Source organism: Aplidium turbinatum, chromosome 9 (genome assembly GCF_918807975.1).
Source record: "Aplidium turbinatum chromosome 9, kaAplTurb1.1, whole genome shotgun sequence".
Taxonomy (NCBI): Eukaryota; Metazoa; Chordata; class Ascidiacea; order Aplousobranchia; family Polyclinidae; genus Aplidium; species Aplidium turbinatum.
In genome coordinates, this window is record NC_137480.1 from 5,051,354 (window position 1) to 5,112,301 (window position 60,948).

The window sequence follows — 60,948 nt, forward strand, 5'->3', positions numbered from 1 at the left end:
AGTATTATTTGGCATCACTTCTCTTTCCAAAGCTATTAAAATGTACACTACTGTTATTTCATAATATGTCATATTATAGAGTCAAAGTTTCTTACCTTTCGCCGCACTCATTGGCTTCAAGGCAGCTTGGCATCCTTTTGATGAACAAGCACGGAAATCTAACACGTTATATTGTGTTACAGCATCACAAGTAACCATTTCTGTTTGGCATGACTTCGGCTTTTTTAAAAAAATTTCTCTCGATCTTTTCAGGGTACGAATTGAGGGTAGAACTTGTTCAGGGTACGAATTTGGGTGCATCCCTAGCCAGTAACTGAAAAAGAAAACAACAATGTATATATGAAGGAACATTTTTTGTTAATGCACTTGGTGAATTATACATGGGATGTTCTAAAAGCGCATGTAGCTGGGAATCACTATACCAACAGGCAGCATACGTATTGTAAACTTATAGAAAACAATTTCTCAAGGATGCTACTTCGCTACTTATGTACGGTACTTTATAACAAACATGTAGTAATATAATTATTAGCTTAAAATTACCTCAAGAACTTGCCGCTTCCTAGCAGCCGGTCGCATGGATAAAGTGGAATTTTGTTGTGGAGTTGTCTCTCCACTGGACTTTGAATCCAACGGTTGCAAAGTTGTTGAAATGTTTTTGTTGGGAAAAATTGAAGGGCATGCATTAAGGTTTAAATTGAGACGTGTGGCATGACCCATGTCAAATTGAAAAAGATTTTGAAAATCTGTTTGAACCTTGAAATGGAGTCGCCATATTGTGCTGGACTCTGTTGATCCTACTTAAACTTTAACTTAAACTTTACTACATAGTACAAATAAACTTAAACTTTACTACTTCTACCATCCCTATCATGAAGTAAAAAATAAATGCAAATCTCTGCAAACCTTGACTGTCTAAATCTCCTGCTGTTAAATACCTACCATCAAAACTATGCAAACACTGCAAGGTCTAGCCCAAAATGTTTAGGTTAAACGTCCAATAAAAAGTTTAGTGTAGTCTGTAAAATGATGTAAGCTAGCACCAAGGCTACAATAAACTAAATCTGAACTTCAATTGTAACTTGGAATAATCTTATCCACTGCTGCAAACGCATGCCACACCTAAAACAAGCAAAATATTTGTCCAACAGTACTCGCATGACGTCACCCGAGAAAAATTTTTATTTCGACAACAGTTCGCGCGGTGTGTGTTTGAATTACGAAACCAAAACTTTGTTTTAAGATTGCAAGAGAACAAATGAGTATTTTTTCATAAAAACAAGTGCAACGTGTTTTTGAATATCCCCTTTATGTATTTCAACTCTCAATTTGCATTTGAAAATGGGGTTGTCTGCCCCTTTAACAGATGAATAAAAGAAGACATTTGTGTTGGTTTGGTATTTTTATTGTAAAAAATTAATTGCTGAGAATTGGTACAAAATAGTAAAGCTTAAGTTAGCGCTACATAAATGTAATGCCTACTTTAGATTGGCAATTAATCCATTCGAGTAGATGAGGCATAATGCCATCCAACGATAGTAAAATTGTTAAAATCCGAGCAGAAATGAGAAAGCTACAGCATATTTGGTGGAGGCAGTATTCATCGATCACAGCAAACTGTGGGCGGCTTATATTGAACCACGATCGAATCGCCTTGAAAAATGCATTGGAAAAAAGCTTCGTCGAGCGGTTACGTTTGAACAACGATTGTTTGTGTTGTATTCTTACTTCTGCCTCGTTATTAAGTCAGGAGATACTTCGGTAAGATATAGGATTTTGTATATTGAACGAAACGCTTAAAGTCAGACAACACAATAACAACGCACTGTACTTCATGAACTACTCTTTGTTTTTACTGCATAAAGATACAACCACGTCTTAATTAGCACGAGAGTTTACGCCTCATTGAATACTTAAGCATCCATGCAACTTTCCGCAGACCATGTGTCGAAACTAAAAGCAATGACCCGTAGCGATACACAACACCTCCCTTCTACTCTGAAAACCCGTGAAAGAGTTAACATTCAAACATTCTTTTTGGCTTACGTCTTCTTGAAGACTTTCTTGGGGGTTGTTGGACAGGATTGGATGTTTCCACATCTGCTTCATCTGCTGGATGGTCAAAACGCGGTTGTAGCTGTTCGATGTGCCTTTTCCACGTCGGACCGTGGGGTAATACCCGCACGTTTACACTGCGGCTACCGAACACTTTCGTTACCACAGCTGGGACCCACTTAGGATCTTGTGTCTGTCGGGGTCCGCAATACAGCGCATAACAGGGGGTTCCCACTGCGAACTTAGGTCTTTCCACGCTCTGAAGTGCTTCCGCATGTCCTTGCCTGTTGACTTGCTTACTTTGTGCGAAGTGGGCTGGTGACGGTAGCAGGACGTCAATCTTGGCGCGAATGCGGCGCCCCGAAAGCAGTTCACCTGGTGATAAGCCACTTGATAGCGGTGTTCTTCTGTATAGCATTAAAAACTCTAGAAGTGCTTGCTTGGGTGGCAAGCTCGACTTCTTTAGTGCTTGCTTGAACGACTGGACAAGCCGTTCTGCAGCCCCGTTCGTTGCTGGGTGATAAGGTGCCCCTGTCAAGTGCACTATACCCCTTTCTTTGCACCACTGCTGGAATTCCTCGGATTTAAAACTTGTGGCGTTGTCCGATACAATTGTATGTGGATAGCCAAAATGCGAGAAATCTTCTTCCAGCAGCTCAGTTGTAGCTTGCGTTCCCACTGATGTAGTTGGGTGAATGCAAGGGTACTTAGAGTACGCATCTACAATGACTAGCCAATTGCGTCCCATAAAATTAATTGCATGGTCAATATGAATTCTACTCCACGGCTTCTCTGGCAACATCCACGGATGATTGATTGCTTTTGCCGGTTTGTTTTGATGTTCGGAGCATGCAGTGCACTGACGACAGTTTTCTGCAATGTCTTGGTCGATTCTGGGCCAATAAACTGCTGACCGTGCGAGCTGTTTCATTCTTTGTATCCCGAAGTGCCCAAGATGAAGAAGTTCCAGGACTTGTTTGTGAATACTTCGTGGGATGACTAGTCGGGCTCCATAAAGTAAGCAACCATTCTCTACAGACAATGATGGAGCGATTTTTCTGAAGTCCTCTGTCGAGTAAGCGTCACAATTTGGTGCTTCAGACGTCTTTGATTCAGGCCATCCTTCCCTGGTGTATCTCATTACCGTTGAGATGACTGGATCCTTGAGAGACTCTTTTGGGATCATTCCAGGCTCTGTTGGATTCAGCTGAGCGTTGATCATTTTGATGGCACTCACTACAAGAGTGTTCTCTTCCTCTTCCTTTCCGTCAAAGATGGCGTCTTCTCCCGCAGGCAACCTGCTGAGTGCGTCAGCGTTGCCGTGTTCTTGCGTTTTCCTATACTCAATTGAGTAGTCGTATTGACTCAACATGAGTGACCCTCTTGCCAAACGGTTGGCTGCTAAAGCTGGTGTGGCTTTGTTTGGCCCGAATAATGCCAGTAGTGGTTTGTGGTCTGTGATTAGAATAAACTTTCTTCCGTAAAGATATTGGTGGAACTTTTGTAATCCAAAAATTATTGCTAGCGCTTCTTTCTGTATCTGGCTATAACGCCTTTGCGTATCTGTCAATGTTTTAGACACATTGGCGATTGGTCGTTCTTGGCCATCTTGGAAACGATGGAAAAGTACCGCTCCAATTCCGACACTTGACGCATCGCATGATATGCCGACAGGCAGAGAAGGATCGAAATGAGCTAATACAGAATCTGCGCAGAGCACCTTCTTTAGAGTTTGAAAAGCTTCTTCCTGCTCTGCTTCCCATTGCCACTTTACTCCTTTTCGTGTGAGCTTATGAAGTGGTTCTGTCGTGGAAGATAGGTTTGGCAAAAACTTGCTGTAAAATTGCACGGAACCAAGAAAAGACCTCAGGCTGGACACATCGTTTGGTGGTGGCATCTGTAAAACTGCATCCACTTTATGTCCTTTTGCAATGCCTGTCTTGGATAGCCGGTGACCCAGGTACTCAACGCTTGGTTGAGCAAAGGCGCATTTTTCCAGACGACATCTTAAACCCTTTTCTTGCAAGCGATGCATAAGCGCTCTCAAGTTTTGCAGATGTTCCTCAGCGTTGTGTCCACTCACCAAAATGTCGTCTAGGTAAACGGCTACTCCTTTCAAATCAGAGGTGAGTTGACCCATAATTTCTTGGAAATAACCAGGAGCTGAGCTGATGCCAAAAGGTAACCTCATCTGGAGTAAGACTCCTTGATGGGTGCTCAGAGCAAGCTTCTTTTGACTTTCTGGGCTCAGCGGTATTTGATTATAGGCATCAGCCAAGTCGATCTTTGTAAACCCATAACCACCTCCCAGCTTGTGCATGAGCTCTTCCGGCAGAGGAAGAGGTTGTCTATGTGTTTCCAGCTGAGAGTTGGCGGTAACGGAATAATCTCCACAAACTCGGAGGGATGCTGTGCTTTGTCCTGGAAGTTTTGTCTTGCGTACAGGCACCACAGGAGTACCGTAATCATTAAACTGGGTTGGCTTCCAAACCCCTTTGGCAATGCCAGCGTCATACGCTTGGGCTAAATCAGACTGTATGGCAAATGGTACCGGTCTGGGCTTGCAAAACACGGGCTTGACATTCGGTTTAAATTTGACATCAAGCTCAAAATCTTTCAAACACCCCAATTCTGGTTTAAAAAGGTCAGGAAACTCATTACATAATTGCTTACAAGCATTTTGGAGAGATTGGTCTGCGGAAAGGTTATCAAAAACATGATTTACACCATTCACATTACACACTTTAGTATCAGCAGGAGATATCAAAGCATCTACAGAAATTTGTAATTTAGAAATTGCATCTCTACCAAGTAAGTTCAAATCATTTACATTTGTCACAATAAACGATAAATTGTTACAGTTCACTTTAGAGCCTTCTGTCGTAACGGAATTCGGGTGAAAAATGCCAATAATTGGCAATTTGTGTCCGGAAGCGGACTCGAATTTCGAACTGCAATGTTGCAATGGTGGCTTGCCAAGCTGCAGCCAACGACGTTTACACATGAAATTCTCCCCAGCTCCAGTATCAACTTCAAAACTAAACATCATGTTATCAATAGAAACACATTGTTGGAGCTGAGGCACATTATTAGTGGTTTTTACTTTTTGCAATTTAGTTTTACAAATCACCTTAACATGCGCAGTTCGTTTCTTCTTGAAACATGCCGGTTCGATATGTCCCTTCTTGTTGCAGTAGTTACAAATGGAATCTTTGAAACGACAATCTTTTCCAGTGTGGCCCTTCTTCCCGCAGCGTCCACACTGCAAGTTTCTTTTCGGATCTGCTCGCTCTTTATGGTTAAAAGAATTAGTTTGTCCTCTTTGCCATTGTCTCTTTTCCTCGACCACGTTAACTTGGCCAGGTATAAACGTCTTCGAACCGTAAACTGTCTCTTTTGCTACCTTAGCAGCATCTTCTGTCTCCAAGGCAATTTGTATGGCCTTGGCAAAGCTTAATTCTTCAGCGTCTACTTTGAACAAGGATTTCAACACCGCTTCATTGCTAACGGAGCAAATAAAGCGTGTGCACATTGCCTCATCTTGAGCATCCTTTATGGAAGAAAAATCGCATGTTGAAGCGTCCTGTCGGATTCGAGCTGCCAGCGTGTTGATAGACTCGCCTGGCTTGCGGTGCATGTCGCTCCAGAACTTAAATCTTTCTCGTATCGTGAAACGTTTCGGGTCGTATTGGTCGTTCATGAACTTTGTTATTTGTTCTAAAACAAGTTTGTTTATCTCCACAGGAGGGCTCTGTTGTGCTGCAAGATTCTGCAACATCTTGTATGTGACTGCACTTTGATTTGTCAAGAAAACTTGCGCAGCCTTTCCTTCGGGGACAGAGTGTGCTCCCAAAAATGTTTTGAATCTGGCGTGATAGTCAGACCATAACTCACTCGACGGATCGAATGCGCTGAAGTTAGGAATAACAGAACTACTCTCTGTTTTAGTAGTAGTTGTCCCTTGTTCTCCAAGCTTTTCTAAAGCTTTCGTGAGCATTTGCATTTGTTGCATCTGCTGCTGCTGTTGTTCCTGCTGCTGCTGTAATGCATGTTGTTGAGCTTCGCTTTGTCGATCAATTTGCAGTTGTTGCTGCTGTAGCTGTTCTTTCATCAGTTGAATGAGCTCTTTGTTCGACATTTTTATTCACTTTAAAAACCGATTTCAACTTGCGTTAACTTCTTACCAACTCACTGCTTAAAACGAATATCCGGTCCTCGTCGCCAAAACTTCTGTTGTATTCTTACTTCTGCCTCGTTATTAAGTCAGGAGATACTTCGGTAAGATATAGGATTTTGTATATTGAACGAAACGCTTAAAGTCAGACAACACAATAACAACGCACTGTACTTCACGAACTACTCTTTGTTTTTACTGCATAAAGATACAACCACGTCTTAATTAGCACGAGAGTTTACGCCTCATTGAATACTTAAGCATCCATGCAACTTTCCGCAGACCATGTGTCGAAACTAAAAGCAATGACCCGTAGCGATACACAACAGTTTGTTTTGTGGATTAGATATAAATGTGAAAGTTGTTAGGTTAATAAAGCAAGACATACTCTTTTAATTTGTGTTGGTTTGGTATTTTTATTGTAAAAAATGAATTGCTGAGAATTGGTACAAAATAGTAAAGTTTAAGTTAACGCTACATAAATGTAATGCATACTTTAGACTGGCAATTAAACCATTCGGGTAGATGAAGCATAATGCCATCCAACGATAGGAAAATTGTTAAAATCCGAGCAGAAATGAGAAAGCTACAGCATATTTAGTGGAGGCAGTATTCACTGATCTGAGCAAACTGTGGGCGGCTTATACTGAACCACGATCGAATCGCCTTGAAAAATGCATTGGAAAAAAGCTTCGTCGAGCGGTTACGTTTGAACAACGATTTCTCGTTTTGTGGATTAGATATAAATGTGAAAGTTAACATATCAATAAACCAAGACATACTCTTTTAATTTGTGTTAGTTTGATATTTTTATTGTAAAAAATGAATTGCTGAGAATTGGTACAAAATAGTAAAGTTTAAGTTAGCGCTGCATAAATATAATGCCTACTTTAGACTGACAATTAATCCATTTGGGTAGGTGAGGCATCATGCTTTCCAACGATAGGAATATTGTTAAAATCCGAGCAGAAATGAGAAAGCTACAGCATATTTAGTGGAGGCAGTATTCACTGATCTGAGCAAACTGTGGGCGGCTTATACTGAACCACGATCGAATCGCCTTGAAAAATGCATTGGAAAAAAGCTTCGTCGAGCGGTTACGTTTGAACAACGATTGTTTGTTTTGTGGATTAGATATAAATGTGAAAGTTGTTAGGTGAATAAAGCAAAACATACTCTTTTAATTTGTGTTAATTTGGTATTTTTATTGTAAAAAATGAATTGCTGAGAATTGGTTCAAAATAGCAAAGTTTAAGTTAGCGCTGCATAAATATAATGCCTACCTTAGACTGGCAATTAATCCATTCGGGTAGATGAAGCATAATGCCATCCAACGATAGTAAAATTGTTAGAATCCGAGAAGAAATGAGAAAGCTACAGCATACTTGGTGGAGGCAGTATTCATCGATCACAGCAAACTGTGGGCGGCTTATACTGAACCACGATCGAATCGCCTTGAAAAATGCATTGGAAAAAAGCTTCGTCGAGCGGTTACGTTTGAACAACGATTGCTCGTTTTGTAGATAACTTATAAACGTGAAAGTGGTTAGGTTAATAAAGCAAGACATACTCTTTTAATTTGTGTTGGTTTGGTATTTTTATTGTGAAAATTGAATTCCTGAGAATTGGTACAAAATAGTAAAGTTTAAATTAGCGCTAGATCAATATAATGCATACTTTAAACTTGCAACCAATGAATTCGGATAGATGTTGTATCATGCTTTCCAACGATGGTAAAATTTCTCAAGTCCGCGCAGAAATGAGAAAGCTACAGCATATTTAGTGGAGGCAGTATTCACTGATCACATCAAACTGTGGGTAAAAAGCTTCGTCGAGCGGTTACGTTTGAACAACGATTTCTCGTTTTGTAGATAACATATAAGCGTGAAAGTTGTTAGGTTAATAAAGCAAGACATACTCTTTTAATTTGTGTTGGTTTGGTATTTTTATTTTAAAAATTGAATTGCTAAGAATTGGTACAAAATAGTAAAGTTTAAGTTAGCGCTACATAAATGTAATGCCTACTTTAGATTGGCAATTAATCCATTCGGGTAGATGAGGCATCATGCTTTCCAACGATAGGAATATTGTTAAAATCCGAGCAGAAATAAGAAAGCTACAGCATATTTGGTGGAGGCACTATTCACCGATCACAGCAAACGGGTGGCGGCTTATGATGAACAATGATCGAATCGCCTTGGCAATTACTTCATTCGGGTAGATGAAGCATCGTGCTTTCCAACGATCTAAGCAGAAATGAGAAAACTGGAGGCACTATAAGCAGAAATGAGAAAGCTGCTGGCACTATTCCCTACAAATATTTAAAAATCAATAGCCATTCCGCTTTTTCTTCTGATCCGCGTTTTTGCACCCTTCCTAAAAGTAGTTGCGTTTTTTTGCTAGACGTCACAACATTTTCATGACGTCACTGACCAAGGCGGCCGATGCTAAACCAGCACCTAAAAAGTCCCTACCCTTTTAGTGTTGCGGATAAGCCAAAAGTGGATGTAGTTTCGCATCCCTATAAACGTTAAATCCTAACTTATAATCTAAAACCGAATCTAAAACGTATAATTTACAACCCCTAACTCAGGAGCAGAGGTGGGCAGTAGCGCGCTACTTTTGTAACGCGCTACTAGCGGCGCTACTTTTTCGGTAAAAGTAGCGGTAGCGGCGCTACTTTTTAGTTGGAGTAGCGGCTGCAGTAGCGGCGCTATTTTTTTTCCAATGTAGCGGTAGCGGGAGAGGCGCTACTTTTTTTCAGTCGCACTCGCACTCCCGCTACTTTTTAATTTAAAGTGAAAATAATACTCGTTTTTTTGTTCGTAATAATAATACTCGTAGTCTTGCTTCCAACCATCATAATTTGCGCGAAGAAGTTGACCGAGATCAGTGATCTTGTGACCTGTGAGGAATTGCGAGTGAAAGTCCTTGAAGGAGTGAAGAAACGTTTCAGTAAGTGCTTCAACGACATGAAGTGCGTTATGGCATCATGTCTTCATCCCTCCTTCAAGACGTCGTGGCTACAATTTCTGCACTACGTTTCCACGGATGATGCTGACGCACTGCGAGAAAAAGTCAAGACGGATTTAATTCGACTGTTGCGAGAGACATCAAGCCAGGTTGAAACCGAGAAGAGTGACACCAACACCAGTCACGAATCCGAAGATGAATTTTTTGGTGTGTTGGCGCTATCCCGTGAAACGTCGTTGCAGAAGGAAACAGCAATCGTTGACACCTTTTTTTCGGACAGGAGCAAGTCCATGAACTTCTCGAATACCGATTTGAAACGTCTCTTCATTAAGTACAACACCCCCATTCCTTCCAGTGCTGCGGTGGAGAGACTTTTCTCTGTTGGAAAGGATGTGCTCAAGCCAAAGCGGGCAGGACTTAGTGACACCCATTTTGAAATGCTCGTGTTTATGAAAGATGTGTTATTGCTTTGAAATGCTCCTGTTTCTGAAAGACAATAAATTTCCCTTATGTGTTTTCTATAACGACGTTAAAATGACAGTATAAACGATTGATAGCATTCGTTGTAAACGACTAATAGCATTCGTTTACACTGTCATTTTTTCGTCACTAGGGACTTGAACAGTGTTTCCTAGTGTCATTTTAGACAAAAGTAGCGGTAGAAGTAGCGGTAGCGCGCGCTACTTTGGTCCGAGTAGCGGTAGCGGGTAGCGCGCTACTTTTGTAAATTGGTAGCGGGTAGCGGTAGCGCGCGCTATTTTGGTCCAAGTAGCGGTAGCGGGTAGCGCGCTACTTTAAAAGTAGCGGGTGCCCACCTCTGCTCAGGAGTGTGCAACCTTTATTACAGGAGGGCCAGATTTTAATAACTGGGTGAAGCCGCGGGCTGCACGTGTATTTAACACATGATTTCTAGTAGCCTAGTTGCAGGAACAAAAAGTAGTTTTTTTGTTATTCATGTTATTCTTATGGTATTGTTAGGGTTTCCTTGCAGAAATAATAAGTTAAGATGCATAAATTTCTGAAGAAAACTGCTATTCAAATTTATTGTCACATTCTTGAAGATCAATCAGTTCCAGTTGGACATCAGCTGGTGCTTTGTCAATGTCTGTGTCGAATGGCGAATAGAATATACCAAACAAATATTCATGAGATTTGAAGTCCTTGAAAGGAGCCAAAAATTCATACAACAATTTTTTTAATTTAGTTTTCTTCTCAGGATGCATTCCATATTTCCATAGTCTCTCAAAGTTGAAAAGTGAAAAAAGTTCCCTATCTGTATGTGACCTTTCCAAAGTCGTAATTTGTTCATCAAGCCTTTTATGTATTCATTTTTACGTTCCAAATAATTAAACACAATGAAATAGCGGTGGCCGGTTTCGCATCTTCTGTTAACCAGATTTCCAAACTGGTTAACAGAAGATGCGAAATCTATAATAATCTAGGCTACTCCACAATGAATTGTTCACACGTACCAGACTAAACTAAATTATAAACACGTTTCGCGGCTGCACACAATTCAAAATTGGCACATCTTTGCGGGCCGCACAATTTTTCTTCGCGGGCCGCACGTTGCACACCCCTGCCCTAACTCATATGCTTCGTTTTTATTAAATTTATGATCATGTCCTAACGTTTAACCAGTTACCACAGAAGTCCTGGTGTTGACAGCTCTGCGTTGCTAAATGCTGGATAACCTTGCAATTTTTCTGCAAATTTTGGTTTGTTGTTTGAATTTGAGCAGCGCATTCTTTAAACTGCTTTCCATTCAGAGGTACCTATTGGATATCTGGTGGCTGATTTTAATTTCATACATATACCAAACCTTTCAAAATTAAAATAATACTGAAGAATAGGTCACTAAAAAAAATTTTGCACTGCAAGTCCCCTTTAATCATGGAACATTATTTGATTGTGCAGCTTCATCAAAAAATGTTGTGTCTGAAAAAGATCGGTCCGTTTTGTAGCATATCACCCTTCAGAAAACTTGCGCTTTAACATAGTCTGTGATGTACATTGTTTTGGCATGTAACATCTACCGTAATTTACTTAGTTGACCACTGATTTGACAATTACTAGATTAGTTTTTAAAAACTCTCCATTCAACCTGATGCTGCCAAAAAGAATTTGTTTAGGCCTATAGTCTAAACCTCCTTCGTTAATTTGAATTATACTAATTAACCATATTTACATTTTGTTTTTTATTTTATTATAAATACTTTAACCTACGGTACTACATTTAGGTTTATTTTATTTTGACAAGAGCCAAACGAAAACCTGCAGCTTTAAAATATGTGCAATGTTCCACTCGCTATATTAAGTTTATATCGGGATTGCTTTTAATAACCATATTTAAAAAAATGTTACTTTAGATTGACGTTGTTTGTATGTATTGCGATTTTAACTTGTAAATAACATCATGAAAGTCATCATGGCTGGAATGTCCAAGACTGGGACTAAAACCATGACTGCAGCTCTGAAAGAACTTGGATTGAACGTTTATGATTATTTGGAACACTATCTCAATAATGGTGATGATTGGTTAAAAATTTGCATACATGGAGGAACTACAGAAGACTTTCGTCGAATGTATCAAGATGTTGATGCTGCTGTTGATCTTCCTGCATGGTACTTTTGGGAAGAATTGCATGAAGCTTTCCCCGATGCAAAAGTAATTTGTACTATAATTGATTTTGAATAGGCTAACAATTGATAAATGTTACAAACAAGCTAGAGTGGACGACGTTTACTGATAACAACTGTTTGAAGAGAATTGTAAAAAAAATCTGTTGCTGGTGCCTTTAATTCATATGTATAACCAAAAGAAAGTTTATGTTAGTTACCTAAAGTTACATCTCAATGCTTAAGCTAAAACACAAGACAAAAAGTTAATTCTCATGCTTAAAAAACTTCTGTATATATAATACTGTACTGCTTGTATATATCAATGTTTTCTGTGTACACTACACTACAGTTCTCAAAATATTTTATGCTTATTGTGAGCAGGTGAAATTTATAGTCTTAATGCCATCATCAGGATTTCAAGATTAATTAAAACAATATATATCTAGTGTGTGGTAGAAGATGAACAAAGCCCTTTGGTTGATTTCCACACAATCAAAAATAATTATCCTTCAGTAATAATGTTTGTTTTTATATAGTATAATAGTGTATCCATCGCAGAATGCGTTGCTCCTCAGCACTTTACAAAGCAGACAGTGTCAATGCAGCCGTATAGAGGCGCAACTGAGTACATTATTACCTGAAACCATTCCATTTGTTAGTGCCAAGCAAGAATTAGATTCAGTACCGTAACATTTTAAAAAAATCTTTGGTATGATCCAACAAGATATCGAACCCATGCCTACCAATTCAGAGGCGATCTAGTATGTGATTTGTTCACTTTTTAAAGCATTGCTTATAAATAACGTTGTGTTGACTTAACTTATTGCAGTGCCTAAAATATCATATGGGCCATGATTGCAAAAACATGTGATCTAATCGTGTTTTTATATTTTAAAGATTATTTTGACAATGAGAGAAAATGAAGACGTTTGGTTCAATAGTCTAGTGAAGCAGCAAGACACTCTACGATCACCTATATTCAGTCTAATGCGTTATTTATCCCCAACTTACAGAAGATTTCGGTATTATGGATTAACTATAGGTATGCAGGATACTACCAATTGCGTTATTACTGCGCTACAGTGCGCATAGCACATTAAACTTTGTGTGCTGTGGAGCAGATGATTAACACTATTATTGGGTTGCATATCTATTGACCTGTGTTGAGTCTTAGTTTGCATAACTATTTCAAACTGCAGTGAAACAGAACAAATTTATTTTTTTGCTATCAGTTATTTTCCTGGTGATGTACAATGCTAAGTCTAAAAGCATACAAATTTACCATGCTTTGTTGGTTTTGTTTCAGTTTGAATAATGCTATTTAGCCCAATCACGTTTACCACTGTTTTGAATCATGCCAATGACCAGAATAACAAAATTTTTAGACTGCTTTCACAATCATCCAAGTTCGGTTCTGTCCCCACTAGTTGAGGTGCACTGCACTATTTCTTGACCACCATTGGTTATATTATCTCCCATAGGCATCTAAAATCCGCAATGATTGTTCTCTACATCTTCTAGGCAACATTTATTTACCTTTCTTTTTCTTAGTTTTCACATGTTTCAGTTCTTTTCCCACACAGATCTCTTATATTTCAACGTCTAGTCAAGAGTCAATACCTTTTTAGGAACTCAGAGATTATTTGCACCCCTTGCCCATTTAAGGAATGCTGGAGACTAGCTGCATACCTTTTAAAGCATAATTTTTTCAGCCACGTGCTTTACTCCCGAGGCTCATTTGCTTAATTGTGTCTGCGCACACGTCACCTAGCCTAATTCGTTAGCGCTTTACCTGCTGGAAGCGGAATGGCCCGTTTCGGTGAGTCCGATTCGGTGAGTCCGATCTCTATTTGGTGATTTTTTCAATTTTTTTTTTGAAATTATTGAGTACCGTAGCCTAATTATCATTGCCGTTTTAGGGTTAGGGGTAAGGAGTTAGGGTTAGAGGTTAGGAACTCACCAAATCGGACTCACCGAATCGGACTCACCGAATCGGACTCACCGAATAGTAGCAGACCCTGCGAGAAGGCGCCTTCTCAAAAGGTAGAGCCAGTATTGTTTCGCTGTTTACTTTCAATCACTTCGGTTTTTTGTTAATGCCGTCCGGATGGCTGAGATCTTTTGGTGTTGATATTTTTTGGTGCTTGTAAAGAATTATTTTTTATCCATTAAAAAGAAAAACAAATAAGATTCAAAAAGTTGTGCGTTGAAGGAAGTTTTAGAACAGGATAGGGAGACTTTCAATACAAGCTTCCTAAATTTGAAAGTCTCCTTAAGCAACCTGGAGGGACGATCCAGCCCTTGACGCTGACTACAGACACAGTTATAAATGTTGAATCTTGCCTTTATCTAAATAGTATTTCCTGCAAGGCAGAAGAATAACAAGTTTTAGCCAGTCAGTCGTGGCAGTTGCCCGTAGACCCACTTGCTTGTTTGGTGTGTTTCCTGACCTATATATATGACATATGTTTTAAAAATCCATGACAATTGCCTAAAGTATTAAGGTGCTCCTTGTCCCACTCACTAAACCCCACAACAATATTATATTTTTGTGACTCATTGGCAGATCGAGTGTGTGCTGATAACTTGATGCTATCTTGTTCATTGTTCAGCTTTCGTTGAACAGTTTAAGTTGGAATTTGTTTTTATGCCTTATGAATTATGATCATAGGCGCCGAGTTTTCAAAATAGCTGGGCGGGCGAACACATACTGTCACGTCATAAAGGGTATTTTGTGCGTTTTTCAAAAGGGCAATTTTGCTAGGTTGTTGGGCTAGCCTAGTTTTACATTTAAGTCTATGTCTCCTCTAATACGATTTGGAAACAAGCAATAAATATAATTGGTACGCAACAACGTCTGGTCCTGGTAATTCTATTCCGCATATTTTTTGTGATTGGTATGTGCGGGTTGCGGGATGAAAACTGCAATACTGTACTAGTTCCATAATTACATTACTATTGTTGATACAACACGATAACACACACACAATTCATCGGTGGGTTCATACGATAAGTCGCTCCTAGCGGACGCATATATAAGATGCTGTAATGCAACGCAGAAGCGATTTTACGGCAATTCTGCTCCCGAGAAGCCATCTAGCGATAAACTGCGCTATTGAACCGAGCTTACATTGAATCTACAATTAGAACGGTTATATAACGAAGGAGCTGAATTGCAACTAATGACAACCAACGGTTTCATCCGGCCAAACCAACAGGTGTGCACATTTTAATATCAGTGACGTAACAGACGCAACTGTGATGGTTGAGACGACAAAATAGAGCATTTTGGCAGCAGAGTTCATTGATAACGTCGTTTGAAAGAAAATTACTCCTTTGAAGAACAGTGCTACAGTTTTTTACACCGACTTAACATCTGGCGATGTTAAAACGATGTAAAAGCAGTGGAAATTGCGGTCAGACTTTTGCCGCGAATGAAGTTCCTCACAGGTTTGCGCAATTTACTTGATTTATAGCACTGGGCTACGAGTGGCAGAGTGGAGACAAACGGCGCGGCTGGACACTTTTGCTCGTTTAACGGCGGATCAACGTTGTTTAACGTTGCATGAATGTAACAATGGCAATAATTGACGAAAACTAATCGCTTAATTAGTAGGTCTAGTAGGGCCTATCACATAGCGACAAAACCCTGCGCATAAGGTAAGTAGTAGGCTGTACCAAATTTTGGTGACTTTCTCTGATTTCTTAGCAACTCTGCCAAAAGTTGTGGCTCAACCACCAAATCAAAATGCCATAATTTTTTTTTGGTTAGATTTTGGTTTTGGGCCTCCTCAATGCTCGTTTCCATGACAACGTGTAAAAAATCACGAAATTGTCATAACTCCACAACCGCTTAAGCTAGATCAAAATTTTTTTTTTTAAAAGCTGCAGAACAGCCAAGTTCCTATCTGTTGTCAACACATTATAAGAGCCTAACTATTAAATTTTTCAAGTAAAATGAAAAAAACATGTTTTTGCCTATTTTTACGTTGAAAGGTGTTTGTGCAATGACAAAAATGCTATTAAAGTCAGTTATATGTTCTTGATGCAATCATGAATAACACAAAAGCAGTATACAACTTCCAAGACAATGACAGTTTTACATTATTAGTAAGCAGATAAGACTTTTAAAGGCATGTACTGTTGTCTACATGCTACAGCATGTTTTAACTATCATTGAATATGCATTAAAATAAATATTGCAGTACCTTGTGATGATCAAACCACTCACGCATGTATATCAACAATATGTTTACAACAGTGTCACAGCAATTTTTAATTTCAACACTTGGGTATTGCTTTAATCTTGAAGAGACTCTTCTTCATTACTCTTTCACTAGATGTGGCTGCATCACGTTGAGAACCTCTTAGTTCGGAAACCATTTTGAACAATATCTGTCGTTTGTTTCTCGGCAGCCGATTTGTAGCAAGAATTGACAGCGATAGACACGTGTTTCGCCCATGAGGCTGGGCTCATCAGTATCGCACCGTATTCTGCCACAAATTTATTACTAGTGAGTGCTCAGCCTTGTGCTGATAGCCGGGAAGAACGCCCCTTTCTTCACAATATCTGTCGTTGTTGTGGATCTAAAGTGATTCTGCCAGTGTTGAAGGTAGTCAATAACCCCAACGCACGTTCTGCTGCATCATTTACTACATTGAGGGATTGAACCAAGGCTTGAGCATGCTTGTATGGTGCACTCAGGTACCAGCTGCTTGGATCGTTTTTCAAAAATGAACAGTCAACGTTTAAGAGATCAAATAGTGTCCAGGAATCAGGACCTATCAAGTCAGCCAAAGTTGCCTTGTTGGAAAGTATTGGCATTTGCTGTAACGAAAGCTTGCTGTTGCTGTTCTTTTTGCATTTTAGAAGACCTTTTGACATTGCATTTTTGTCGCTGATTGGGACAGCATTGCTGAAAAGAGCTAGAACAACAAGCCTCTCAGACAGATACCATAAATGGCAGTCTAATTTTTCTAGATATGCTACTAACATTGGTGTCATCTGTGTAGCCAGTTTTGTAGAAGACCTTGCTTGCAGTGTGGCTAGGTCAGCTTTTAGGGTATGGTGCAATTCCAAATCCACTACTGGGGCAAAAGTGGGATCTATAGAAGTAAACCAGGGCTTCAAATGGTACATAACAAGAAACAAAGCCAAACATCGAATCAGTTGCAAAATTTCCTTACCAAGTAAGTTATTGGCGAGTAGGGAAGTGGAAAACAAAGCAATTTTCAAAGTATAGATTACTTTGGACATCCAGCGTGCATGCGAGATGGCACCTGGAGCATTGACTGAAAATGACATGCTTGTAGGCAAGGATCCTCCTAAGAAAATAATACTTAAGCATAAGAATTCTTTGTAATCTTTCCTGACTAGGCGTGAGTGTTCACCACTTTTAAAATAATCTTCTCCAAACTGTAACACCTGTTCACAACGGCGCTGTAAATTACGTGGCAATTTACTGATGTCGAAGAGGTCAAACTGGTGAACGTTGATTTTGTGCCAATTCATCTGCAACAGAGTGAAAGTCTTTTCAGAAGGAGATGTTGTTTCACCAAATACTTTTCTGCATGCTGCACCACAGCACAATTCATACACATGATGTCTACATGCCAGCAAAAGCAGTTTCCTTCCCAGATATTGCTGAAGCCTGACTATAACACCGTTTCGAAGACCAGTGTTAACTGCAGTGGTATCAAAACAAAATCCAACTATTTTATTTTTAATCGCTGGATAATTCTGGAGTTCAGCTTGAATGAGTGAGGCCTCATTCTCAGCTGTACTTGCTTTGTTATGCATTCCTGTTATAGATAATATAGTGTCATTGGTGGGATTGAGAAGTGAATGAAGGATGATCGCAACATGCTCAACACTTTTATTGACATGCTGAAGACCTTCAAGCATTTTGCCATCCCACTGAAGCAAAAACAAAGAATTGGGATCCTCAGTTGATTGCTTAATGTTCTGTTGTATTTTAGAACCAGCAGCAGACCGCACAGCATCTCTTTGGCGTTTGCATGTCATAACTGAAAGAGTTACTTGATTTAAGTTTTCATGCAGCACTTTATCAGCAAATACAATTTCAGTTAGAGCTCTGTGGCTTATTTAATATTTGTCTGCTACTTTACAAACATTTGGAGTAAAGAAATCCTTTCTTTTGTAAACAGATGTGTTTTGACCAGGGCACTCAAATTCTGTAACTTCTCGATCAATTTCTGCTTCACTTCCCTCACTTTCAGTTAAATTGAATTCTATACTATCACTTTTTTCCAGTGAATTTTTCTTTTTTTTTTTCATTTCCATGTTTCCATCACTTGCTTTTCTTTTATTCTTTTTTGCAGTTTTAATATCTTTGGGTCCAATAGCTACATGATTTGTAGGGTCTTTTAATGCTTGAAGCCATTGAAAGTCTTCTACTAAAACTGGATTTGTTGAAGTCCCTGCTTTTTCCTCAAAGACTTTAGATACTGCCCAAAAAGTTTGTTCGCTATCTTTTAAAAATTGATTTCTAGCTGCTATTTGTTTTTCTGAAAATCTTTTCTTGTTTTTTTGCAGTCCTTGATAACTTTTATGTACAGCTAGCACCATTTTGATTAATCCTTCATCTGATTTCAAATCCACCCCTGCTCTTTTCCACCAATCTTTTATTTCAAAGACTGTTTTCTCAGCAGCATGTCTTGCTTTTGAATGCCGTTTGGTTTCCTTTTGAAGTCGTGCATGTTGCCCATTAAAGTTCATATAAACATCTTGAACTGAAGGAGGACTTGCTCCATGGAATAATATTCTATTAGATTCAACATCTGCTATTGGTAAATAATCATCAAGTAACCACATTTTATTTCCAGACCTAGTAGAAGTATTTGAACTGCTCATCTTTTAAATATAGTAGTGAAATTACAATCTGAAACAAAAGACATGGTTTATTGCTTAGTCTAGATGTTACTTGATCTTGACAGATGCTCATGCTGGAAACAGCACTTTGCACAATCTAGAAATCCATTACATAGCTGAATACTGATAATTCAGCTGTCCTCAAGTTTATATAAACAAAGGCTATTATGACTCATATCTTAATGGAAATTTACCAAACAATACTGTAAAATTCCATGTACAAGAAATGCTATGACAGAGATGTTAACAGAAAAATGGCAAAAACATGTTTTTTTCATTTTACTTGAAAAATTCATTAGTTAGGCTCTTATAATGTATTGACAACAGATAGGAACTTGGCTGTTCTGCAGCTTTTAAAAAAAAATTTTTTGATCTAGCTTAAGCGGTTGTGGAGTTATAACAATTTCGTGATTTTTTACACGTTGTCATGGAAACGAGCATTGAGGAGGCCCAAAACCAAAATCTAACCAAAAAAAAATTATGGCATTTTGATTTGGTGGTTGAGCCACAACTTTTGGCAGAGTTGCTAAGAAATCAGAGAAAGTCACCAAAATTTGGTACAGCCTAGTAAGTAGGCTAGTATCAGAAGGTGGCAGATGGTTACAGAAATTTTGGGACTTAAAATGGCATTAAATTTTTTTTTTTAATTCCTGAAATGTCCGGCGGGCGCGGCCCGCACGGGACTCGGCGCCGGTGATTATGATCAATGCATCCAAAACCAGATAATCGTATTTGTATACTGGTACCCTAATTCTAGTTAATTTACCAGGCTTTTGTATGCATTTAACCGATATATACTGTATGCAATTATCTTATTCAGATCACCAATTATTTTATGATATATATAGTTTTGGATTTAGCAATCTTGCTTGTTAAACGGTTCTCACTGACATGCAATAAATTGATTTTTTCTGTAAATGTTTTTGCATAATATGTGCTAACATGTTATAAGTAATTTGTAAACATTTTGCGTTATTTTGCTAGGTCTCACTGCTTATGGGATAATAGACAGGTCATGGTTCAAAGATGATGACATGAATGAGTTGTTGATGAAAATGGTTTACAGGCAGCATAATGCATATGTCTTAGAGGTAAACAATAAATATTATATATATTATACTATTTATATTACTAAAAGTGTTCAATGCCAAGCAAACAGCCAAGCAGAGCAAATTACATCAAATACAGTTATATACTACTCAGAAGGTCCTTATTCTATTTTAATAATTATAATTCTATTTGAATAAGGACCTTCTGATAATCCCCTTTAGGGAGAAACAGGCTGTAGACGTTTTAGAGAGTATGTACTGGCATTATATGTGATATATTATATAATATAAATCAATAGGACTCTTTCTCTAGCTCAGTACTTTTCAACCTTTAAAAATACGGTTTGCATTTTTTCATTTCGCAATTATTTCATCGGTACAAATCAACCAGAGTTAGTGTGCAGCTATTTCTTTTACAAATATGTGGAACAACAATGCATGGGTTTTTTCATTAAAACTATGCATGTAAGCTGATTTTAATATCAATGGCAGATGCAATGAATTGATAGCCTAGACACCGTGTACACTGTACAAACCTTCGAAACTGACGACTGAAGTCGATTGCAGATAAACGTGTTTCTTGGGTCCTCCTATAGATGCCTAAAATATTTTTTTAAGTGTTTTCATGCAATTGCTTCACTGTTCAAGTGTGTTTTTTTCATAATGAGTAGTTTTTATATGATAAAAAAAATTAACATTTCGTCAAGCAATGGGTGGACACAATTTCTTAATTCAAACAATCAGTAAAAATCTCTATGTTGTAGATTGTAAGAATGTAGATTCAATAGTTTTTATTGGCAAGGATTACTTTATCAACTATTAATTTGCTATAATTTACATTGCAAAACGAAAAAAAAGCACTTAGCACTGAAACAGTTGAAGAAACATCCATAGCTCTTATTTTGATTGGAAAGATATATAAGCTACCCTTCAAAACTATCAAGCAGAATGTAGAAATGAAAGCTTGCTGCCCTGATATATAATAGGCTGCTCAGATTGTTACTGCAGAATTCTTCTGAGTTTGAATTTCTTCGTTAGAACGATGGAATTTGGGATATCGGTTTGAAAATATCAATTTCACAACTTTGAACAGTGATGAGCTCATTGAAAATAGCCTACCGAATATGTCAATCACGCCAGGATTTATCACACGTCTTTGCGCGCAAAAAATCGTTAGCGGCTAAAACAAGTACCACTGGTTTGGCACTCGGGATGTGTGCACTGTGCAGTGTGCTTGATCACGGACATCAAAGACACACAGCCATGGCTAACAATCTCAATAGCCTACATTATTAAGCTTATTTGGTTTACAGCACATATGTAGCGATAAGTAAAAATCAGATAGAATTCTCATCTGCACCACGTTTGTCATCCACATGACAAGTTTTGTCATCTGCACAATTGTGCGAACCATCCCAAGGGTTGAAAAGCACTGCTTCAGCATTTAATTTTATTTGAAACATCTGCTTGTCTTATCAAGGGACCAGTCACTTTGTTTGCCACTTGAGTTTGGGATTGCCAGTTTGCCACATTGGTGGTTTTAACGCCAAATTTTAGAAACTTGACGTTTTTTTAAACATATTTTAAGATTAAAATATGGCACAGTCGCAACACCTTAGGCTGTTGCTAAAATCAGTCCAAAATGAAAAGCATCATCAAACTTCGGGAAAAGTTGCCTTAGTTTCAAACCTGAAGTTTTGTAAATAGGCTTCTGCACATTGATAAAACAGAGTTCTTCAAACTATTTACAATGCTGAATAAAAAATGAAAAAACTCCATAATATATCGGAATGGCCCGTTTCGGCGAGTCCGATTCGGCGATTCGCTCTCGCCGAATAGGGCACTCGCCGAATCGGACTCGCCGAATAGTAGCAGACCCATAATATATATATTAAAATGCCAAATTCGAGTTTCTAAAATTTGGCGTTAAAACCGCCAATATGGCAATCCTGTTTGCCGTGCAAGATGATGCACAAATGCCTGCAGTTAGCATGCTTCCTTGATTACTTTTGCACTCCTTTTGTCACGTGTACTCCGCGAGGCAGTACTCTGTTCTATTCGTATCATTTCATTCTGGCAGGCTAGCGAACAACAGCTTCTTTTGTTCTAGTTCTAGTGTTGAGTTTAACAATCTTACGTTGTGTATTTTGTTGCAGAAATTGCGATTCGATCATTTTTCTTTTGTTAATACATTTAAGAAAAATAACCGTCTTTGTTCATGATCGAATCGCAATAGGATAAGGTTAATCTAAAGAACTTTGTGGAATGGTGGTGATAACATGCGCCTTTCCCAACTGTAATTTTGAAACAGCCGACGTGCCTGAAGCGGTTGCTTGTGTGGTGCTGCAAAGTCACACGTACAGTCATGCTGCTACGACGCGCAACGTTCTAGCGCCCGAAAACCTTGGTCCGAAGCTTATTCGACCTACTGTAGACATTGGAGTTTCTCCGGAAGAATGGAACGTGTTCACCAGAAGATGGAAGGCTTTCAAAGAAGGTTGCAGAATTTCTGATGAAGCAGCTTCAGCCCAGTTATTCCAATGTACCGGCCAAGCCCTAGGGGACAGCCTTCTCCAAGCTGACGCTGAAACAGTGAGTAAACCTGTAGATGACCTTTTGCTTGCAATGCGACAACTGGCCGTTATACCTGTCGCCACAGGGGTGTTACGGACAGAGTTTATGGCTATGCACCAAATGCGCGATGAAAAATTTCGCGCTTTTGCAGCTCGTGCTCGAGGAAAAGCGGATATATGTGCATTCACTACTACATGTTCTTGCGGCCTGACAGTCAGTTATACAGATCACATGATCCGAGACACACTACTCAGTGGAATTTCTGACAATGAGATTCGTCGCGACATGATGGGAATGGACAAAGTATTGTCGATTCCCATTAACGATATCATCGCCCTTGTCGAGAATAAAGAAATGGCTCGCAATGCGGTACCATCTCATGACGTTTCGGCAGTGTCGACTTTCAAGCGCAAGAAAAGCCAAAGCCCTATTCCAAGAGACCGTGGACACATCCAGGCAGCACCCTCCTCTCCCAATTGGTCAAAACAAACTCACTGCCCTAAATGCAATAGATTATTCAATCGTTACAGAGAAGGCCCCAGAGGTTGGAACACTACGCCTTATTAACTTTGTCTCGAATGCTTTCGGTCATCTCGTCATAAAAACAAATGGGGCGCTCCTCCTAAAGATGCATCAGTTGAAGCACTCTGTGCAGCACCTACTGTACCTCAAATAGGCACATTTGCCTCAACACAAACTGACATCGTAGCCCGAGACCCAATGTGCTCAACAATTCGTGGTCCTCACTACACATTCCAAAAAGGGCATTGGACACCATCCCGCATGCGAGAACATCCCACAGTTCGGGTAGACATATCTATGGATGACTCATGTCATCATGGCAGTTACACTAGCGTGATAGCACAAGCAACAGCAATCGCAGATACTGGTGCCCAAATAAATGTATGGTCACTGAAGAACTTTGTGCAATCCGGCTTTGGACAAGAGACCCTTGTACCCGCACCAAACCTAATAGCTGCAAATCGCTCTACTATTTCCATTACAGGAGCATTTCGTGCCATCATTCGGGGTACAGCGCACGGCTGCAATGTGGAATGTCGGAGCATGATTTACATCAGTCAAGACGTTGACAAGTTATACTTATCTCATGACACACTATTGCATTTAGGTGCCCTATCCCCGAAGTTCCCAACTCTAGGGGAACATCAGATCAAGCAAGAAATGGCGCACAATCTTATCGAACCAGAAATCAACGTCGTCAGACTTGTTAACGGTGGCTGCACGTTACCCAGCAAGCAACTGGAGTCGTGCACTTGCCCTCAACGTGGTGCAGTTCCAGCTCCCCCAACCAAGCTTCCGTTCCCGTGCACACCTGAAAACAATGACAAGATGGCAAACTGGCTACTCCAGAGGTACGCCGCATCCACTTTCAACACTTGCCCGCACCGCGCGCTACATTGTATGGCTGGTCCTCCCATAGAAATACATGTTGACCCCAACGCGAAACCAGTGGCTGTTCATACACCAGCGTCTATCCCCTTGCATTGGCAAGAAAAAGTACACGCTGATCTCCTCCGCGACGAGGCTCTGGGAATCCTTGAAAAAGTCCCCCACGGCGAACCCACCACATGGTGTCATCGTATGGTTATCACACGCAAAAATGATGGCTCACCACGCCGTACTGTCGACCTTTCCCCCTTAAACAAATTCTGCCAGAGAGAAACCTTCGCCTCTGAAGCTCCATTCCAGCTATCCCGTCGTGTCCCCAGAAACACTTGGAAATCGGTGACTGACGCATGGAACGGCTATCACAGTGTTCCACTGCGTCCTTCTGATCGGCACCTCACAACTTTCATCACTCCCTTTGGAAGATGGCGCTACACTAGGGCACCGCAAGGATTCCTATCCTCTGGGGATGGCTACAATCGCCGTTTCAATACCATATTAACTGATTTTGTGCGCAAAGAACGCTGTGTCGACGACACAGTGTTCTATGATAGCGAACTGGAAGAACATTGGTGGCGAACCATAGAATTCCTCACTTTAGTGGGACGGGCTGGCATTGTCCTTAACCCTGACAAGTTTCAATTTGCCCAACGCACCGTAGATTTTGCTGGATTCCGTATCTCAGAAGCAATGGTCGAGCCCCTCCCTAAATACTTGCTCGCCATCCAAGAATTTCCAGTCCCGAATAATATCACAGACATACGCAGCTGGTTCGGATTAATCAACCAAGTAGGAAACTATGCTCAACTGCGTGACCTAATGGCACCGTTCAAGCCGTTCCTTAGCCCAAAGCATAAGTTCGAATGGTCTCAGGAGCTGGATTCCGCATTTGCCGCCTCCAAATCGGCAATTGTTGACGCTATTCGCCATGGGGTAGAAATCTTTGACCCCTGCCGTCGAACATGTTTGCGCCCTGACTGGTCTAATAAAGGCATCGGATATTTCCTTCTCCAAAAACATTGCGTATGTGCTTCCACTATACCGGACTGCTGCTCATCAGGTTGGAAAGTGACTCTTGCAGGATCCCGATTCCTTTCATCGGCCGAACGACGTTATGCCCCCATAGAAGGCGAAGCCCTAGCAGTTGCGTGGGGCCTAGAACAGACAAAGTATTTTACGCAAGGCTGTGATAATTTGGTTATCGTAACGGATCATAAGCCATTGGTAAAAATATTCGGAGACCGTACGTTGGACGAAATCACTAACACTCGCCTGTTTCGTTTAAAACAGCGTACACTAATGTGGCGCTTTGATATCGCACACTTACCTGGCACAACCAACTGCGCAGCCGATGCTGCCTCACGTCATCCAGTATCATGCGATCTCATTGCTGTAGCGTCGTGTGCAGAAAATAATGTAGCAGAAATGGCGCTGGTTACTACCATACAGGCAGATGCCACCCATACCTTTTGCTTGCAATGGTCTGAAATCGTTCGGGAAACAGCCGCCGATCCAAACCTTAGCAAGTTAATGGTAGCTATTGAAACGGGAATCACCTTTCCCAACACCGGCGACATTCGCCCATATCTCCCCTATCGTGACGGGTTCTTTGTTGAAGACGACGTTATTCTATATCATGATCGTATTGTTGTACCACCATCGCTTAGGCCTAGAGTACTCTCAACGTTGCATGCTGGTCATCAAGGTGTGTCTGCCATGGAACGCCGGGCACGTGCTATAGTATTTTGGCCCGGTATGACTAATGATATCCATGCTATTCGTGATTCGTGTACATCATGTAATCGTAATGCTCCATCTCAAGCAGCTCCTCCCCCGACGCCATGTGATCCCCCAGCTACACCATTTGAGAAAATTTTTGCAGATTATTTTGACTATGGGGGCCGTCACTTTTTGGTCATTGGGGACAGATTCTCGGGGTGGTCGGATGTATTTGCCACGCCATCAGGATCGAGTGCCGCAGGAGCAGCTGCTTTGACTCAACTTTTGCGCTCGTACTTTGCCACGTTTGGTGTTCCTGAGGAAATATCTACAGATGGGGGTCCCGAATTTACTGCTGCCGTTACTGAACTCTTTCTTAAAAATTGGGGTGTGCAGCACCGCATATCGTCATCTTACTTCCCTCAATCTAATGGTCGAGCTGAGGTGGCTGTCAAAACTGTCAAACGCTTGCTCATGACTAATGTGAGCCCAAACGGAGACCTGAACAACGATTCTTTCTTACGTGCAGTCGTGCATTGTTACAGTTGCGTAACACACCTGATCCTGACTGTGATATCTCTCCAGCAGAGATCGTGTTCGGTCACCCTCTGCGCGACGCATTCGGTTTTGTAAACCGCCTAGTCAAGTTCTCCAATCGTCACATTCGTCGTACATGGCGGGATACATGGAAGGCAAAGGAAAACGCCCTTCGTCTGCGAGCTGGTCGAACCGATAAGGCGCTGTCTCAGCATACTCGTCCTTTACGTACTTTACAATGTGGAAACCGCGTATTTATCCAAAACCAAAACGGTAACTATCCTCGAAAATGGGACAAAGTGGGAATGGTTGTCGAAACGTTGCCGCATGACAAATATGTAGTGAAAGTTGACGGGTCGGGCAGAATCACAAAACGGAATCGACGTTTCTTGCGAGTAATCCCACATACTAAAGCATGTGCCGATGCCATCCCTCCTCAACCAAACATCAATGCTCACCCACAGAGCCTCCCATCATCTTCTTTTGCCCAGCCTCCTGAAACGGACTACTGCCCTCCCCACCCTCCGCATCTCGAGATAGGCCCTAGCCCAGAAATTGGAGAATCACCGATGTTGCCTCTCGATGCAGATCACAGTCCGCCTGCACTCTCCTGCCCCACACCAGCCTCAAGCCCGAAGCTTTGTGAGCCACAGCACTCACCGGAACCTCCAAAGCAGCCGCTACCTTTCGATTCAGTGGAACCAACCGAACCCACAAGTGGAGTCCCTCATATTGAAAAATCGCCTGTTTTGCGCCGTTCTACGCGGTCCCGACGGCCGGCATTGGATTTAGACGCATCCTCTGGTCAATGGGTAATCAAGGGTTCGAGCTCGTAAGTCTACAGTTTCGCCTTACGAGCTGGGGGGGATGCACAAATGCCTGCAGTTAGCATGCTTCCTTGATTACTTTTGCACTCCTTTTGTCACGTGTACTCCGCGAGGCAGTACTCTGTTCTATTCGTATTCTAGTTCTAGTGTTGAGTTTAACAATCTTACGTTGTGTATTTTGTTGCAGAAATTGCGATTCGATCATTTTTCTTTTGTTAATACATTTAAGAAAAATAACCGTCTTTGTTCAGATGAGGCCTAGCGTTTGGCTTCCACTCCAAATACTATTAAAATTCTGGATGCCACTTGTCTTGGGGTGTGAGGGAGATTATTATATCACACTCACATGATTCGTTATGATGGCAATTTTCACTCAACTAATTTCTCGAGGAAACTTTTAATGTAACGAGCCATCTTGTCGTGTTGACTTGCATAAATAAACAATAAGAATAGTTATTTGTTTCACAGCGTGTTAGGTTGACCTGACAGCAGCAATGCAAGGGGTTACTCGTTACATCACTTTATTAATTTGGTGCATAAAACTGCAACAAAACGTTGATAATTCATTCAACAAACAGCGTGTGTTTGCTAATAGCTGTGTTTCAGTTTTCTCTGAAAGCTCAGCTTGAACATTTCGTAAATTGCTCCATAAAGCCTGCTAGGGCTGCTGAAAACAAAAACATGTCTGAAGAAAACTTTGTTTGAGATACCAACGTCTTAGTTAGTAATTATATCTGCCAGTAAAAGTACCGCCGGATGTTACTTTATGCCATTTCTTAATCGAAATCCGTCAAAAAATTGCAACCACGTATTTTTATTTTGGCAGTTCTGAAGTATGACTATTTGACTAACCCAATTTCTTGTAAAGTCAAAAGCTGGGGCGCCAATCAGTGCATGAGTGCTCTTGCAACATATTTGTTACGCGGATTGCGCAAAAATTACACAAATTAAAATTCTATTTGTCATGAGAGAATATGATGATTAAAAATAGATTCTGTATCATTTTGTTAACCTTTAAAATCTGTTTACTCAATATGCAGACTGCACCCAGGGACAAACTGCTTGTCTTTAACATCAAGGATGGTTGGGAACCTTTGTGTGAATTTCTCGGATTCGAAGTTCCATCGAAACCTTTTCCTCATAAGAATGCTCGTGGAAACATCACTGATGAAATGCTTGCTGTGAACCCTTTCTTTATTCGAATGCAACGAGAGTTGTTGTTTTCACTCTCACTCATTGCTATTCTGGTTTCGTATGGATGTTACAGGGTTGCCAAGTCCCCACCATCACCACCACCTGATTCATTTATTAGTTCTTGCACAGAATACGTAGGTTCTTGTGTGGGAAAATTAAAGTTCTGGTAAAAAGCAATGTTTCACGCAGTTTTTATTTCTATTTTATTGAATCACTGAGTTTGCTGCAATCTTTATATTTTAATGCCTTTGTGAATCTTTTTGTTTCGATTTAATGAATGACATGATTGACATGTTGCTAACGATTTCTCGTCTCTAATGTTGTCAACATCATAATCTGAGTGGTTAATCATTGCTATGATTAAACTTCCCACGTTACATTCAGACGACTTATTGAATTGCTTTCTTTTGATTTATTTTTATTCACCGTCGAACCGAATTTTTATTCACCGAACTTCTTTGTGTCACTGAAGCGCATTGAGTAGATTCTTCAATGGTGAAATTAAGACACATGAGATAATAGCCATCTAACATAAGAATCACCATAGCCATGTTGTGAGGTTGTAAAATTGGTTATTTTAAACCTTTTTAAAAATGTACATTAAGGAATGTGCTTTGATAATCATGTGTGGTGGCATTATTTATGTATTTTGTACATTTAGTTAAAATTGTGGTGTGGGTTTGTATAGAAAAAGGGAACTGAAGTATTTAATGGAAAATATCATTTGACTAATCGTTGCACTCATTGTACCTCAATTTTGTTTGAGATCAATCGTTCAATGACCAAAATATATAGTGAAATGCATAATTACATTACTTTCAAAGATGAATAACTTGATTATTTTTGCCCACATCTTTGTTGCTTTGCACAACCCGTAAGGCGGCGGTAGACAGAACGTTGTTTGGTGCGATGCAAAAAGAGCATTTTTTATTTAAAAAAATTGACGTTGTTTCCAACCTCACCTTAAACTTTTTAAGCATCAGGAATTTTCGTTGTCAGCTACCATTATTGATATCACTTCCACTTGTATTCAAATGTGTATCGTTTTTTACTTTTCATTTGTTATTCTGATGAAAAATATGTTGAACAATCAAGTTTCTACCGCACACTAGCATCATCCTTGAATGAATAGTAGACAGAACTTGCTTCGCCCTGTTGGTAGTTTAGAATATCTTTTTTTGGTCAGGCTGTAGTTTGAAAGATGCTTCATTGCGCGACTCATCGTGTCTCATTCATTATTGCAGTTATTGCACATGTCAACAATAAGTCATTTTTTCCCTTGTTTCTCTGAATTAACCGATAATGCAGCGACAATACAACCTAAATAATTTAAACATACAACCTAAAATAATTAAGCGATAATACAACCTAAAGCAAGTTTTAAGAATACCACATGCTTAAAACTCTAACATTTTTTGTGCATTGCAACAACACTTTCTGTGCATTCAATGCGTATTGCTCCATTGGCTACTCGTAGCCGCAATGTTCCTCATTTGTTGATTGATACGACTATAAATCGTTTTCCGTATTAGCATTTAGCTGTTCCGATGTTTTGAAATAAGATTTAATATTTCACAGTATAGTAAAGGGATGTTCTTGTGTGCTCTATGAGTTAACAAAGGACATCCACCTTCACCCGGTCTCCAAGCGAGCAATGTACCTGTTCACATTTTTTTAACTTGAAGCGAAACGTCTGTTTCGCTATTCGGTTTTGTTTTTGGAATGAACTGTGAGATGGAAAATTAAAACTAGTGACAACAACCCGGAAGGGGCAGGTTTCGTGGGCAAGGAAAAAGTTAGACAGTAATCTTGATTGATATTAACTGCCCGCTTTTGTTTGTTTTAATTTTTCAATAAAATGCAATTGTCCGTGATCATTTCTTTACTCCTTTACAATTATCAACGTTGTTTAGCATTCTAGTACAGTGTCGGACATTAAGCACATATTTTAATTCAGGTCAATGTTGTAATGTAAAATGTTAAGTTAAGGATTGTTAGGAATATTAAAATGTTAAGAAATGAAAGTGATTGTCGTCGGTTTGCCTCATACAGGCACTGCAACGTTGGTGGTTGCGTTGAAGGTGCTTGGCTTGCAAGTCTATGATTTCATGGAACACTTTGTCCACTGCGGTGACGATTGGATGACAATTTGTAGAAAGGGCGCTAACGTCAGGACCTTTCAAAGGATGTATGCAGGAGTGGATGCGGTATCCAGCCTTCCGGTTTGGTATTTTTGGGAAGAACTTCTACAAGCTTTTCCTGATGCTAAGGTCAGTGTGCGTCCAATAATTCAACCTTTTAGAGATAATCAAAGGGTCAGTTTTATTTTCAAACACTCTGCCATTTTATGTTCATTGTCGGGTGTCTCCCGACGATGGTTACCTTTGTCATCATGTCATTACTTTTGGGGTGCGTCTTTTAGGTTCTCTGTGTTTCGGGGGTCAATTAGACTTACTGTAGATTCACTTTGTCGCGTGATCATTTAGCTGCTATTGCAAGTAAAGTGAGTCTACCCATAAATTGCGAAAGTCATAGCAACAAGGCATGTTTTTTTACGGTAGCCTATGCTACTATTGGGAGAATCCGATTCGGAGAAATCCCAGTTCGAGAAAGCCTTTTTCGGAGAATTCTAAAATTCCACAGCTGCATCTGTTCGTTCAAAAGAATTAGCTTGTGATAGAGATTAACCAAGTAAAAGTGTCAGCGAAAAAGTCTCAACTAAAGAGAAAAAACTAAAACAGTTAGTCTATGAAACGGCGTTTCATGATTAACAATGGAGGTTAATTAATTCAACTTTCAGACAAAAAAGCAGTGGTCAAACAGTGAGTAAAGTGTCAGCGAAGAAGTCTCAGCAAGAAAAAAATAAACAGTTAGCCTATCAAACGCTAAATGGCCTTCGAAACTGCCGTGCCGGTAAATCATGTTAGGCTGGCTTCCACAAGCCAACATTTCTCCATTCCGTTGGTATTTGAAATGATTTTCTCTTCATTCGCATTTGCAATATTTTTTCACCAACAAAGCAAAGTATGAGCGTCGCTGTCGACCTATAAAAACTCGAAGACTAGCTCTACACCTACGTGGGAAGCAGTGCGTTTAAATACAACTGCAAATATGTTTCAGGTCGTTGTTTGCGTTGTTCTCTGGGTGAGCGCAAAAACACGATATCAATTAAGGGATGTTTATGAACACGATTTTTAACGGATTTTTTGTTATGGCTGCCAGGCGCGAGAATTTGACCGCCAAGAAGTAGCTCTGGTAGGCTATGCTTGGTCTCAGGAAAAAATAAACGAGCTTAGAGGCCTGGTAGAGTAGCCTACGGTAGTTAGGCCTACATCCAATCCAATTCGATATATTTCCGCCGTAGGAAATGAAGCAAACGCAAAATAAAGTTAATGTTTTGTTTGCGACAACAGATTATAGCCTCCCCGTTAAAACGTACATTTTTTTGCAGTTGTGCAATAGGCTATGCATATGTATTTTTCTTTGTCGGAATGCGAAAGAAACGATAATGTGGAAATCAAATACAGTGACATAACCAATAAAAAAGGTGGCAAAATAGCTGTGGTTTAAGACATGCATGCAAATATCCAATTTCAAATTGCGCTTCCATACTTGTTGCGCATGAATCATTACCACAGTCGATATATCAGTGGCGAATCTGTTAATCTCTTCCTTAAAATGAAATAAATTAACTTTATTAGCCTAGGCAAGCTTGTGGCTGGTGGACAGCTTTACAGAATCAGAAGGTAAATCCTACCCTTCGCATATGAAGCAAAAATTTGTTTCGATGTTCAATCAACCTCGTCTCGACCAACTAGGTCCATCACTCATATTCGTTGCAGTCGCTCTTGCCAGCTATGCTAAAATAACAAAAATACAGCAACTTCAAAGCTACCTTATACAGTTTAAACCAGAAAAAATTTTTGACCGAGCATAGCACTGGCTGCGTACCGGTATTAGTATTGAATTACTTACTTGGGCACCAGAATTACTTGAAGATGATTGTTAGTTTGTCTTGTAAAAATGTCTTGTTGATTAGTGTTATAGGTTTAAAAGTTAATTGCCTAACCTTTTGCATGGGTATGGTAAGGTGAGTACAAAACTAAATACAAATTGGATTTGCCGAAACGGCCTTTCGTGTTTTTTACTGTCTGTCCATTATACGTACACTATTTTTTAAAACTATTTTTTGTTGATTTATAATTCGTAAATGTTATAATTGGCTCAACTACAAAATTGTAAAACGCGTGTTGAATGAATGATATGAAGTCATTGCTTTGCGCAGATAATACTAACCGTTGTAGAAGATGACAATTGGTTGCGGAGTTTAAGAGAGGAGAAGAAGAGTCAACCCGGTGTCCATCCTGTGCTACGTTGGTTCTCGCCATCGGCCCACAGCTACTATGCTTACGCAAAGACTTTAGGTCAGTGGTTCTAAACCTTTTTGTCTTGGTGGACCCCTTTTGGTGCCTTCAAAGCGGTCGCGGACCCCTAAAAATTCTGTTTGAAATTTTGGTATATTGCGTCTCCTTATGGAATCATAATATCTTACATAAGTTTCGAAGCAACATAGCCTCCTTAGAAGAATTTGCTGAATTCGCAACGCACTTGACTATTGATGAGATGGACTTATGTTATGAGCTATATGTTGACACACAGGATCAAACATCAGTAATCTATATGCTGATTTAATGTTTTTCTATAAATTTTATCTAAAGTAGAATACTTGCCACCGTTACAAAGAAATTCTCCCTTTTTCATTTGTAATCAATACTAATTCGTTATAATCGCAGTCATTGCAAAACTGTGAGTGGTTATGCTGTAGACTGCTGACTGACTAACTGAGAACTGTGAGTGGTGGTAGAAATGCAAACGTTAGTCAGCAGTCTAAGTTAATCATATCAACAACCTGCTGTCTCAAAAGAAAGTTGAACATAGCCAACATAGCCTTATTAAAAGGTTTAAGTCATTTATATGATATTTTTAGTTCTAACCCAACCAAACCTTTGTGCCATGTCCTTTGCAATTTCAAACGACGCACCAGTGCGTTGCGACTTACAATTTGAGAATCACTGTAGGCAAGTACATAAACAAACCACAAGCAATTTTAGATTTCATAATTTATCAGTCATACTAAAAACTCGGAAACTTTCGCGGACCACCTGAAATCGCATCACGGACCCCTTGGGGTCCGCGGACTCCCAGTCGAGAACCACTGCTCTAGGTAATGACGTTGTGCAAATTTTCTTTATAGAAAATGAACTTTCAAGTATTCAGTGGCATAGCTGTAGGAGATTGGGGGACAGGGGGGCGGTCGCTCCCTCACTGAAAAAAAACTTATTTAGGCTAATCAATCTTACCATAATGTTTCGACATCTCACCAGTTTACAAGCTTTACGTAATTGTTATAATTTATGAGATGCTTTGATATTTTCCAATGAAAATAAAATGTATTATCATCGATTTTGGAAACTATTCCATGTGGTATTGAAGTTTGAGCAGATTGGTGAGTTTCGATTCGATATCTGCAAAATATAAATGTAAAAGAGTACAATTGGCGAGCAGAGGTAAGTTTATTTACTAGCATGTAGGCTACGTTTCATCACGGGTAGGATAATAGATAATTACTAATGCAGTTATTTATAAAAATTATTTGGACAAATCCATTTTTTCCATGAGCTTTCAACACTTTACCAGGTTAAAGGAACTTTGTATAGTGTTGTATTTTGAAGTACATTAACTTTCTTCTTAGAATGTAAAATGTAACATCATCAATTTTGGAAGCTTTTGTATTGCAATCTGGGCTAAATGTTAAACTTCGATTCAGTATCTGCAGAAAGTAAACGTAATAGAATGCAATTGGTAAGCAGACGTAAACTTATTACAGATATTTATTACGATACTAGCTTGCATTGCTTCATCGGTACAATTTTGAAAGCCTGCTGGATAGGTACTGGTAACCGTATGAGGTTGCTGTTTTGGCATCGGAAACCTTTCATTACAATTTAGAGCTAAAAATACGCTCAAAATACACCAAAATAAATACATTTTTTCAAAGTTTTGTAGGAGAAGTCCCCCAGAACCCCGGCACTTGGCCTCATGAGTCATTACTGTTTCATTTCGTTATCTTCTATTGTAGAAACAACAACGTTTGGAACTCTGCATCGCTCAGCAACGAACCCTACAGAGATGAATGAGCTACTTCTAAAGAAGGTTCATCGACAACATAACAATTACGTTATTAATGTAAGGTGGCTTTTAATATTTTGATTGTTTGTTGAGCAATTTGGGTTTCTTCGCAAGCTTTGACGTCGCATTGTCGATCAACTGCCGTTTTTTTTTTTTTTTAAGGAACCCTTGTTGCCCGAACGCAGTTCGCTCAGCCGTAGGGTAGCGGGATTATCCCCCGAGAGCAGAATGTTCAGCGATTGCGAACGATGTCTGAAAGTCGCTAACCCATTCCACTGCTGAGTGCCTAGCAGAAATGAAGTTTAGTCCCATTTTTAAAAAAGGTCTTTACTATGACCCGATGGGGGATCGTACCCTCATGTACCGACTCAGAGGCGGGCACTCAAACCACGGAATGGCCCGTTTCGGTGAGTCCGATTCCTATTCGGTGATTTTTTTAATTTTTTTTTTAATTGTCGGGTACCGTAGCCTAATTATCATTGCCGTTTTAGGGTTAGGGGTTAGGAACTCACCGAATCGGACTCACCGAATAGTAGCAGACTCCTCAAACCATTAGGCCATTGCGCTGGCTGCTTGTGAGTCATAGGCGCCTAACCCGTGGGGGCCAGGCCCCCACGCATATTTATGCGTGGGAGCAACTTTTTATGCTGCATTGATACATAAAACAATAGATGAACTAGCGATCGGCAGCAGGAAAACATTTTTAAATGCAAACCGCAACAGCTTCGCGCTAAATAATCACTAGAACGAGTAGCGATGCTACAATCCCACACCAGACAAAAAAAATCTGTCATTTTTACATTGATTTAACGTCTGCAGACGTTGAATCAATGTAAAATGACTGATTTTGCTGCCTGAGATATAGCAAAAATCTACCATATTGCGTCGATTCAATGTCATCAGATGTTGAATGCACCCAAAAACAACATAATTTGCTACGTTGACGCAGCGTGCGTTTAGCTTTATGCGCATGCAAACAGACTCGATGTCGCTTTCGAAAGTCGAAACCTCTGCAGAGAATTGTCGCGGCAGTGAATCGCTTGCTGTGAAAATGAACTTGAAGTCTCGGCCCGAGGTAACCACTAACCAACGTAACAAGGGCTGATGCAAACCGCATTGCGCACACGTGGCATAATCAACGCAACAATGGACTCGCGCAAACTGCATGGCGCACACACGACCGTTGCCATAGAAACCCGATCAAAGGCGGGGAATATGCGCATCTTTTGTTTCATCTGTAACACGAAAACGGGCGTATTACAGCGAATTGAAACTTGAAAGCTGCTGGTCAAGCCATAAGTTGCGATATTGTAGTGAAAAGGGAGCAATGTCAAGTCGAAAACTTAATCAAACGTCTCTCCGTAACTATTTTTCAAGGGCTGTTTACGGATGTCAGCAACTTTTAAATTTATTCAAGGTGACGTGCTGTTGAATTGATGTAAACATGAATGATTTTGCTTGCAACAGGTATATTTTCAAGCGTATGATCAAGTTAGTATTTTCATTCCATTTACAGACAATACCTTTTAGTAAACCTTTTCGTCTCTTGTTTCATGCTAATAAATCTAGTTCGTTGCTAAACTTTATGTTGTGCTTAGCTTAAAGAATCGCAGTCCATCAACCGCTAGCCAACGCAGACGCATAGCATGTGTTTTGGTCGAGCTTTGTTTATAATAATTAACGGTAGGTCGAACGTAGCGATAACTCCGAGTGTGGCAATAAAAGCAATTCTAGTGTGACGACATAGTTACGTCATCCATCTGCATGACATTTTGCTGAATTTACGTTGCTGCTGGTGAAACACGCTTTCGCCCCCACGGCCAAAAAAATAGTTAGGCGCCTATGTTGTGAGTGTACGGTGTTTGTTGTTTCTTCAGACTTTCGTCTGTGTGGTTAACATAAATACATCCTTCACAATGTTGATATTAACGACCTGTTTTGGCCGGATGCTGCGAGTTTGCTGTGGTAATAGCGAATTGTACTAGCTTTCGGAACACAGTTCCCTAGTCATGGCACGTTAGCTGGGTGCAAATCGCTATTAGCACAGCGAACTCGCAGTATCAGGCTAACACAGGTCGTTAATATCTGTTATGAGAAGTAAGCAACGATCATGCCGCTAAAAGCGAAACTCAATATATTGCATAATTTATGCATCCATGTTACATTGATTTCAAGTTGGTAGGCGTAGAATCAATGTGTTCAGTTCAAATGTGTTTTATTTTTATCTCGGCAGTAGTTAAAACTTGCGCTTAGTGAATGAGAAAGCATAGACGCAAATCTTCGTGTCCACTTTCATCGTTTCACAATGTTGCCTTGGTGGTGACTCGGTGGCTTGGCGGTTAAACTGTTTCCTTCTGAGATATGTAGGTATGGGTTCGGTACTCTGTCAGATCATGCCAGATACTATGGAAGTGTCAACGTATTGAATTGACGCTTGGCACTCAGCAAAGGAAGGAATGGCTTCAGGATAGTAATGCACTGAAACTGCTTTGTAAACTCTTATGAAGAACGAATATCTTCGATGGATATGGCGCTGCATAAAAACATACATTATGTTTAAGTGTCTTGCCGAGATACAGCTCTATGCTATCGGCTGGTGTTTAACTGGCATCTTGTTTGTCGACCAAATCCTCGTACTCCTGGACCATACAACCGCGTGCTGAAGGGCCAGTTAGCTTTGTTTTGTGAATTGCAAAATTGTGAAAAATATATATTAAATGGACAAGAATTACAGGAAAGTCAGTGCTTGTTTTCACCTTTAAATGTGTCTTTGCCGAGACACAGGCATGTGCTTTCAGTAGGTGTCAAACTAACGTCCTTTCGAGTGTCGTACAAGTGTTCTCGCCTTTCGGGCCACGCATCCGTATGGTAGCTGCTGAAACTGTTTGGTTTTAACACCAAAATTGACAACGTGAAATAAGCAGCATATTTGTTGCTCACTGACACTAGTTACTAAGTTTCATTTTTTTTCTATTCTAGACCGCTCCAAAAAATAAACTGTTGGTCTACAACGTTGATCACGGCTGGATTCCACTATGTAAGTTCCTGGGCTACAAAGTGCCATTAATGCAATTTCCCAGAAAAGATCTTTATGTCAAGAACGTGCAAAGTGACGTGGTTTTTAAAAGAATGCGACGCGAAGTCTTTGTATCTTTGTCCGTTCTCACCATTTGCCTTTCCTTTGGAGGTTACGCTCTCTATTGTCATTCCACTTCCATTCCATACCCCTTGCTGGCATCTACCAGTTGTCCTGCCAAGTATTCACCTGATGCCAGTAGATTCAGCACATTCGTCCATCGATGTCTTAGTCTGATAGCCAAAGTGTGTTCACCTTATGTTGACGCAGTGATTTTCTGGCACTAAGTGTCTTCGTGTGCTTTACTTACACTTAGTATTGTGTCAAATTTCTTGAGATTCGAATGACTATATTTTGCATTCAAATATTTTTATAGTAGGCTACCTATTTATTTGTGACAAGCTGCTAGAAGAGCTTGTTAAATATTGATTATACAAGATAAACCTTTCCTTCACTAAACTCAGGGACTGAACTAGAAACAAAATGTGTTTGTATTGCGCACTATTTTTGATATTGCTATTATTTCGACCACACTGTGTTTTGTTTATCGTATCGTCAAAGAGCATTTTTGTGTTGACGTAAGATGGAGGTTTACATATATCCGCTGTGTTGTAATCCTTCGATCACTGTGTTAAATCAGTGAAACAAACATAGCCAACCTTCAACAACCTTGCGTTTACTTTGTCTTGATGTTGAAAACAGCAACCGAAGACGCTTTCAAAACGAAGAGTGGAGGCTACTCTGCTGAAACTGACTGCGATTAATAATTAACAAAGCACTGCAACGCGGAGTGATTAGTTGCTTATGGTGCTTGGCTACACATTTAAAATAAAGATTTAATATAGGTTAGGGCTACGGTACAGGCAGATATATCCTTGATTATCGGATCGGCGGAGTAGTCTTTTATGAGGTCTAAATCTTGTGGCTTACTGGAGGCGAGGTTACTGCTGACCACAGTATTAGTTTCGTTTGACGTTTTCACGCTTGAAGTTCGTTGTTTTTTAGCCAGTTTTTAAATATGTTTTCGCATTGGTAAACTGTGTTTAAACTTTAAACCACCGGATAGTGCAGTTGATGGACAGTAGGAAGCAATGATAAGATACAAATTTGTGAATTTTGCTATGAACACTCAGCGCATTGTTGGTGAAATAAACATGCAGGCCAAATTTTGCATTAAAATGAGCTCATCTTCCTTACCGCCTTTTCATGTCAAATTTTAGCTAATTTTGACTATAAAAGCTATAGGCTACACCTTGTAGCCTATTGTAAAAGTGTTCATGCTGTATTTACAAACACTAACCAACGTCTAAGCATTCGAAGAAATTTTATTGTAACGTTGCGATGCCTTAGCATCAATGATTTTTTATTGTTAACTGAAGTTGAAATGGTTCTACAGGGTCATCAATAATAATATAATTAACGTTGCAAGAGATCCAATTCAAAAACTAACAAAGGAGGCGAACGTGGCCCATGGAACCATGTTCACAGTTCTCAAGAAGGATTTGAAGATGAGCCCATTCAAACACATGAAGAAACAGTTGCTAAATGTCAATACTATTGAGAAACGTCTCTCCAGAGCCAGAATTCTGCTCTCACGCATTGAAGGAGGAGGCCGCTGCCAAACCTTGTGTTCAGTAATGAGAAGAAACTTGATGTCCAGCATCATTTTAATAGTCAGAATGATCGTGTTTGGTCAAGAGATGATGATGTGGAACCCCGGGTAATCACTCGGAGACAAGGGGCGGCATCCGTGATGGTGTGGGCCGCAATCAACGAATCAGGAAGGAGTCAATTGATTTTTGTGGACCAAGGAGTGAAATTGAACCAAGAAAACTACATAAATGATATTCTTAAGGGTTCATTGTTGCCTTGGGCAAAGAAACACTTTAATAAACGTAATTGGTCATTCCAATAAGATTCTGCCCCTTTACTAAGAACGCACAACTGGCTTTCAGCCAATATGCCGTCCTTCATTTCTAAGTAAGAATGGTCTCCTTCATCCTCAGACCTGAACCCCTAGACCAGTGGTTCTTAATCTTTTTTGTATGTTTTACCCTTTTAACAAAGATGAATATCAGATTTACCCCCAATAGATAAAATGGTAGCCTACCGGTAGCTAATCATTTATTAAAAAAAGGAAAGTAACAAGTTCCATCAGTTATATTCAATGCGACGGCTGCCCTTGCTTTTTGGCAACGAGTTGTTCAATGTCTGGTAAAGTGGGAGATAATGCACAACAAATATCGGATTCAATATGAAGTTGGTTTCGTGCTTTAGATTTGATAGTAGGCTAAGCAATGCAGAGAAGCCGCATTCGCATAGGTAAGTTGAAGAAAACGTGACCGTAACGTTCAGAGCTTGAATACCTATTAGGGTGTACCATTTTGCAAAAAGTTTTTAGAAATTATTGCGGCTATGTATTACGGGTTTCCACTTTTGTTAAAAAGCATTTTGGTAGAGTTTCAGAATTTTCCCGCCAAAACTGTGGTTTGCCGCCATTTTGAAAAAATGGCGTCCAGATAAGATATTATGAAAATCTGCAGCCTTAAACTGGCATAATGTGATCATATAATATGTCGATTACGGGGTTTTTGGGGTCGCAGAACACGAATCTGAAGTCAAAAGTGCTCTACGACAACAATTTTGCAAAGTGAAATTTTACCACTTGAAATTTATGGTGAAATTTTGCAGACATGGACACAACCTGACCAAGAATACCTCACCCCAGAATGAGCATTCCTGAAATATTGTCAAACTGTTGAAATAACAACACGATTCATTTACAAACAAATTGAGTTAATCACTCTCAAACACGATCCATCCCTGTTTCTTCTGCATGCTATTCCTTATGCTTCAGTCCTGATTGATTTCAATTCCCAGTATTTCATCAACACAATAGCCTACCAAAGTTATGCAAGCACTCAATTCACTGAATTTTTGACGAATTTCTTTAACAATTGAGTTTGGCTAAGGTACCTTTTTTGTAATTTGAGAACTGTGCCTTTGCATGGCAAGCAAGAGAGCTTGCCGGTGGCTTTCGTCAGAACACCTGTCAAAAAAATCAGTGATTAGCTTAATCCCGCGTTCCGCAATATCGTTGACCATCCTTACGTTCAAAACGAATTTGCTTAGTTTCTTATAATCACTGAAGTTTTTCCATTCTGATACTGGCATTTGTTGCCACTCTTGATCAGTAAGTTCCAAATTGCTTTCCCAATTGTTGCCTCCAGCAATGTAGCCTACAAGTACCTTGCCACTTCCCTGAATTGACGGCAGTCGTATCAAATACCTCCATCAATGACACCTTTCTCTCTCCAGTCTTCCACCAATTTTATAATGGCCTGTTCCTGAGATGATCTGGTGCCGTCTGGTCTCATGCACCCCCAGAAGCTTTCATTTCTGCATTACCTTCATCATCAAAACTAACGCCAGATACATATACACAGCACTGTTCTGATGAAACATTTCCTCTCATTTTCAGAATCTTACCGGCCCAGTGAATTATTGCCAAATCAGGGGCCTGGAACTCATCTCTGATAATTAATTTGGGAGTGAGAGGACCTATAGTCTTATTAGCCAGTCTATGAGCTGCTGTGACTGATATTAGTATCTTCGACTTGTATGCCGGACGCTTGAACCACATAGCGAACATTGTTCTTTGCCGATAGCTCATCCAAGTCGATCAGATGTTAAAGGTATAGGCTAGGCGACGTAATACCCATTTTCTTTTCCATTCAGGAGTTTTCCAGTTGTCACTGTCACTTTCTGTTTCTTCATCTGCACTTAAGTTCAACTTCACGGTTTTCAGATTGTCAGCAACATCCTCTTTCTGTTTCCTTTCACCAGATGCACTGTGTCATTTTTCTCTAGCTCAGTCCCGTCTCTTCTACAGAGCATCTCTGCCCAATGCGCAACCTAGCCTACTTGATCTCTCTGGAGCTAATTTTTCAGATGTTCCAAATCTGTCTCCCAGTCAATAATACCGGAATGCATGAGAATTGATCGCTAAGTAGTCTTACATATATTCAGAGGATCCTTGAGCTTTTCTTCCATATCACGCAAACGTTTTTTTAAATGAATCAGTATTATTCCTCTCACGCCTGGAATCAAGTTCTAGATACCAAGTTTCATACAAATTCTTCAGATGCCGGTCTATATCCGCATTTTTAACAATAACCTTTCACGATTACTTCTCTTTTCCAGATTGTTTCTCGTTTTTCTTGCCAAATACCTAACCCACGCCAAAATGATGTTTCCATACCAGGGGAATTTCCTCCCTTGCTATCACGATGGATTGGTTGATCGTTCTGTGACTTTCGTCTCTGAGGAACAATAGCCTAGCAAGAACGTCAGAGCTTTTAGGAAGCTTTGGAACACCTAGTCTTTCGCTACGGTAGTGTTCCCAATGAGGAAGAACTTTCTTTTTGGTTTTTGTGCCAGTGAGTGGTGTGCTTCACCGGCCGTCTCATTCAGTGCCATTACTGATCTGAATCTTGTAACTTGCGTACGATCACTAGCTACTCTTCGAGTCACTGAGCTAATGATGATCTTCGTCGTGTAGAAGTAAAGCATTTACCCAGTTGGGAGAGTTCACTTTGGCTTTTCGAACTTTTTGGTCTGCCGTGGGGTACTCTGTTGCCGTCCATTAGTTAATAAGCAGGTAGATTAGTAACTAAGTACAGGCTATAGGCTATACTGTGGACTAGTTAGTAGATTTTCATCGGATGTGAAAGTACACAAGAAAGTACATGTTAATTTTTCCCTCATACTGATTGATATAATCACACCGACTAGAAAAGTTTATGCATAGCCTACATGCATTTCAAGGTTAAAATGACAATAAAATGCTCTTTTCATGTAAATCTGCGGTCCAAAACAGTGTGGTCACATATCTATATGTCAAAATTCACTTTGCAAAATTGTTGCCGTAGAGTGTTTTTAACTTCAAATTCGAGTTCTGCGACCCCAAAAACCCCGTAATCGACATATTATATGATCACATTGCGCCAGTTTAAAGCTGTAGACTTTCATAATATCCTATCTGGACGCCATTTTTTCAAAATGGCGGCAGAACCACAGTTTTGGCGGGAAAATTCTGAAACTCTACCAAAATACTTTTTAACAAAAGTGGAAACCCGTAATACATAGCCGCAATAATTTCTAAAAACTTTTTGCAAAATGGTACACCCTAATACCTATCCTTGGATAGCAATGCTATATTTTAACCCAAAACTTTTCTAGATTGCAAGAGTGAAACTCATCTTTTGCAAAAGAATCGTTTGTTAATTTTATAAATTCTTCTTGGATTACTTCAGGAACATCTTTCACTTTACATACAGAAGGATTTCTCGCTACTTTCATCAAAATGCTGCCAGTATTGATCTCGGGAAAATATCGTTCAAACTCCTCCTGCAAAGTTTGAAGATAGCTGATGATGTCATCCTTTAAGATTTGATTGAGATCATCTCCAGTTATCTCCGTCAAGCGGTGAAATGATATCTACAATACCTTCAGCTGGCACAATTTTTCTGTCCCGTCAACTGATGTGGATATTTTGATTGATAGCTCATTTAGGCTACCCCCCAAAACGAGGAAATTTACCCCAGTTTAAGAAATGCTGCCCTAGACTTTGGCATCAGGTCTTACCTGGAGAACAAGGTTTCGACTAAACACCACCAAAGTTTGGAAGCACTGAAGGCTAATCTGAAAAATGAATGGACCTAAATACCTCAAAGAGTTATTTGTGACTCTTGCAGGTCCTTTTCGAATCGTCGCCGACTTGTTATCGACGCAAATGTCGGACACATTGAGTAAAACTTGTTTTTCCTAAATATTTATTTATTTGACAATAATATTATATCATTTATATGTTTATTAGGCTACTCAAAAATTGTCTACTTCTACCATTTGTAAATACAGTTGATTGAAGTTGTAACGTTAATTATATTGATGACCCTGTAGCTTACAATGTAGGCTACATGTAGCCTATGCCTAAACATAATCCTTCTGCTGCTGAGCCGCTGCTTTGAGTAACCACCTCTTGCCTTGTAACCTGTTATCTTTGTGCAAGCTTTAGTCATGATCTATTTCCCCTTTCTATTGACTGAGTGTGTAGTTTGGCTACATCGGAACGCGAAGAGGTTGCTCAAGGATGCCTTATACTGTCAATAGGCTACTTTTTCATCACTGAAGAATGTCAAAAATAGAGACTCAGTTTCCAGTTCAGTGTCTCAATCAATGGATTGATTGACGAGACAAGATTGCCAGTTGCACGAAATTGGACTGGTTATGTTTCGGATTCTTGGAAAAATGTCGGATTGTGTGCTGGTTAATTTTGTTTGGTTTCTTTTTCATTTCAATGCAAATGTTATAAAATGAATACCATTTCCAGTTAAAAGCTTGTTTTTTTGTTCTTTAATTTATAGCCTACAGTTTTTCAAATTTTGGACTTGTTTCAACTTTTGGATGACTCGGTCATTTTTGGGTTCCTTTTTATTGGCAATTAGGCTGAAAATTTAAAAAAATATCTGGCACTTTGACACACTGGTCAAATATTGTTTGTTACTTTACTAAAAACTGGCCAACATGTTGCAAGATTTTTTTTTTCTGGGCCAGGAGTTCCCATAAAAGCGGCACTTTGTGGATGAAATAATTCCCCAGCAACAAAATTTCAACAATCGGAAACTTCGCTCTGCCAATTGTGGTAACCGACCCTGTGTCAAAAGCCTCTACAAGTAGGCTACCGTATGCGAAACTACCAGGAATAACCTACCAAGGCTTTTTGTCAGTTCAAGGATAAAGATTCAAAATCAACCACCATAAAACAAGGTAAGCTTGTGGCTATGAATTGTTTCTTTGTGCGCATAACACGGATATTTAAAAACGTGACGTGAATACATTCATTTTGTATTAAGCCTGGTAAATTTATGTGCCGTATCATAGATACAGCAATTTCTTATTTAAAAACAAATGGAAATACACCAGCCCAGGGCTTCCCAAACTGGGAATCGCAACTTTTTTCATGATAGCACATGACTAGAGAACTGTGTTCCGAAGGCTAGTGCAAGCTGTTATACTACCACAGCAGCAGGCTAAAACAGGTCGTTAGTATATTTGTAAAGTACGCAATGATCATGCTGCTAAAAGCGAAACTCAATCTATTAAGAAAATATACGCATTGGCCTAAATTACATAATGACCATGTAGGCAGTGGCGTAGGAAACCATGTAGGCAGTGGCGTAGCAGCCACTTGGCGGCTCTGGCCATGCGTCAGGGGCGGCAGGCTGCAAGGGGGCGGCAAAATGAGGTTGCACAGTGCACACAGCACGAGAAATGAAGTAATGCAAAAATAAATAAAGACGACGAGGTGGACTTTTTGGAGTTATAGCTCTGGAAATTGACAGATTTAAGAGGCTGGTGCGAAGCAGTGAAACCACGTTTGGTCGTAATGCAACAGCGTTTGATGTTTTACAGTGGTTAGCTAAATCACACCTAGGCCTACTTCATTCGACACCATATTTATGCTTGTGTCTGAAACGTTATCTTACCATTGGTGTTTCAATTGCGAGCTGTGAGAGGAGTTTCTCAAAGCTCAAAATGATAAAGTCGTATTTACGTTCTACCATGAATGATGATCGGCTATCAGCTCTATCGATTCTTTCTATAGAAAGAGAGTACGTTCAAAAACTTGATTTTGAAGATATTATCGCTGATTTTGCTTTGGCGAAAGCTCGAAAAGTTCAATTTTGAGGCGGCTATTGATCTTTTATTTGCCTAATACATTTGTTGTCCATTTTTTGTCTTTTATTTTTGGCCCGCTGAGATAGTGAAGCTTCTTTCTCAAGCAATATAGAACTTCTGAGACGCGGCACATTATTTGTAATTATTTTTATTGAAAAGATTGCTTGAACATGAAACTATTTCAAAATTTGCTGCAGTCTACTTAGGGCGGCATTTTCAACGAAAGCCAGGGGCGGCAGCATATGCTCGATCCGACGCCACTGCATGTAGGCTATACTTATCCTGGTCCAAAATGAAAAGGTTTTGAAAAATTAAACAAAATTTATGTGCGGTGTCATAGATAGCCTACAACAATTTCTTATTAAAAAAAAATCGAAATACACCAGCCCAGGGCTTCCCAAACTGGTAATCGCAACTTTGCAAGACGTCGAGTAACAAACTTCCAGTGTCGCAGAGAGGAGGCCTATAGGCTACCAATTTTACACAGTACACAGGCCCGGATTTAGGGAGAGCAGAGGGTGCAGTTGCTCCGGACCCCTTTTTGAAGGGGCCCCGACCTGGAAAAATGTGATTTTGTGTAATTATTATTATATTTTCTCAGCATTTGAAGTTTCTGCAAAATGCCTCCTTTTTCTTTCAAGGTTAATTTTTAGTCACAAGGTTGCGACTGAGCTTAGCGTAAAGGTATTCGCAACGATGTGGGTGACTTTCTAATTACCTTGTAAAGTTTTTCAAAACTTTTTTGCACGGGGAGGGGGGCGATCTAAAAGTGCCCCGGGCCAGTTAACACCAATTAAACTCGCCCCTGAATGTACAGCATATTAGCCTAGTACTTGTGTGCAAGACACTGTAAAAACTTTTACCTTAACTTTATTGAGTTACGCACTCAATTCATTATTTTTGCAAGTGAATGTGGTGAAATGGAATTAATGCTTAAACCCTTTCATTGTATTGTAAAGTGAGGTGGCCTTCAAAAGTCAAAGCTTTGAAAAATTGTCAATGTTGAAAAATGAAGTCGTGATTTTTCTAACCAAATAAAAATAAAATTCAGGCTTGGTCCACCATTTTCGTGAGTTGAACATGAGAGAGGAATATTCATCATTATCTCACTCAGCAGTAACAGCAGTTTGTAGGCTTGTAGCCTACAAATGTATCTGTGCGAGTCAGCGTTTTCAACATTGACGGCAATCAAAACAAAATAGGCCTACTGTTCCATCATAAGCATTAAGCAACATTGAAACCGCCTTAAGATCAGCATTTACAAACGTTGAGCCACGGCCGGACTTGCTTTGTGGCAAAAAGCAATCCCACCCATCACACAAAATAAATGTGTTTGCTTTTTTGTTTTGTTTCCAGTAGGCTACATGAAGTAGCAACCAGCTCAGTGGCCGAGTGGTTTCGCCTTCGGCTCTGGTGCTGGTAGATCTGAGATCGATTCCAGGTCGGGTCAAACCGAAGACTTTAAAAACGGTACCGATTGTGTTCTATCCTGCATAGCGCAGCGAGAATGAGTCGGGTAATAATGTGATAACATTGTAAACCTGATATAAATGAAAAATGAGCCCTGTCGCTAAAAGACCTTAGCTGTTGTAGAGCGACAATAAATAAAACCATAACATTATTATTATTATGAAGTAGCAGGCTTCGGGTAGGTGATAGCTTGTTTTCGTTCTAATTAAGCTTTTCAACAAATATCAAAAATGTATATTGAACAATGTTTATCGTTTTAAATCGTGATGGGTTGGTTGCGAGAAAAAAGACTAATAGCAGTGGTGGGAAGTTGCGTTTTTCCTTTGTTCAGAGAAACGCAGTCTTGATGACATCATGAACAGCATAGCTTCTGATTGGTTGATGGCTCGTGGTTGAACTGGATGGATGGACATTTTATTTTTGTTTGGATGCGAAACGTAGGCTACATAGGCTAAAACAAAAACGTACAGTGTGCAACTGTGCATCCAATGAGATAGTGCGAAAGACCGTAGCCCTGAAGGCGTAGGAGGTCTTCGGGTCTGCACTCCCTCATTCAAACAGTTATAAGAAAGAAGGTATTGCGTTTTAAAATAGCAAAATTGACACAAAAAAGAAGAAGGAAGGAACAACAGAAAACAAATACAGATACAGACGCAAGAAATACAAAAAAATAATAACAATGGACATGAAGTCAGGTAGTGGATGTCGTTTCTATAGCTCTTGATTATTGAAGACGTGTTTTTTGCAAGTTTTAGGCTATAGCCTACTGAACAATTTTTAGCCTTTTTTCATGTTTTTTTTTAATATTTTGGGGTGAATTATCCCATACCTTGATTCCCACGGGTAGGCTATTTGCCTGCTGAGTATTAAGCGAATTTGAGTGTCGGGTGTTATACAAAATACAAATGTATAGGCTAGTGGAATTTTGCATGTTGAAGCGCCTACCAAGCTAGGGCATAGATGCCTTTCTAACTTTTAAGATTTTTTATTTACTGAAAGTCATACTAAATGAAAAACCTGACTTGGCAATCATACACGTTCTTTGTGTTAAATATGTTACCATTAACGATTTGTAGTAAAATTTGGCCCCATTTGCGGTCTGATCACCATTCCGTGCGTGCTTTTGTCAGAGCTTTCTAAATCGGAACGGACGTGAGCAGCGAAGCGTGCGATTATACAGTCTACCTCACCAACGACTGGCAATCAGCTGATCGGGCAATAGTTTTTACTGCGAGCGATTTAATTGTATGTATTTTCTCATCAACCAGAGTTTCTATGATTACAATCCGTAGTTTTTATACTTGGAGAATGAAATAATGTGTGTAGTTCAAATACTGCATTCAAGGAAATGTCATAAGCTACACATGATTTTACACAACCAACAAAGGCTGCAGTGTAAATTCACGCTGGTCTGATCATATATATTTCTTGGACTAACAAAATGAGCGATTTTAGGTAGATTAAACAGGACGTTTAATTGCTTTTCTTAGTTTAGTGCATCTTTCACTCCGTGCAGACTTACTATTTTCTCACTAATAGATTAGTAAGTCAATTATAGTTAAGGTAGGCACTTAAACATGAAGATATCCAATTCAACGTCCGCCCCGATAGCTCAATTGGTTAGCGCGTCACTTCTGGAACGAAGAAGCTTTAAGATCAAGCGGCGCTGGTTCGACTCTCGGGGTGTGCGCTTGAGCAACGCACGTTTAGGACTGCTCTCCATTCAGCGGTATCTAATGGATGGAATAGTTCCCCGGCAACAAGACTTCAACAATCGGAAACTTCACTCTGTCAATCTCGGTGACCGGGCCTGCGTCAGTGATTCAAAGCCTCTACAAGTATGCGAAACTGCCAGGATTAAGCTCTGCAAGAAGCTTTCCCAGTCCGAAGATAAAAATTCAATCAATCAACCACGAAGCTAAACTATTAATGACGTCATCAAGGTTGCGTTTCTAAGAACAAAGAAGAACGCAAATGGTAGTTAAATTAAGTCATCGGCTGACTTGACGCAGAAGGTTAGGAACTTAGGACAATGGTAATCATTTCATTGACGTGGCTTTGATTCTCACCACTGGTATTGCTCTTTTTTTCTTCTGTAATATTGTGGTAACATTTATTTTAGGCCCACGTGTAAGGATAGTTTATATTTAAGTATAAGAATGTTTGTTTATCTTTGAATTAATATTAAGGCTGTCTGACTATCTAATAAATATTCTATCTAACTTATTTAATTTAGCTATCTGACTCCATTAACTATTTCCACACAATTGTTATCGGTACTCGAATTATAATTTTTAGTCATCAGAAGGTGTTCATATAATGTTGTAGGTTTATAACAGAAATGAAATTAAATAACGAAACAAATGTTACGAATTTTCACATTTCAACAGTCGTCTAAATTGTTACATAGCCTACTACACAATCTATTTAATCTTTTCGGAACTGAGCTCAGCTTGAGCTGGTCTGATTGAGCTGGTCCGATTGAGCTGGTCCGATTGCTTGATCGAGCTTTTTTGTCTAATTGAGCTCTCTCCAAATGCGAACAAATCAGTTTATATTATCAGTTCCCTTTTTCCTATTTCAACAGTTTAAACGGAAAAGTACAATTCTTTAGGAAATTACGCATGGGTTAAAATGGTTCAATTTAGTTAAAGAAAGGGAATTTATAATTATAATGAAATAATGTGTTGATGACGTCATATCATTGCGCAACGCAGTATCTGTCTTGAGATCAGTCACTTCGCCTTTTTCTATTCTACGACCACTTGAGCTAATCCGTTACCGCCATTTTGTGACACGCATTCATTCTGTTACTGAAGTGCTTCGTACCAACAACGTTCGCAATAAAGCTAGAGACATAATAAACATGGTGGCAGCGTAAGATTCTTGAACTCAGCCGTAGCGTCAGCAAATCGAAGACATACAGATAGAAGTGGCACTAAGGTTAAATTGAACCAGCGTCAAAGACAGACAAGATGTCAGATCGCCAACATAGACTGCCCCCACCACTTGATCCACTGGACAGCAACCTTGCCGAGTCCTATCACCAATGGCGTGAAATCATAAATGGTGGATATCTATTTGCTGACGACCAAAGCATACAATGATGACAACAAGGTGCAGACAGCAATCGTTAAAGAATGCGCAGGCTGGAGCATGATCCAGGAAATGAGACATTTTGAATATACCGCAGAAGAGAGCAAAGACGATCCGAAAATATTGCTGGAAAAACTTGAAAAATATTGCAGCCCAAAATAGAACGATGTTATCTCCACATTGAGGTTTTACAAAGTAGAATATAAAGAACCCTTTGACGCATTCCTGACAGAATTGAAAGCAAAAGCCGAACACTGCAAATTTCCAGACAGAAACAGGGCTTTGCGAGACAAAATCATACTGTCTGTTCCGACAGCGCTGCAAGAGAAGCTTTCATGCGAAGCGACACTCACGCTTGACAAAACAATACAAATCTGCCGAGCCAGTGAAGCATCGCACAAACAATTGCAAGAATTGCAAGCAAAGCCTGCTGAGTCCATACACAAGGTTGTACAACACCATTCCAACAAGGCAACACAGAGACGCTTTTCACGCTACGAGAAAAGCGCTCAATGTGACTTTTGTGGCCAAAACCATCCCCGCAACAGAAGCATGTGCCCAGCGTATGGAAAAACGTGTTCCACTTGCGGGAAAAGAAATCATTTTTCAGTAAAATGTCGAAGCCGCCTACACCAGGTCCACAACATGGAGCCAAGCGTGCACTCAGAAGAAGAAGACGCATATTTGTGTGCTATACATTATACAAGGAAGTGAGAAACGAGGACTAACTGCACTACTCAATATAAATGAACAGGAAGTCCGTTTCCAGCTGGATACCGGAGCTGACGTCAACACCATATGCAAGCGCTTTGTAAAAAGAGGTCAGATAACTCCGACTACACAAACATTGACGATGTGGAATAGAACTACAGTCAAACCAGCAGGTACGGCCCTACTCGATGTTATCAATCCGAGAACTAAGGAAACCTACTGTGTTAAATTCACTGTTGTAGATAATAACTTGAACTGTCTTCTAGGATTATCCACAGTTAAAAACTTGAATTTGATTTCGATTAATGATGATGCTTTTATCGCCAATATAAGTAACACAAAACTGGGTTACATCGGTTGTGCGTCTTTAACAGTAGACCCAAGGGTAAAACCTAGAACCCTACCCTGTCGCAATGTGCCAGTCGCGCTCAAAGAGAAAGTCAAACTCGAACTCGAATCGCTGGTAGAGCAAGGCGTACTATCCCCCGTCGATGAACCAACGGACTGGGTTAGTCAAATGGCAATAGTAAAAAAACCAAATGGGGATTTACGTATCTGCATCGATCCCCAGCCACTAAACACAGCATTAAAAAGAGAACACTATAAATTGCCAACGCTTGACGATATCTTACCTTCCTTAACAAATGCCAAAATATTCTCAAAGGTCGATGTAAAACACGCCTATTGGCATATCGAACTAGATGAAGAAGCGAGCAAGCTAACAACAATGATCACGCCGCATGGTCGCTATCGGTGGAATAGACTTCCATTCGGTCTCAAAGTAAGCAGCGAAATTTTTCAAAAAAGATTAATAGCAAAACCTAAACGGTGTCTTCGCTGTCGCAGATGACATCATTGTTGTTGGTTGTGGGTCAAATGAAAACCAGGCCATCAATAACCATGACGATAACCTGAGACCTTTGCGACAGCGCTGCAAAAATATACCAATTTTGCTCAATGATCAAAAGGCGATCATTAAGAAAACGGAAATCACGTTTATGGGCCACAAGGTAACGAAAAACGGGATCCAAGCCGATCCATCAAAGATAGAAGCAATAAGAAACATGCCTTCACCCACAGATATATCTGGCGTAAAACGATTCTGCGGCATGATTCAGTATCTATCGAGGTTCATGCCTAATCTGGCAAACGACCTCGAGCCCGTACGAAGACTGACCCGAAAAAACGTAGAGTGGGAATGGAGTGAGGAGTGTGAGCAGGCAATACAAAAGGTTAAAAAGAAAATCGAGCAACCCCCAATACTGGCCTATTTTGACGCGCAAAAGCCAGTGATTCTACAGGTGGACAGCAGCAAGGATGGACTTGGTGCTGTTCTCTTGCAGGACGATCAACCTGTCGAATATGCATCTCGCGCCCTCACAAAATCTGAGCGAAATTGGGCACAAATAGAGAAAGAGACATTAGCAGTCGTATTTGGTCTGGAGCGATTTGACCAATACACCTATGGCCGACAAATCACAATACACAACGACCACAAACCCATCGAAACTATACTTAAAAAACCACTAAGCCAGGCCCCCAAACGGATACAGAGCCTGCTGATGCGCATGAATAGATACGATGTTGATTTCAAATACATGCCTGGAGCCAGCCTTGTCATTGCCGACACCCTAAGTAGAGCCTTCCCTGAACTTAACGACTCAGAGAATCAACCGAATCACATAATGAACTTAAACGTCCTAGAGCAGTGGTCTCCAACCTTTTTAAGAAGCGACCCCAATTTAAGCGAAAACGAAATCAGCATTTCCATGCGACCCCATTTTGTTTTCCAATACGAAGAAAAATGTTTCAAGTAATGCTGAAATTAAATAATACGAGTGAGTATGCACAATTACAGAGAAATGTGGCTACAATGAAGTATTCCAAATGATTGTTAAGAAGTTTTAATTAATACATGAACTCAATTTCACGAACACAAAATTGTCAATTTGTTTCAACATTTAATTTGCACTGTTAATGTGATGGTTGCAATTTGGTCAAGAACGTCATTGGACATAATCTTCAATCCTACGTTTTACTGATGTAGCTGATAGTGAAATTGAATTCAAGAGATTGCAATTTACGTTCAAAAAATTCAGATGGTTTATCCATTCAGGCAGCCTGGATGATTTTGTTTCTAAATGACGTTTAAGTTTATTTTTCTTCATTCTTCACTTTAGTTTGCAATTAGAATCAGTAATACAAAGTTTTAAAAAAGTCTCGTCAGTCGTCATACGACCTTTTTCTGGTATTTTTTGCTGCCATTTTTGTACAATATTTATCTGTGCTTACTAGTTACAAATAACCATTACTAGCTGCAAAGCAAACCGTAAACAGCCGGTGAAATGTCTGCACACTACACCTGCATAAATAACCATTCGCTCGTTCTGGAGTCACCATGATAATAAATGCTAGTTAATCTAATTCTAAACTAGCATCGTGAATGCTTTTGCTTGTCCTACTTGTCGCTACTATTCTGTTTTTGATTATTGCATCACAGTCGTGTAATTGTGACACGAGGTAGCAAGCTGTAGGCTACTCCAAAACACAAAGGATGTAAACTACTGTAGAACAAAAAACTATCAGTCTTTTTTTTTTTTCGGTAATGAATTGAATACGGTGAGTTTTGGCGACCCCAGGAAAAGTTAAGGCGACCCCACTTGGGGTCGCGACCCACAGGTTGGAGACCACTGTCCTAGAGGACATACCAGACGAACGTCTAATTGCAGTAAAACAGGCCATGCAAAGCGATGACGAAGCAAAAACACTGTTGAGGATCATAACAGAAGGTTGGCCAGCTACCAAAAATGATCTCCCAGAAAACATCAAACCTTATTTTTCGCTTCGAGAGTGCCTGACGCAAGAAAAGAACTTAATACTAAAGGGAGAGCGCATATTTATCCCAAAAAATTTGCGCCGCGAGATCAAAGACAATTTACACCTTGCGCATTTAGGTTATGACAGCATGATGCGGCGAGCACGCGAGACCGTGTTTTGGATAGGATTACCAAAAGAACTAAAACAAATGACAGACAATTGTATAATCTGTCAACAAACAAAACCAAGCAACCAGAAAGAGACACTCAAACAACACAACGAAGGAACGGCGCCATGGGAAAAAATTGGTATTGATCTGTGCGAGTTTCAAGGAAAGAGTTATTTAATAACGGTCGACTACTACTCTAATTTCATTGAAATCGACGTGATGACGTCAACCACCACCAGACAAGTTATAAGCTGCTTAAAAAAGCATTTTGCGCGATACGGCATTCCCAAATGTGTGGTATCAGACTGCGGTCCACAGTTTATGTCTGATGGCTTTAACGCATTTTGCAAAAAATGGCAGGTCACCCATACAACTTCCAGCCCAGGCCATCAACGAGAAAACGGAAAAGCAGAGTCAGCGGTTAAATGTGTAAAAACCATGCTTAAGCGCACATTTCTCAACCAAACCGACCAATACCAAGCCCTGCTTGAGATCAGGAACACGCCGCGCCAAGACGTAAACATCAGCCCAGCAGAGATCCTCTTTGGCAGAAAACTTAGATCAGTGATACCTCTAATCACCAAACCTAGCAACACCATGCACGCCGAAAAAAGGCTTCATCGCAGAAATGCCACAAAAAGAAATTATGATAAAAACGCTCGTGATATGAGTCCATTTTCAATTGGACAACGAATTTATTTTCAAAGCCCACCCAGTACAAGCTGGGAACGAGGGAGAGTGACCGCAATACCTTCTTCGCGCACCTACATAATCGAGTCCGCTTCTGGCACAAGGTATAAAAGGAACAGGGTCCACCTTCGTATCGACAAAAGTGACCTGTTCTTAGATATACCACACAGTATAACACCACTTGACAACCATGACGCACCCTCTGAAAGCTACCCCAGAAGTAGCTCTTCAGAACGACCAAGACGGATGCGTAGAGCCCCTGTGTGGTTGAATGATTACCATACTACGTAATTTTCTTAACCTACAACCTGATGACATTTGGCATTTGTGTTTGAAGTTGTATGTGATATATTTTAACTGCATTATCCCAGATATCACTGATAACTTTTAGCAGTATGCTTGCATCTCCACCTCTTGAACATTTACCCTTTCGCTGTAAATATAATTAACTTACCATATCGTAATCACATATGTTACAATACGTTTTGCATTGTGCGTATATCGTAATCATATGCCATATCGTAATCATATGTGTTACCATACGTTTTGTATTATGTAACCTAACCCCCAAATGATCTCTCCTTCATACTGTAGTAAAACTGCAATCCTATTCATAACGCCTTTCATTGAAAGGGGGATGTTGATGACGTCATATCATTGCGCAACGCAGTATCTGTCTTGAGATCAGTCACTTCGCCTTTTTCTATTCTACGACCACTTGAGCTAATCCGATACCGCCATTTTGTGACACGCATTCATTCTGTTACTGAAGTGCTTCGTACCAACAACGTTCGCAATAAAGCTCGAGACATAATAAACATAATGGATCGCTCCTATATTACCAAACAAAGTTCAAAGTAATAATCAACTATCTGGCTGAATGCTGGAAGGTCACAATTGGACGGTATCCACCTAAAGCATATTCTGATTGATTCACACATCGCGGACAACCTAACATCTGATTGGTTCGTAGTTGAATTGGATATCTTCATGTTTAAAGTGCCTACCATAGGTTAGAGTGGAGTTGGAGTGGAGCCGGATTTTTAGAAAATGGAGTGAATTCAGAGTAGGTTTAGCAACTTTGCATTTCAGTTAAGGAAATGAGTTCCGTAGCTTTTCTGTTAAAAGCAAAATAAAAAAACTGTCCCCACGATTTTCTACCTATTGGTTAAGTGTGCACCACAAAAAACACTTACGTGCTGCCAAAAATGGTCCCACCTCTGAGATATTTTGTGCTATTCCATTGGCTAGTAGGCCTATCATAATTCAGAATGTAATTTCAGAGTGGAGTAGATTCAGAGGCTAAAATGATGAATTTTTTTTGTGTCAGATTGGAGAGTGTAGTGTCAATTTTTTTAAAGTTTGAAGATAAGATATAGCAATAATGCTCATCCATCAGCTCATCATCGAGTAATGATACAATACAAGTGTCCGGTATACAAAGAAATGTTACAGAAGGGCATCATGCTATGTCATAATGATGTAGGCTAACCTCTGCGATACAGAATTTTGTTTCGTGAATATTATTTTGAGGCAGAAATGAAAGATTATAATTAGGCTAAAAGCGAATAGCTGAAATTGTTAAATCGTATTGCAAAATGTGAAGTAGCTTACATGACTTTAAAAGGGCACCGTTGCCCCCTGCCCCCCGCTTCCAGAGCCCCTGGTTATAGCCAAAGAAACTTTTTTATAAAACTAAGTTTTTATTGAACCATAGAGAAATAAAACATAGTAACTTTAGCGGGTTTAGCATACTTTATTTCACACAAAATATAACATAATTAAATAAAATAAACTCAAACGTTTTCGACACGTACGTGTTCCTCATCAGGAATTAAATCTGCAATACATAAAATGAAAATGTTACAGTTACAGTGCATAGTCAAATTTATCTTACGATTTTCATTTTATGTATTGCAGATTTAATTCCTGATGAGGACACACGTACGTGTCGAAAACGTTTGAATTTATTTAATTTAATTATGTTATATTTTGTGTGAAATAAAGTATGCTAAACCCGCTAAAGTTACTATGTTTTATTTCTCTATGGTTCAACAAAGCAAACTCTCTACCAAAGCTTTAAGTTTTTATTGCAGGTAAACTGTGTTGTCCGGTAAGACATTGATGTTACTAGTTTTGTCATCATGAAAGTGATTTTAGCAGGTCTTCCTAAAACTGGAACCAAGACAATGGTTTCTGCATTGCAAGAACTTGGCATGAATGTGTATGATTATATGGAAAACTTCGAATTTTTGGGCGACGACTGGATAAAGATTTGTACTAAAGGAGGAACCACAAAAGATTTCATTCGTATGTACCAAGGAGTAGATGCCAGCACCGACAGCCCAGTTTGGTATTTTTGGGAAGAATTGTTGAAAGCATTTCCAGATGCTAAGGTTTGACATTGAAGTTTCAAATTTCACCTTTCGACCCTTTTTAATTGATATTTGCTAATACGGATAACAAAGATAGGCCTACATCATTGCAGTGGAGTTTGGGAAAGTTAAGGGCAAAAGATTATTATGAAACCTATGAAACTATGAAATTAGAGCACAGAACTGGTTAGGTGATTCCAGATACCGAAGGGATTTGTCTTAGTACCGTAGATTGCTATTTTCTTATAAAACGACAACTTGATTGGTTGAATCTTTATCCTCGGACTGTGAAAGCTTCTTTCAGAGTTTGATTCTGACAGTTTCATATACTTGTAGAGGCTTTGAAACACCGACGCAGGCCCCGTCACCGGGATTGACAGAGTGGAATTTTCGATTGTTGTTGAAGTGTTGTTGCTGGGGAATTTTTCCATCCACTATGGTAGATAGCCTACTGCTGAATGGAGAGCAATCCTGAAATGCGTTGTTCAAGCGCACACCTCCACAGATGAACCAGCACCGCTTAATCATAAGTTGGGTGCTAAACCACTGAGCTAATGGGGAGGACACGTTGTTGAAAAATCTTTGAAACACCAATGGGGTCACCACTGTCATCAGTTTTGATCTGGTTCTGGTTTGCTTGATTTTGACAATTGGTCTGGTCGGATTTGAATCTTTATCCTCGGACTGACAAAGCCTTGATAGGTTATTCCTGGTAGTTTTGCATAGCCTACTTGTAGAGGCTCTTGATGTAGGGCCGGTTACCGAGATTTGCAGAGTGAAGTTTTCCGAATGTTGAAGTTTTGACCAATTTAGTCAAGGAACGCATCAAAGAATTAGCTTTCAATGTTTTTTCATCACATGTTACACTTTGGCTTCGATGTTGGTTGGTTTTTAATCTTTATCCTCAGACTGACAAAGCTCTTGATAGGTTATTTGTGACAGTTTTGCATACTTGTACAAGCTTTCAACCACTGACATGTATAGATGACATTTAATTTCATTATCACTTAAACACCATAATATCAGAATCCATCCAACTTACTGAATAAGTCAAAAGCAACCAAAACATCGCATTTCTTGATGTAAAGGTCACCTGGCAAAGCTGACACTAGCTCACACTAGTGCACAGGTTTACAAAAAACTTACGCACACAGTGCACTTCACATCGGACCCACTTCAGCACAAATTGTTCTCTATTGCTAAATATTTCTACAATCGCGCTAACAACTTGATCACCCACCTGTTCCGGACAATCTCTGTACAAATCAAACGTCACATAAAACCGTTGTCTACTGAACCTGACGTCTTACGTCATATGGACTATTGCTAGAAATAAGGAAAGATTGCATCACCTTTGTCACACATGTGAAGCATTACATCATCGTTAAATCTTGAATTTCGAGATATGGTGTAAGCCAAACTTAACAGGTGCTTGAATACCTTCATAATGCTTATCATTATTACGTCACAGAAGATTGATACGTACATTTGAAATATCGTAGTCTATTCTCTCATTCTTAAAATTGTTGCTTGAAAAGTTGGTCGCATATTAAAACGGTTTTGTTTGTGCTTATACCAACCAGACGAAATTTCCGTCTTTATCTCAGTAATTTGTATTGTAGTGACAAGTTTTAGTGGGTACGGTGTTTCTTTCATTCTTCGACAGCCTTGGGGCTATTTTTACAGAAAAACAGTTCTTGAATAAACGTTTTCAGAAGAGTACTTCTTTCGGTCATTGCATACAGACGAACGGATCCTGGAATCTTATGTTACAATTTTCCCACGAAGAGATTATGGTTTAACGTCGTGACCACCTACCCTGCCAACAAGAGAAAACAAACAAATATATAACTTTTAAAAACTGAATGCGTTTCCCAAACGTGTTGAAACTACATACTCATTTCTTGACCAACAGTCACGTCAAGCATTAACCTGAACTATATTTAAAGTCGCTATGAAACCATTCCGAACTATTGGTAATATTTATCAATACCAAAAGATCCAATTCCATTTCATAATAAGGTGGTGTGGACTGTGGTTTACAAAATATTGTGCAGTGATTGTTACCCAACAAATAAAACAACTGTTCTTGCATCTACTTTACGCTAACCAAATTTTTTTGTTTTGCTTTTAAATTGCAGTACTGTATGTGATTTTAAAACTTTTGTTTTTTATGTTATTTGCTATGAGGATGCGCATTGTCATGGTGCACGAAATGCCAGTGAAACAATAAAACAACTCGCATGTTTCTGCGTTCACTTTCCCATTCGTCAGATGAACATTGCAACTAATGCTAGCTAGTGCAAGCTGTTACTACCACAGCAGCAGGCTAAAACAGGTCGTTAGTATCTTTGTAAAGTACGCAACGATCATGCTGCTAAAAGCGAAACTCAATCTATTAAGAAAATATACGCATTGACCTAAATTGCATAATGACTCTAACTTGATGGAGGAAACCATGTAGGCTATACTTATCCTGGTCAAAAATGAAAAGGTTTTGAAAAATTAAACAAAATTGTGTCTGTTGGAGAAACGAAAAGCTACTGGTAGCCTACTTAAAATGCATGACCTGATGTATCAGAGCTTTTAAAGTTTTGACAATATTTTTTTTTGCTGTCGCAAATGTTATCATATTCATTTTGAGGAACACTGACAGAAGAAAGCAACATAACAAACTATGTGCCGTAGTTTCATGATCTTGGTAGCCTACTGTCGAGTTGCACATGCTTTGCTGCGTTTTTGTACATGCTAAGACTTTTTCCGACTGGCATAGAAGCCAGATCGACATGTTTACTGTCATTAACACACATGTACAGTAGCCTATATCTTTTTTTCAGATAATTCTAACCAAACGAGAAAATGAAGAAGTTTGGTATAAAAGTTTTGTGGCCCAAACGAAGTCTTATCCCATATTTTTGTTCGGAGTTCTGCGAAAATTATCACCTACAATACACAAATTTGTGTTGTTTGCTGAAATATGCGGTGAGATATAGAATGAAGACTGTTTTTATGACTCGGTTCGAATGATTACAAACCCGAATGATGCAATTCGTATGCCCCATTGCCCCCATACCTTGAGGATGTAATAACTTTTACCCGAATACTATTGTTGCGTAGTGACACTTCAACACCAATAACGAAAAGCTTAACTTATTTTTTGTGTTCACTGATGCTGCTCTGTGTAGAAAACAAAAACATTTTAGAAAACCTTAATTTACCATTTGTTTGAATTCGATAGAGTTTTGTAATGAATTGGCTATGAGTTCACGTGCTGTGTTTGCATGTTTAATCTTACTAAGTGTACTTTTAGGTTATGCGATATTCAAGCAACCTCCATTTCCAAAACAAAGCATTTTTGATGGAGAATTAGGCATCAACAAATCTCTGCTATTGCGATTATACAAGCGGCACAATAGTTATGTAGTTAAGGTAAGTTTAGAGAGGCTATTTGTTGATGTTCAACTGAATAACCACATACATCACATTGTTTTGAATCTTTATCCTGGGACTGACAAAGTCTTTGATAGGTTATTCTTGATAATTTTACATATTTGTAGAGCCTTTTGACCGGGGCTGGTTACCGAGATTGACAGAGTAAAGTTTTTCCAATATTTGTTGCCTGGAATTATTCCATCTACAAGATCCCGCTGAATGGAGAGCAGTCCAAATTTAAATCTCTGTTAAGAGTAACCAGCTAGTGTAGAACCTAAAGTAGACTAATTGGAATTTTTTTTATTTTCAGACCGCTCCAAAGGACAGGCTTCTTGTTTTCAGTGTAACAGAAGGCTGGGAACCCTTGTGCGAATTTCTTGGAGTAGATGTTCCATCAAAACCTTTTCCTTATAAAAACAAAAATGCAGAATTAACTGATAAATTAATGAAGACCCATCCAGTGTTTGCCAGAGCAAAGCGAGAAGTGGTTATGTCAACAGTGATCCTTGGTACATTACTGGCATATGGTTGCTACAAAGCCGTGAAGACGTCGGCTTTTTCTAATGTTTTTTGTACTGTAGCAATGCAGTGATTAAGGTGTCAACAGTTTTTGGAAATAAATAGGCTACGCTACACAGTAAAATTTATGTAACAATGAAAAAGTAAAACTTTATGTATACTCATTACCAGTGACGTTCGGTGGCTTAAACCATTGGGAAAGCAACTTGGAAATATGTTGCAGCAAGGTAGTAGGCACGAGGGGCGTAACCGTCGGGCGAAGCCCGAAGGCGTGTTGCCGAAGGCAACACTTCCAGCGAGGGGTCTGGGGGGCCTCCCCCAGAAATTTTTGAAAAACACTTCCAATTTGGTGCGCTCTGAGAGCATTTCCAAAACAAAATCTTCGGACTTTCCCAGTCCGAGGATAAAGATTCAATCAATCAATCAAACTGGGACTAGTTTAGAATGTTGGCTGCTTTTTTAGACTGAGCACAAAAACTTATTGTCAATGTCATCTGTAAGCATTTACGACATGCATTGGACTGGTGCACTAGTAAAGAGCAAATAATTAGCCTATAAATTAAGCTAGTCCATTCTTGAAGAACACAAGTATGTTTGCTCTGAACTTGTGATGTCAGTCTATTGACCCAAAGAATTTAAAA

The 60,948-nt window shown here is 39.6% G+C and overlaps 3 protein-coding genes across 3 annotated transcripts; all 3 read left to right on the forward strand.

The window, feature by feature from the left end:
• Nucleotides 1–11,581: 11,581 nt before the first annotated feature.
• Nucleotides 11,582–29,980, forward strand: LOC145777579 (uncharacterized). Its single transcript, XM_082588995.1, has 4 exons — nucleotides 11,582–11,870; nucleotides 12,722–12,866; nucleotides 19,701–19,807; nucleotides 27,870–29,980. The coding sequence occupies exons 1-4, from the start codon at nucleotides 11,619–11,621 to the stop codon at nucleotides 28,191–28,193; spliced, it is 828 nt and encodes a 275-aa protein (XP_082445121.1). The 5' UTR covers nucleotides 11,582–11,618; the 3' UTR covers nucleotides 28,194–29,980.
• On the forward strand, nucleotides 28,284–38,211 carry LOC145777578 (uncharacterized). The gene is made up of 4 exons (XM_082588994.1): nucleotides 28,284–30,293; nucleotides 32,309–32,447; nucleotides 34,163–34,269; nucleotides 37,192–38,211. The coding sequence occupies exons 1-4, from the start codon at nucleotides 30,042–30,044 to the stop codon at nucleotides 37,573–37,575; spliced, it is 882 nt and encodes a 293-aa protein (XP_082445120.1). The 5' UTR covers nucleotides 28,284–30,041; the 3' UTR covers nucleotides 37,576–38,211.
• Nucleotides 38,212–56,125: 17,914 nt separating this feature from the next.
• On the forward strand, nucleotides 56,126–60,406 carry LOC145776996 (uncharacterized). The gene is made up of 4 exons (XM_082588261.1): nucleotides 56,126–56,377; nucleotides 59,194–59,338; nucleotides 59,667–59,785; nucleotides 60,099–60,406. Exons 1-4 carry the CDS (start codon nucleotides 56,126–56,128, stop codon nucleotides 60,378–60,380), a joined length of 798 nt encoding a protein of 265 aa, XP_082444387.1. The 3' UTR covers nucleotides 60,381–60,406.
• The last annotated feature ends 542 nt before the right edge of the window (nucleotides 60,407–60,948 follow it).

Excerpts from the sequence above, each read along its gene's own strand:
- LOC145777579 (XM_082588995.1), top strand. The coding sequence starts at position 11,619 with ATGAAAGTCATCATGGCTGGAATGTCCAAGACTGGGACTAAAACCATG. Across the intron at positions 11,871-12,721 it reads AAGCTTTCCCCGATGCAAAA|ATTATTTTGACAATGAGAGA; the intron begins GTAATTTGTACT and ends TATATTTTAAAG. Across the intron at positions 12,867-19,700 it reads GTATTATGGATTAACTATAG|GTCTCACTGCTTATGGGATA; the intron begins GTATGCAGGATA and ends TTATTTTGCTAG.
- LOC145777578 (XM_082588994.1), top strand. The coding sequence starts at position 30,042 with ATGAAAGTGATTGTCGTCGGTTTGCCTCATACAGGCACTGCAACGTTG. Across the intron at positions 30,294-32,308 it reads AAGCTTTTCCTGATGCTAAG|ATAATACTAACCGTTGTAGA; the intron begins GTCAGTGTGCGT and ends TGCTTTGCGCAG. Across the intron at positions 32,448-34,162 it reads TGCTTACGCAAAGACTTTAG|AAACAACAACGTTTGGAACT; the intron begins GTCAGTGGTTCT and ends CTTCTATTGTAG.
- LOC145776996 (XM_082588261.1), top strand. The coding sequence starts at position 56,126 with ATGAAAGTGATTTTAGCAGGTCTTCCTAAAACTGGAACCAAGACAATG. Across the intron at positions 56,378-59,193 it reads AAGCATTTCCAGATGCTAAG|ATAATTCTAACCAAACGAGA; the intron begins GTTTGACATTGA and ends TCTTTTTTTCAG. Across the intron at positions 59,786-60,098 it reads ACAATAGTTATGTAGTTAAG|ACCGCTCCAAAGGACAGGCT; the intron begins GTAAGTTTAGAG and ends TTTTATTTTCAG.